The following is a 72,089-nucleotide window of genomic DNA, read 5'->3' on the forward strand; positions in this document are numbered from 1 at the left end:
TGTGTCCATTTGATATACCTCTATCATTGTGTTTTTTTTCACTGTTTGCTTGTTTCTGGCAGTAAAAGAATTTCCAGGCTTATCTTGAATATTCCCTGGTCCAGCACTTGAATCAGCCATTTCTCTAAGGAGCCCTGTTTTGTTTTGTTTAACTGGAGAGTGGTAAAGCTTGACATTTTTGAGGAGTATAGGCCACTTGTTTTGTAGAGTGGCCCTTAATTTGGACTTGTGTGGTATTTCCTCATGATTATATTGAGATTATGCATTTTTAGCTGGAGTACCAACCGTAGAAGTGCTATTGTGTTCTTCTCAATCTATCATATTTGGAAAGCACATGATGTGGTTTGTTCCATTATTGGTCATGTTAATTCTGATCACTGGGTTAAGTTAGTTTGTGTCAGATTTCTCCCTTAAAAGTCATTACTGGGGGAAACACTTTGGGATCATGTAAAGATCCTATTTTCTCATCAAATTTGTATATCTTAATTTTAATATATATTGATGATCCTTGCCTGAATATATTAGTACAATGTAAGCCTGCCAGTCCATTTCTCAAGAACCCCTGGTTACAGTTAGTGGAGAATGGCATACAGAAAACAAGATAAAGGTATCAGGTGTGCTCATTGCTACTAGGATGTGATGGTTTACAAGCTCTTTCAGGAGACAGAAGTAGAATACAGAATCTACATAGAATCTCTTTTCTTGTTTTTTTTTTTTTTTAAGATTTTATTTATTTGAGAGAGAATGTGTACACATGTGTGCCTAAGCAGGGGGTGGGGCAGAGGGGAGGAAGAGGGACAAGCAGACTTCACACCAAGCGTGGAGCCTATGCAGGGGCTCAGTCCCAAGAACACAAGATCACGACCTGATCCAAAACCAAGAGTCAGAAAACTTAAATGACTGAGCCACCCAGGTGCCCCAAATCTCCATTCTTTTTATAGTCAAAAGCCAGTTAGTAAATAATAAATGTGGAAGAAATGATAGAATTAGAAAATCACCATTTTTTGAACCTTCATAGTAATAAACAGGCAAGGAACATCAATGGAAGCTAACAGAGGACAAAATTTTGATGACAGAAAGGATATATACACATATACACAAATATGCATGCATATCTTCACACATATGTTCTATAAAAGATACTATATCCTATGTATATTTATATTTTAAATATCCACCCATATATACTGAAAATCATGAATTCATATTAATTTCTCCAACTTCATTTCAGCATCAAAAGATTTATTCTGGCTTTCCAGTCGATATTTGTCACTTCTTTCTCCAAAATGAGAAGCCTAATTCCTTTATCCATAGTATATTTATTTATTTATACAGTCCTAGAATATACAGAGAGTGTTTCAGAAATTTTAACCCAAAACATTGAGAAAAACAACCCTGCTAACAAAGTTCTCTACCATTATTATACATCTAGTAGGTAGTTTTGTAGCTAAAATACTGTGCTCAAATGCTACATAGCTCTTTTTTCTTCTTTCCTTCAGTGTAGTTACATTATTCATATGAAATACAGTTAGGTTCATTTGTTTGTTTATATTCCAAAATTTTCTTCCTTTTCCTTATTGATTTTAACATTTGTTTTGTGTCCAGATCCCTTTTAAAGTGATGCTTATAGTTATCAAGCAACTTTAGTTTCAAATGTATTTTGATCTAGCTTTTACATTGCTATCCTAAAGAGTCAAGGACTTTAAAGTTGATGACAGTAGCTGATGGTGCCAAATTTCAGGGGGAAAAAAAAGGAAAAAAAAAAACAAAAACTAAGGTAATAGTTATAGCAAACACCTTAACACCAAGTTCAAGCTGAATTGGGGTTGAGATGTGTCCTACATATTTACTTGATACACTTACTAAGATTTTTCTCATATCAAGGAGAAATGCTTATACAAGGAATTTCAGCTCTTAATTTAGATTTCCTCTGTTACATACTTTTAAAAATCATCAGAGATACAACAAGGCTAATTTTATATGTAGAAAATGCAGAGTAATGTATTGCTTTGCTGTAATTTCAAGTCTTAGGGGGAAGATTTTGTAGAGATTCAGTTGAAAAAAAAAATTACTCTTGCCATCTTAAAAACTTTAAATAATTGCTTACTACTCAAAAACTGTCTTCAGCTCAAGTAAAGGAATATTTCATTGACCAAACTGATTAAAGCTTGTGTTCATTAATATATTTCCTTCCCAAATCCAGGATCTTGGTCTCAAAACTACGTACATTATTTTCCCCCAAGACTGTAGTTTTAAAAGAAAAATAATCTCTATCTTTCCACTGAGACTAGTATGAACTCATAACTTGACCTAAACTGATGCTTGTAGGATCGAAATTAGATATAGCAGACACTTTAATAGAATCTTAGAGAAACCTTCAATATCCTCAGTGGAAACATTGCCATTCCAGAGATAAGGAAAACAAGGCTTGGAAAGTTCAGATGGCATACTCAGTACCACACACACAGGGACAGAGCCACTGCTGAGATACCACTGTAACAACTCCCTCTATAGGGTTTTGTGCATTTCTTGACATATTGTTAAACATTTAAAGGAAGCACTGGAAGAGTTTATGGAGTCCACATTTCTTGATGTCACCACAATGAAACACAGACACACAGACATTTTTAACAGGACCTACTTTAAAGGCAGAAGAATGAGTCAGGATACAAGAAGGCTCAGATATAGATCATATTACCTTTTCATTTCCCTTTAGAATTGAACACAATTCAAGGTATAAACTAGGCTCTTCATACCTACTTATGAGGGATGACTACAAGAAACTATTAAAAAATAATTATATTGATTTAAATATAACTAATGGAGCAACACTTATTGCCACAAAATGGGAGCAGAGATTGGGGGATAAATTAGCTTTCCTTTTAAAAACTAACGTGATCCTAGCCTGATAATTCAATATTGCCTAATCTTCCCATGCCTCCATTTCATCATCGGTAAGATGGAGTTTCTATAAAGAAAAATTTTAAAATACATAGATAATATTTTCAGTCTAGTGCCTACTGTATTGCCAGAGCTTATTAAATTGGGTCTTTGTTCTATTTCCCCATCCCACCCATAAACATTTATACAGAGAGCACAGCGTTTTAATGTTCAGTTTTGAGGAGAGAAGGGCTCCTGAGGTCTTCTAGACAGGATGTATTGACACATCCATAAAATATCAAACCAAGGAGAAAACAAGGTCAATAATACATTCATCTTTTAAAAAAGAAGGAAAAAATGAGGACTTTGGAAATTACAGACTTAGCAATTTAGCTTTGCTATGAGAAACCACAGAAAACCATGTAATTTATAGGAAATGTAACAGGACCTTTGAGACAATGCCAGGACATGGTTGGTTTAAAAGAAACAGTGAAGACCTTGGGAGGTTCAAAAGTAAGATCTATGAAGAAACTCATTATTATTTTAATGTTCCTGGGAATTTATCTTACTCGATCCATTTTAAGAGCTCGATATATATATTTCTAAGAAAGGAGGGAGGGAATGAGAATAGTGGGTGGGAGGCTGTCAATAAGGGAAGGAGAGAAGGCTAGAAGGCAAGGGGAGGAATGAAGGAAGGTTCAATGACATGGCTTAGCAAGCTCTTAACTACAGGGAATAATGGTTATTTAAGTCGTAGTCAAAGCCAGGGAAATGAAACAAGGGAATAAGGAGCAATTTATTGAATATTTCCCGTCGGCCACTATACCAAACATGAACTAACTCAATGTAACCTATTTAGGTTTTGTGCCATACTCAATAGAACATCACTACTGCAACCAAAGACATTTGAGAAGAAATTTATATCTTTATGATAGTTCCTGCCGAAAAAAAAGAAAATAATATTTTTTATTATTACACTGTACAACTCAGAAGTAGATGCTCCCCTTTTTGTTCTCAATGTAGCTTACAAACATAGCAGCTAATCAAAAACTCTCATCCTAAATCCCAGATCCACTTAAACTTGCTCACAAAATCAGTCCACATAGACTTTTTTCTTCTAGGTCAATCTTTATTATACAAGCTAACTGGGCTTCCTTATGAGATGATTTGATTAAAGCCTGGATTCCCTCCACACCCCCCATCTGTCAGATCAACAACAGGGATCATTTCAGATTTACCTTCAAAACATATGAAAAAATCTGTTTATCTCATTTATGTGTTTGTTTCTTTTGTATCCACTGGCTATGATGGATGTTCCAATAGGGAACTCATCCGTTTTTTGCCTGCTGTATCTCCAAAGTCTAGCACAATGTCTTGTGTGAGTCAAAAAATCTTTGCCAAGTGAAGAATTTTAAGTTATCCTCTGTTCCTTATTTTTTGGTTTCTATACCAGAACAGAAGGAAATGATTCTGGGACACAGCCAGAAATGAAAATTCTTTTTCCTTGAAGAGAGCTTATGGCAGAAAGAAGTAAAGACAGGTACCCCAGAAAATTATAAACACTTGTTTTACCAAAGAAGTACCTAAATGTGCATTGGTGCAATTACTGTTTACTAAACAGTGATTAGCACTGTCTATATCTCATCACCCTCTGGAAAGCTATAATAGTTCATGAGAAGCAAGATATTCACATATCGCATTTTCTTATAAACATGAAAAAAGTATAAATGAGACAGCAATTTAAGTTACTGTATTTGATTTCATACAACAGTTTGTGTTAATGTCAAATGAGCTATATACTCAACAAAGGCTACTAAATGCTCACTGGTAAAGATGATTATAGGCTAGAGTAGTCAGGAAAGCCAAATGGGATAAGTGATTATCTCAATATGTCATGCTAAACACTCTGATGATGTTACTGAAAACAGTTTCTTTTATATTTTGTGGCATGTTATTTAAAGCACTCTCTCCTATGACAATTGTGCTCTATATCATATGCAATTGATACTTCTTATTTGATGACTAAGAAGAAGAAGAAGAAAATATTGTATGCAAGCTCAATTCGTTTATTGACCATCTTATAATTATGTGTTGGGCAGTTACGACATGCAATCCACTGTTCAAATACTTATTTCAAAGTAGTAATGAAAATAGAAATAGCCTCTATACTCATGCAGCTCACATTCCATTAGGGGAGATATTTAACATAAAAAGTAAAGAAACACATGAGATCATTATTTCTTATGCTATGAAGGAAATAAACTGGTTAACAAGAATAGAGTACCTTGGAGTGAGTACTCTAGTGATTCTAGTGTGTGATGGCACTCTTAAAACAATTACATTTGGTTGATATATGACAAGGGGAATGGATTAGCTGGTGAACTGCTGTGGGAAGAGATTTTTAGGTAAAAGAAGGACAAATGCAAAGTCCCAGATGTAGATAAAGGTTTAGTTGTCTGAGAGAAGAAAAGGAAGCTAAGGTGACCAGAGAGTAATGATCCAATTGTGGAATGTTATGACATAAGTCTGGAGAAGTAGAGAAAAACTGGATTACAATGGGGTTTTTGTAAGCCATGAAAAAATATCAGATTCTATTCGCAGGGCAATGCAATGCAGTTACAGAATTTTGTGCACAAATGAAGCAGAGAAGTAACATAGTATGATTAGTGATTTTGAAGATCATCTGGGCTGTTGGAGAATAGATTCTAATAAGGACAGAATGAAATGGGAAGCACAGTTAGGAAATAACTGATTGATTGTAAGAGACCAGAAATGAGATGACAGTGACCTGGACTAAGTTGGAGCGCTGGGGATAGGCAATCATGATGGCTTAGAATTATCAGGACTCACCTATGGTCAACTTCATCCAATGGCCAAGGTTGCTACAGGAGATGGGGGAGAATATATGTGGAGGGAACAACAAAAATGTCCACTATAGCATAAATAAAAATATTTTCAGACAAAGGAAAAAGAGCATAAGTGGTTCCAAAACACAAAACAGTGATCCTTAGTTGGAAGATAGAAGAATTTTGTATCAATATTAGTATACAGAAATTTATAATTGAACTGAATTCTGATCATTTAACCACATGATGGCTTGCTTTACAAGGTAGGAACACCTATCAATATCTTAACAGGTACTAGTGTTCAATGGAGCACAGTTATAGAGACTAGACTATAATTATGAGGGAGAGTAAACAGATGGTTTTATTTTCCTTTCCAAATCTGAGATTCTATGAAGACAATGTGTAATAGTTTTCCATCATGAATGCAGTCACACTGCATGTCTGAGAGTCTGGAAAGTTAAGAGAGTTGAAACATTTAACTAGTCTAAATATTTTTCAAATACCAAACAGTATAGTCTTTGTCAATAATTTACTGATTTATGGAGTATATTTGCCACTTTTCTTCTCTCAAGTTAAGTCTACTATGTACCTGCTATTGGTGAAGTTTCTGCTACTGAATCTTGAATAACTTGTTGTCACAAATTTTACATAGAAAGTACATGTTGTAAGCTTCTTTTGGCGACACATCTCATCTGAATATACAAAATCTCTTTGCCAATAGTCGAGACTAGAAGACACCGAATCCATACCCTTCTGCACACTTTGCTCTTTTTAATGACCTTAGACTACATAATTCCTGCCCTCTCTGTCTCTCAAGTTTATGTCAGTGATTATAAGAGAGTATAGAAGCATTAGCAGAAATTCAGCACTGCAGAATCAGCTCATGATCCTTGTCTTCCAAGAAGTAAGCCCTAAGAGCCATCTTAAAATAAAATAACATTTTATTGTTTTAACATGAGATGATACATTCCCCCTTATTACATGCTATTCTGCCAGCGTCTGAAGTAATTAACCAGGGATTTGAATGTAAGCCTCACCACAAGTTAGAATTAACATGTACTCAAGGATTAAAGTTGCCATTTATTTTTTCAAGTATTCAGATATCAAACCTGTAAAGTGTTAAGGTACTATTTTGCAATTTTACCAATGAGGACACAAAAGATGAAAGAAGATAAATTTTCCCTAGGCCAAAAAGGAGTTTTAGCTCCCCCATAAGGAAAATCTTTCACTCTCAAAAGGAGACTAATGAAGAATTTGTGTAGCCTGAATCTAATTCAAACTACAATATTAAGCTATGAAATATGAATATTTATCAATGAGAAAAAGAAAACAAAATTACTTTAAAAATTAAAAGATTGGCCAATACCACAACAGTCACAAAATCCAGAATATATTTTTAGTAGTTACTCTTGACGCACCTCTCTGACATTACTCCTACATTTTTTCTGCTTCTTATTCCAATCATGCGTCCATATGACAAAGATTACATAATTTCTCAAGAATAAATTGAAAGGTCATTCAATCTTTCCTTTAGTACTTTTGACCTGTGAGATTTATTGATATTTAGATGTTTACATCACATGGTAGAAAGGAAATCCTTTGTCTCTTAGCATTCCAGAAGTCTAGTAGGAAACAGGGATCCTGGAGCTGGCAAAATATAAGAGCAGAGGTGATACATGGTTTAAATTTACAAAACACACACACACGCACAATGGACAAACTTACATACATTATTACAGATTAGCTTAAAAAACTGGAAGGGATTAATATTTTCTTCATTTGATAGATTAGGAAACTGGGGCTCAGAAATGTCAGACAATTTGCCAAAATTCACAAGATTACTATATGGTGGATTCATGTCCATGTTTCCTGACTAAAAATCTCATGTTCATCCACTATACCATTCTGTTGCATCTTGATGTGAAATAATTAAAAGGAATGGGGGCACTGTATTTGGAAAGGAATAGAATGAAGCACCCAACTTCTCATATTTCAAACACTCAAGTCTTTCTTCAGATCTTACAGCCTATGTTTTTGCACAGCAATGAAGTAATACTGGGCCATGCATGTTCTCTTTTGTATGCAAGACCTGATGATTTCTATACCATTTTGGCTTCTGTTTGTCCTTTTTCTCATATTCTGTCATTTGGACTTTTCCTGAAATGGCTTTTATCTTTGACAGAAAGAATAAGCATATTCTCTGCATTCTGAAATAACCCAGATTCACATTCCTGGGGAATTTGGAGTTTCCCAAAACGATCCATTTGATAGAAATTTAGCCCTTTTAAAACACCTCTTTCATGTTTACTAATTAGCTAGAGCCAGGGCTATGCTAAGTGATAACCACATGCTTGAATACAAAAAAGGTAAAGAAAGAAAACGGTGGGAGGGAAGGGAGGGAGGGAGGGAGGGAGAAAGATCGTTTTCCTGTTGGTAAGACAGAAGTTGCTATGCACATGAGTCAAAGTCTAATGAACACACCAAGGAGGAAAATAATGTTTAAAAGTAAACTTTACAACTGTTTGTATACTTTTCAAGAGAATATTTATATTAAATAATTACAAATATATAATTTCATAAATCAATATATTTAGATAAATCCTTTTCTCGTAAGTGCTTTTAGGATTTCTGAAGGAAAAGTCCCTTTGAAGTGTCTTTCACAAAATGCCTTCATTTTCAATTTATTACATTTTAGTTTTTCTCACTTTCTGATTTACTCCTGCATTCACAATTGCTGCTTTCTACAGCATATCATTTAAAGCTTAAGGTCCCTCTAGGGAATTATCTTCACTGACTTCAAAAGAGTCTTAAGTATTATGTAAATTATGCTTCTATCAGTATTGAATAGCCCAAAAAAATATGTTTTAGAGAGCTCCTGAACTTTTGAGAATTATGTCTGACTTTAACAAGTAAGAGAAAAATAGTTCAACAAAAAGCAGAGTTGTTTAAATCAATATAGTGTACCATGAATGCAAGGTCAAAAAACAAAAACTTGGCCCCCCCAAAATGATGAAAATAAGATATCATATGAGCAGATGGAAGAAAGGTATTATTTGCCATTAAATATTTTATGCCATGGACAATGGAGAGCCATGGAACCTTGTTGAGAAAAGGGTTTACACTGTCATATCTGTTATTTAGAGAATACAGTTACGAAGGAAGTTGTAGCAAGATGAGAACTTGGGGAGAGGTGGAAAAATCAGTCAGGATTTTGATATGATAAAGACAAAGAACCTAACCAGATTTAAAAATATACATGCAGCCTCAGTTTGCTTAGCTTCTTGAATCAATAATTGTATATCTTTCACTACAATTTGGGAAATGTTCCACCATTGTTTTTTCAATTATTATTTTTTAAACCCTTTCCTGTCTTTTCTCCTATTCTGGGCTGCCAACTACACACATATTAGACCTTCAATTAGATATTATTGAATAGTTTCTGAGTCTGAATTTCTTTCTTTTTAAAACTTTTTTTTTTCCTTTCCTGTTTCTGGCTCAAATTAAATGATTTATATTTATCTGTCCTCAGACTCACTGATTTTTCATTTGTCATATTTATTATGTTATTAGTCTCATCCATTAAAAATTTTATTATAGATATTGTACTTTTTCATTTGTAGAATTTTCATTTTATTTTTGGTAATTTCTATTTATTTGCCAAAATTTTCTATTTTCTCCTTACAATCAGAGCACATTTTCCTTTAAAACATTGAGCATGGTTATTTTAGCTGCTTTAAAATACTTGCTGCTGATTCCATCATCTAGATCACCTCAGGGTCACATTTTCTTTCTCCTTCAGATGTATAATAATTTGGATTATATTCTGTACAATGTGGAAGTTCCACAGTGGAGATTCTGGATTCTGTTATATCCTACCAATTGGATTTTTGTTGTTTGGCAGACAATCAAGTTTTTTTTTTTTTTTTTTTAATGATTTTATTTATTTATTTGACAGAGACAGACAGCAAGAGAGAGAATACAAGCAGGGGGTAGTGGGAGAGGGAGAAGCAGGCTTCCCGTGGAGCAGGGAGCCGGATGCGGGGCTTGATCCCAGAACCCGGGGATCATGACCTGAGCTGAAGGCAGAAGCTTAATGACTGAGCCACCCAGGTGCCCCCGAGAATCAAGTTTTTTAAACTCAAATTACAAGCTCTCACTTGGATATCTGCTCAAATCTTCATTATTTTTATTCTTATCTAGGCTATAATTTGCTGTCCCATGCATACATAATTTATGGCAATCCTAAAATTTGTAAAATCTGTCCAAACCTTAGTATGAGAGTTAGAGTGGCTCTCCCTACGGGGACCTCTCTCTCACTTTCTAGCCACTTTGGATGGTCCAAGTCCTGTTTTTTGGATCTTTAGTCCTAAAAGACTGTGGTTTCTCCATTGGGAAGTTAGAGCCCTGTGCAGTTCTATCATTTGCCCTAAGAATAAGCAGAAAAACAGGAAGTATCGCTTGTCTCATTCCTCTTCTAAGTCAACTCCCCTTTGAATATGCCTGCTTAACTCTACATGGCTTCAGAAAATATTCTGTATTTTTATTTTTGCATTTCTCCAAGCAAAATGTGAGATTTTTGCAATTTTACTTGTTCCTCTTGTTGATCTATAGTGATTTTAGCACATACATGGACACGTTAGGATTTAGGTGACTGCCATTACCTCAAGCTCCTGGAATGCCTCCAACAACTGTTTTCCCACCAATAGCACTAGATTGCAGCCAAACATATCTGTGTGTTTGCTGCTTGGCTACCAAAACCATGCTGACATTATGTATCACCTATATCGCATAAACAATCAGAAATTATCCTGATTCCTTTGGTAAGTAACAAAAAGGTAATGTAAATGATATGGCTTTCATTCTTTAACATTCTTGGGCTGGAAACCTGACTCTAGTGCTCGCTGGCTATGCTTTCCCAGTTATACAAACTTTCTACATCTTATTTCTCACAATTATAAAATAGGAACAGCCATACTTTTCTGATAAAAATACATAACACATGTACAACAGTATTGACTATATGAAATACCCTCTCCTTATTTATACACATAATGAAACAACTTCTGTGAAATGAGGTTAATGCACATGTCACCTGTTAGGTCAAAACCAGGTTTAGGAATCCTAATCTCCTAATCCCATATCTGATGCTTTTCAGAGTTTCGTGTTCTTTTTTTGATTATTAGATGTTATTGAACTCTGGAAAGAACCGACACTGAATTTTAAGTCTTTTACATACTATTATTATTTGTAAACTTAAAAACTTCTGTGACTCTCAATGACAATATTAGTAAAGTCAAGTCAAATCATGCCTCAGTGTTGTAGGAATACTAATTGAACCTTCATACATGTGAAGTATCTGGAACATTATTGGTACATAATAATATTGGTTTATCTTCTCGAATTTTTGCATAAGTCTTTATAAACATTTGCAAAGTATTTTTCATTGACCTGTCCCTAACTGGATACTTATATAATTGTGTTGTGATTCATATCATGTGATTCTCTGACCAAGGCTTATCCTGTGCCCTATTCTATTTGTCAGTAAGGACCAAATATTTTCCAGTTCTGTGAGTGACAGCGTTCTGCAGCAAAGAGGTGAGGAACACCCCAGGATTTTTTCTCAACCAGACATTCTCTTCTGTTTCTGCCACATAACGCATGTAACAGTGCTATTACAGTGAACTCAGATTTTACCCCTTAACCCTGCTTAAAACCAACATATACAAATAAGCCCTCCTTCTGGCAGACTGACATCTATTAAGAGCAGAGACAAGAATGGCTGAGGCAGACCACTTTTTGTGGTTCATAAACAGTAGATAGGTATAGCTTTCAAAAGATTTAAATGTATTCCCAAGGGCAATCTTCTTCTAGGTAAAAGTTGTGTTTTCTTAACTTGCTCACAAGTTTTCTCATTTGTCCCCACCATCTAAAAAACAATTTACATTGAGGTCAGGCTGATGCTACAAGACAAGTCACAGCACTGCCTGAGATTTTCATTTCAGGCTGCCTCTCTGATTTAAACTCTAAGTGCTAGAGTTGGAGCCTCAGGTATAACCTACTGTTTTTTCATCTGAGAATGCCCTTTAAAAAAAATAAGTCAAAGACTTTATATTTATTTTCCTTGTTTTAAAAGAAAAAAACTCAACTGTAGATGATAACACTCTTCCACAAGCAAAAAACCTTCACATTTAAAATATCAATTTAAAAAGAACAGTTTTCGGGGCACCTGGGTGACTCAGTTGTTAAGCATCCGCCTTCGGCTCAGGTCATGGTCCCAGGGTCCTGGGATGGAGCCCCATATCGGGCTCCCTGCTCGGTGGGAAGCCTACTTCTCCCTCTCCCACTCCCCCTGCTTGTGTTCCCTCTCTCACTGTGTCTCTCTCTGTCAAATAAATAAAATTTTTAAAAAATAAAAAATAGAAAATAAAAAAGTTTTTTTATTAAAAATAAAAAAATAGAAAATAAAAAGAATAAAATAAATTCAGTTTATTGAATTTAAATTTTCACTGTAAGAACATTTTATCCCCAGACAGAGCTGGGCCACTTTTAAGCACTGTTGTAACATGACTTTGAATATGCCAGAGATAAGCTCGATCAAGGTGAGTGATGATGACAGTGGTGATGATGTTGGTGGAGATAATGCAGGATGACTTTCCTACTACCTGTTGAGAACACATAGAGAGAAAATCAAAACTGGATTTAGCAAGGGACCAAATTTCAGATATACATACAGATGGTATATAAAATAAAATAATTTACTTAAATAATACAGATAAAGTCTAAAGGTGGAATAGATAATTTCGTAAGGTAGAGAGCATGCAAAGAAATGGAGAAAGCAGGGCTGTGTAATTAGATATCTTTGTGTTCAAAAGGAACGCTAGCCATATATTGCTTTTTGCACATGTAAGTAAGAAGATGTACTTCTTTTAGGGTCATTTGACTAAAAAAAAAAAAAAAGCACAAAATAACAATATTTAACTTGAACCATTGTTTTGAAATGGGATCATTTATATGAAGATGCATGGCACAGTATCTGACAATAGAGATTAAACAATATTTGTTAGAGTTAGATTCCCTTCCCACTATGTGTCGGTTGAGAAAACTGTATAAAGACAGCACATGAACTAAACTTTGTATGGTGAGTAGGATTTATACATGTAAAAATAGGGAAAGGTGCTATAAGCCACCAGAAACAAGATAGTGAAAGCTATAAAAAGGGTAAAGAACTGAGCACTTGTGCAGTTTTAATAAGGTTTGTGCTAAGTATTAGATCTGCAAGGGTGCATAGGGGTACAGTTATTTATAACCTTGACAGTGGGGCTAAGGATTATAAAATGTTGTTGCTGTAGTTTTCAAATGGGAATACACAGAATTTTTTCCTTTTATTTTTAGCTTGGAGATTAAATGACATGAGTGGTGTCTCTGAAAGTTTTTCCTAGCAGTAAAGCAGACAGCGGATTGTAGTAGAGATTTGGGGAAGAAAACTATTCAGGAGAGACCAATTACAAAGCTACTAAAGTAATCAATAATAGAAGAAATAAGAGTAAATTAGGTAAACAGCAGTAACAGTAGGTGTGAAATGAGCAAGACACAGAACAGATATAAAATGGACTAAAGTTGGTAACAGATTGTATGTCTTTGTAGAAGGTGAGGTCAGAGGAAAAAAACGTCTTTAATGTTGAGAACCCTGGAAAACAGGGAAGACTGGCTTATTAGTCAAAACAATTAAAATTGGGAAGACATGCATCATAAATTTATAATTCTCCTCCTCTGACAATTGCCAAATACTCAAGCTACAAAGAGAACGAGACTACAAAGTCAAGCACAAAGGCTCAAAAAAGAAGAGGGAAATACTGATGGGTCCACTCTACGAAAGAGAAAAGCATTAACATTTTGTACCCAACACAGAGAGGGGCCTGCTGAACCACAGAGCTCTTGATTAAGAGCCCTGTAGCATAATTCCCAAACAGCTGGGCAAACTGGAAGTATAAGAATATTACCGAAACTGCAACCCAGCCTGAATTTATCTCAATCCCCAACTACTTCAGGGAATTCTATTTGCCTCACCAGGGAAAACAGTGAAATACTTCTGATCTTTCTTCTTAGCCTAGTAAGAGGCTTATCAATTTTATTAATTTTTTCAAAGAACAGGTTTTTTGTTATAGTGATTTCATCCATTGATTTCTAGTTTTCAATTTCATTAGTTTCTGCTTTAAGTTTTAATAATTTTCTCATTTGCTTAATTTGGATTCAATTTGCTCTTCCTTTTCTGGTTTCCTAAGGTGGAAGTTTGAATGATTGATTTTAGATGTCTTTATTTTTTAATACACACATTCAATTCTATATATTTCCCTCAAAGCACTGCTTTCATGCATCTCACAAATTTTGGTAAATTGTGTTTTCATTTTCACTTAGTTCAAAATATTTTTTAAGTTCTCCGTGAGTGCTTTCTCATGCGTACGTGCTCACTCATTCTCTCTCTATATATATACACATATATTTGAATATATTGTTGCTATTATTACTTTAAAGAAACTCATCTGTTAGATCAATTATGAACAAGAAAAATAAAAATTTTAATTTTACCATCACTTATACGTTCTGTATTACCTTTGTTTATTTTTGTAGATTTACATATTTCTTTATATGGAGCCTCTGAACTGTGAATTTAGCAGTGCTTCTCCGTTATCCCCACCTTTAGCCCCACAGGATGGCGAGATTGGACTGGAGTTCGGCGTATCCCTTCTCCCCCATGGAAAGTTGTTAGATGGGGCTGGAGGTGGATATATCTCTTCCTCCATGTGGAGGGATAGAGCCAATTGGAGTAGGGTATTTCCCTTCCTCCAGATCAATTTGACTCTTAACAAAACCCCATGGGTTAGGCTCTGGGTAAGAAGTTTCTCCTGAGGCAAGATCTTGCTAAGAACAGAATGTTCTAGCGTATTTCAAAATGGTTCCTTTTCCTCTCCTGCTAATGCAAGCAGGAGGGGATTTTTCTGACATTCACTGTGAGAACCTGTGAGTAGAGCTCCAAGAGATAAAACTCACAGAAGTGTGGGGGCAACCTGATGACTGGGTCCTCCTGAAGTTTTATCTCTCAGAGTTGTCTACTCTAAATGTCCAGCAATTTGTCAATTACAGTTCAGGGATCCCTACCCCAGCACTGGTTCCTGCTCATGGGTTTCTGCTCTGGTAAATTGTGATTCTCTGTATTTGTCTGTTAATCTCTCCAATTTGCAGGGAAGGAATGGGGGCGTGGTTTGCCCACTGACCTCACTTATCTTACAATCTAAAAATACTTGTTGATTTTTCCATTTGCTCAGCTTTTTACTTATTGTTAAGATAGAGTGACAACTTCTAAGCTTTTTACATGCTGGACTGGAAACTAGAAGTCCTTTGTTTCTCTTCGTAAATTCAACTCTGAATCTTTTTATCAATTTGTGTTCCAATATTTGCTAACTCATGCTTTTATTTCCCCATAATTTCTTGGCAAAGTTCTCTTGAGCAACCATAGCTACACAGTTATAGATAAATATAAGATGTTCAAATTAGCATACCAAAAACACAAATTGCAAAGGCTAAATGTACAAGGTACAAAATGAAAAAGCATATCATAAAATAGTAAGACAGAATTAGGGCCAAAGAAATACATATTATTGCTATATGTAAAATAATTTAATACATATATGTTATATATGTTATATATATATAAATATAGATATTTATATATATAATATATATAATTATATATATATTATATACATAAAATATATAATATATATAATATATATATTAAATATTATTACATATAATATATATAAATATAAATATAATATACTTATATTATGTATTTATATATATTTATATTATATATATTATATATATTATATATTATATATATTTTTATATATGTTATATATTCTATATATTTTATATGTATATATTTATATATATTTTATATATATATTGGAGATTCAAGATAAATTAATTCCAATAAATTATATATATATTGGAGAAACAAAATAAATTAATTCCAAAAAATATATTCCAATATATATATAATATTATATATAATATTTTATATATTATAAATATATAATAAATATATTTATATTATATTTATATTTATAATATTCTATATATATTTATATATTTTTTAATATATACATATTATATATACATATATATGTGAATGATCTCAAGCTGAGGATAGTCTATTTACTATGACATTAACCTCAAAACAATGCATTGAAAGATTAGAAGATTTCTAAGTTGAGTTCAAAATAATGAAAAAATTCATGATAAAAGGAAACTTAAAAAATCAAAACATATATATATATATATATATAGGAATATATATATATAGGAATTAATATATTTTGATTCTCCAATATATATATAAATATATATATATTAAATTTATCATATATAATATATATAATATATATAAAATATATAATATATATCATATATATAAAATATTAAATATATTTTATATATATTATATATGTATTTTATATATATATGAGTATATATATAATTATATATATTTATATATATATAATTATATATATATTGGAGAAACAAAATAAATTAACTCCAATATATATATTCCAATATATATATAATATATATATTATAAATATATAATACATACATAATATTTATAAAATATATAAAATATATATTCATATACAATATACATAATATATATAAATATATATAAGCATATATATAAATATATACATTTATATATATATATATTATATATATTTGAGAATCAAAATAAATTAATTCCAATATATATATATTCCAATAAATTATATATATATTGGAGAATCAAAATAAATTAATTCCAATATATATATATTCCAATATATATAAAAAATTTTATATTATATATATAAAGTATTATATATATTTATTTTAAATATATATCATAAATATATTATAAATATATTTATATATTATATATTTACATTTTATATATATTTATATATTCTATATATATTTTTATATATATTATATATATATATATTTATATATATTATATATATATATATGTGAATGATCTCAAGCTGACGATAGTCTATTTACTATGACTTTAACCTCAAAACAATACATTAGAAGATAAGATTTCTAAGTTGAGTTCACAATAATAAAAAATTCATGATAAAAGGCAACTTAAAAAATCAAAACAAATAAATATATATATTTATATATATATGTATTTTATAAATATATTGGAGAATCAAAATAAATTCCAATATATATATATTCCAACATATATATACAATATATAAATTATATGTAATATATATAATATATATAAAATATATATTCATATGTAATATATATATTATATATATTTATTTTATATATTATATATTATACTTTATATTTATATTTTATATTTATATTATATATATATTCTATATATATTTATATATACATATATATGTGAATGATCTCAAGCTGAGGATAGTCTATTTACTATGACTTTAAACTCAAAACAATGCATTAGAAGATTAGAAGATTTCTAAGTTGAGTTCACAAAAATGAAAAAATTCATGCTAAAAGGCAACTGAAAAGATCAAAACACAAACACTGGAAACAGATGCCATTCCTCATGTGGCAAAAGAGAGATGTCTATGCATGTGTGAGAGAACAGCAATTAAATTTCTACCTAAAAGTGAAATAACAGGAAAAATGTATGAAGATGGTAACTGGTGGAAAAAAGAGAGTTAAAGGGCCTTTCAATTATTGGAAAGATGATCAATCTTTCTCATAGTAAAAGAAATCATTTTAAACACTTCACCATACCATTTTTTTTAACTTACCTGATTGTTAATGACCAAACAGTTGTTAAAATATCTTAAGGGTGATTGTGTTAGGAAAAGGTACTCTCATGCATTTCTGGTGGGTATATAAATTGGAATAACATCTACCTATCAAGGGATTTTGACAGAATTTATAAATTAAAAATGCATTAAACTACCAATTCCAATTATAGGTATGTGTCCTTCAGTGCTAATCATGCACATGAAATGGCAGTGGAACGTTGTTTGTAAAATAAAAAATTGGGAAACAACCAAAATGTCCATCAATAACAAGGCACTTAAATAATTTATGGTATAGTCATAATGTACTATTATACAGCTGTAAAAACAAATAGAGAAGCCCATATGGGACAACCTTCAAAATGTATGATGTATTTTAAGTGAATTTTAAGTGAATAAAACAGAAGTACAGAATAGTGAAAGTAACATGCAATAGTTTTTTGGAAAAGTGAGATTATATTAATATATTTATATACATACATATATATACACACACGTGTGTTGTGTGTGTGTGTGTGTGTGTGTAGGTATAGAGAAAGAGAATATATGAGAAATTATTTTTGTAAGAATACATTAACTACTATAAAACTGGATGCAAAGAGGAAAACTGAGTGGCTGGGCACTGCAGACAGGGAGCATTTTCACAAGTATATTCTCTCATGTTTTCTGAATATTTTTTAAAGAAGTGAGTGAAATAATAAATGGTTTATCAAACGCATAAATAAAATTTAGAGATGAAAGAGGAAGGCAGGAAGGAGAGGAGAAAAGGAAGACGAAAAGGAGAGGAAGGGTGTTAGTTCCCAACCTCTAGAGTTCTGGGGTGAAATTGAAAATTGTCCCCTTCCTTAAATGGGGGAAAGGGGAGACCCAAGAAAGAAGCAGGCCACCCCAGCATGGTACGTGGCAGGTGTAGTAAGCAAGGGAACTGATTTACAAGGTTTGCTTAGGCAGTTGCAAACTGGTTTCGGCCCCCACTCATTAGGAATCTTAAAAGTTTATATAGAGGCCTTGACAGGGTTGAGTAACATGTACTGTCCAGACGATCTGAACAACACATTGCTCAAGGCTGCATCAAGTGGCTCCTGCTGCTGAACAGTGAGTAGAACGTACATTCCAAGGACAAGGGAGGGGCTGAGGAGCCTCTGATGGCCCAGGACAAGCTGAAGGGTCAACCTGCAGTCACATCCTCTTGGTGACCTCCTCCAACCGAAGGAAAGAAGGAGGTAGGAAAAAAGGCTTGCATTTATAACTCCAATCAATCCTATATGAGATAAAGAGACTGCTGAAGCTGAATATTTACTCAGATTATTATAATATGACTTTGAACTGTCAAACTCAAATAAGTACAAATACTGGAGGGCTTAAAGAATTTCATCTTGCATTTGTAAAGCCAAATCCTAACCACATTTTGTAAACAGCTTTTTGGTTTAGAAAACATTTGCAGATATGCTTATCTTTCTTAGGTAGGTACTACTTTTTTCCATTTTTAAAATGATTAACTAGAACCTCAAAAATGTCCAGTGACACACAATGAAGTATAGAAGTTAGTTTTCAATTCAAAGTCTTCTGAGTTTACATCCCATGCTCATTACAAACTACCTTATTGGAAATATAGAAATTTTTGCTTTATCTCTCCCTAACCCCCATGCTATAATAATTTGGGGCAAACCTTAGGCTCTATGGGTGAGTAAGGGAGTGAATAAGGGAATGAATGCATGAACGAATGAACCAAGGGTTCAGTCAAGGGGTTCAGAGAAAGAGATATTAAAAATTGAAATATGTTAAATGTAGGAACAACTTTAAACTTAAAACTAAGTCTGCTGGAAGTGGTATAATCTTTCTGAAGGTCAGTTAAAACACTACAAAAGTCTTAAAAAGAATGAAAATGCTCCTTCAGCAATTTTACTTCCAGAGATTTCCCTAAGAAAATAAAAGAAAGACACAAAATACATGTATGACTATATTTAATATGCATATGTTACTTACAAAATAAACAAAAAATTATTTTAACAGAACAGATTAAAAGAGATTCGCTACCGAAAGAAAATGTATAGAGGAATAATTTTATTTTGTTTTGTTTTACTTCTTAATTCTTTAACCTAAATTTCATTTCATCTTCATTAAAATACTCATCAATTTTGCCACCAAGTATACCTTTGCTTGGACTCCTTCAAAGTGGCCAAGAGCTCAACACCAGGTGTCTACTTAGTCCTTGAGTCCCCCAAAGTTTAATGCATTTGAGCATCAGGGTTTATTCTGAGCCAGATACAATGCTCCCTTGGTAGCCCAAAGATTTAATTGGAATCAGTCACTGTATCTTAAAGAATCATGACTCTCCCTTTTGAGCCTTTTTAGATCAAAGTGTCACTGGCCCTGCTTTCAAGCTCAACACCTAAAGACTTCACTATCAATTAAAGGATTCTCATTCCAAACCCACTACAGCCCTGAATTATGTTCCTGAAGCATACATCTAAGGAGATGCCTAAGACTTACAGATTTAGTGTTCTAAAATAGCCACTCTTTCTGGCAGAATCCTCTCCCCTTTCTCTCCACCAGCAAATTGGAAAAAGATCCTCCTGATACTCAGAGTTATCAGAAACCTTAAAAAGAAAATCAACATTTTTGAGCTGGATAGAATGTCCTGCAATTGTGATTCAAAGCTTTATCCTTCTAAGATCTTGGTCATCATGATCTGTGTCTATTTCCCCTCCCTATCTTTTATTCATAAATATAACTTTTTTAGAGTAAAATTTCATATATTCTGTGGTATCGGTACCAGCAATGAAAACTATGTTGGAGAACAAATACAAAAGAGAATTATAATGTTTACTCCTAAAGCAAGAAGAAAAGAACAAAATATCAAATTCATGGTTGCTGTTCACACGGATTTGTATATTTTTCAAGTGTCCCATAAAATCTATATTAAAATAAAGCTAGTTAATAGCTTGTTCTTTGTTACACGGTGGTACAATTTGGGGTTCTTTCATGGTTACGCCACGTGGGCCCTTCAGACATAATAACAAACCCAACAGATTGCTAATTGAGGACTTAGTTCAATAATTACAAAGAGCAGTAAAATGTGTAGAAAATATAAAAGCAGATTCTGTTCTTGGGAATTGTGAGATGACTGAGTTTATTTGCTTCTATCGTTAAATTAGAGGGTCTTACCTTGACAAATTAAGCTGGGACTAACAGACACTATGTGATCAATGGGATTGAAATGAGTGACATTCAATCACATCATGCCTTATTATATGCACATTTTAATAAGATGAAGGATGGCCTTGCAGCACAGGCAAGACACAAGAAATTGTCACTTTTTTAAAAAGAGAGCATATTAGGGAGCTGAAGTACCAACTCTTTGCTCTGCTTTGCTTACATAAAAGAGCCTGTTCACCTAGTCTGTGATACCATGTGGTAGCTTTAATCTTACACACATTAAGTCCCACTGACAGAAGGCAAATTAACTAAAGGTGAAGAAATTCCCTTTTCCCATGAACATTTCAGCAACTTGAAATAAAATTAAAATATTATTTGATTTTTTACATAGATATGATTATTGAGTGTTTTTGCCTCCAAAAACCTGTGGAGCAATCTCTCATTTATAGGTAAAGAGAGAGAATATTTTTCTTGGAAATGATTATATTTTTCTTCAAAATGATTAAAGAAATTCATAAATTTTTCTCAGAAATGATTAAAGAAATTCATAAATCATACTTTCCATTGTATATTTCTTCCATCAATTAATACATATATGACCTAAAAGACAATCAGAATTTAGACAGTTAATAAAAAGTTCAACTAGTAAATGCTGCTTTGATTTTGTTTTTCTCAAAGCAGATACACATCAATAGCCAAAATACCTTTGTTTCTTTTCTTCATTCCTCAAAGTCCGACAATGTGTCAATGTTATAATGTTGTTTCAGTCTGCTAAATTTTATAATGAAAGAAATTCATTTTTCTGTGCAAAGAGTATTACAATGGAGTAAACTGAGATTAAATATTTTATGACTTTGGCCATCTTGTAGTGACAAAAATTCTCATTCCATTATTTCCAGTTACTTAAGAGTCCTAGTATTAAATCCATATATTTTATCTATAAGGAATCAGTCTCCTTCCCCAGTTGCTTTGTTGGGGTTTTAAAACTAGGTCTAACAAATAAACATAGAGAAGTATGAAATAAAATACCATTAATTTGAGGGAAATCAGTATGAAAAGTCTGGAATTTACAGATGGTTAAGATGTCTGATTGAATTCACAGGCAATGCAAATTGGCTGCAGATGGTGAGGAAACTGGTCCAGAACTTAGAGTTCACACCATTTTTGTTTTTATTTTTATGTTTTAAAGTCCATTTCCCAAATTCTTATTTTGACAGGAAAAGTCCTCTCATATGGACTACACTTTAGGACTTTTGCATTTTTGAGTTTCATTAAATCACTTTTTTAGGATTACATAAAGATTACAATGGACATTATCATCACCTGGTGATTTGATGTTGCTTATGCTTCTTCAACAAAGTAATTTAGTTACAGTCATCATTTGCTTCTGAAAGCAAGAATTAGAAATTCAATCTGGCATTGAATTAATCCATTAAGATTTGACAATAAAAATGCTTTTGGAAGAATACTAGTCTTACTAAGAATAACCAAAAGGAAAATAGCCTATATAAAACATCAGGCTTAAAAAAATTATTAAATATAACTAGCACAATATTTAACAAAAATGTTAATATCAAATCATAACCTAGGATTAAGAAATTCTGCACTGACTAAAACAGCCTTTATCTGAGCTGGATCCTAAACATATGAAGCTAAACTGATAAAGTTCCTAAATTTGTCAAGTTTCTACCAATGCGTATATATAAATGAAAATTGAAAAATTCAGTCAAGACTCTCAAATCTTTACATCATCAACTCTAATGCTAGCACAAAATACAACAGAAGAAATACAATATTTAGTTAAAAATTTGGACTCTGGACTTGAGTCCTTGGGTTTTTTACTACTTACTAAATATATGTGAACTTGAGAATATTATTTAAATGCATAGTGGCCTGGTTTCCTCAATTTTAAAATGGGTTTTATCAGTCAAGGTCTTAATTGCACACAACACAACCCACTCTAGCTAGCTAAAGCAGAAAGGTATTTATTAAAACAAAGTATTTATTAAAGCAAGTATTTCTTAAGGCAAACTTTTTTTCTCTTTGAGCTATGAATAAATGTTTTAGACCTCATGGCCAGATGGTCTCTGTTACACTCAAGCCTGACAATCTAGCTAAAGCAGCTATATACAATGTATAAATACATAGGTGTGACTCTGTTCGAATAAATCTTTATTTACAAAAACAGGCATTGCCAACCTCTGTCTTCAAAAGATACTATGCATCTCAGACTCAAAGATTTCAGCAGTATAGATGCAGAATCAGAGGTATGAAGCCAGTTTTAATGGCAAAAATCATTGGGCCACTGATTTCACATACAAAATTCTACCACCACTGCCCCCAGAAAGCATAGCTTGCAGTGTTAGACAATGAGCACACACAGGACACTATTACTAGGACCCCCTTATCACTATTATGCAACATTTTCATTGTCCTCTACCCCTTTGCCAGCAAAATGGAGTCAACTGAACACCTCCTACTTCATATTACCCTCTCCTATGAGTGCATCTAATTGGAGAAAAATAGATCATAAGATATAATGAAGGCTAGGAAAGCAATTTTTAGCTTCTATCTTGGGAAATTATGATTCATGATACGAAAATTACCAAAATACAGAAAAGGTATTTAAAATATACTATGGCCAAAAAATAACAAGGATAAGTCATATAAATAGATATGAAAAGAATATAGACCTCATGAGAATTGTCATAATAATTAAACATAATACATGTATATATCATTCAAAGCAATGCCTGCCATCATTTATTTCAAATTTGAGAACTCCTTTAGCATTTCTTGTAAGGCAAGTCTAATGGTTATGAACTGTCTAAGCTTTTGTTTATCTAGGGAAGACTTTATGTCTCCATTTTTGAAGGCTAGTTTTTCTAGATATAATATTCTTGGTTAGGAGGTTTTTGTTTATTTGCTTGTTTTTCAGAACTTTGAATATATCATCCCACATTTTTCTGGTATGCATGGTTTTTACTGAAAAATCTTATGGGTATTCATTTGTATGTGACAATTCATTTTTCTATTACTATGTTCAAAATTCTATCTTTGACTTTGAGAATTCAATTACAATGTGTCTCAATCTGGATTTCTTTGAGTTCATCATATTTGATGTTGAAACTCATTGGTAAAGGCAAATATACAGATAAATACAGAACATTGTGTTACTGTAATGGTAGTAGGTAGATCACTTTATTCTAACATAAAAGTTAAAAGGCAAAAGTATTAAAAATAGCTATAACTGAAATATGTTAAAAGACATACAATATAAGTAGATGAAAATTATGGCAACAATAAGAGAGTATGCATGGGAGGAAGAAGTTAAAGTATAGGGTTATCATTTTAAATAGACTTATAAATATAAGATTTGTAATGTAATTCCCAAAGTAACTACATACACAAAAATATACCTATAGAAGTTACACACACACAGAAAAGGGAACCAAACCATACCAACACAAACAACAAAATACAAAAGAAGACATCAAGAGAAAAAAATATAAAAGAACTACAAGACTAACAGGAAACAACATAATGGCAATAGGAAATCTTTCTCTATCAATAATTATTTTAAATGTAAATGGTTTAAACTTCCTACTCAAAAGACATACAGTGCCATTCATGACAATATGTATGGACCTAGAGGGTATAATGCTAAGTGAAATAAGTCAGAGAAAGACAAATACCACATGATTTTAGTTATATGTAGAGATTACTTAAAAATAAATAAACTTAAAAAATTTATATGTAGAATCTAAAAAAACAAAATGAACAAGCAAACAATAACAACAAAAACAGAAACAGACTCATAAATGCTGAGTACAAACTGAGGTTTGCCAGAGGGGAGAGGGTGGGGGAATGAGTGAAATAAATGAAGGGGATTAAGAGGTACAAACTTTCAGTTATAATGTAAAGTCATGGGGATGGAAAGTACCGCATGAGGAATAGAGTCAATACTATTGTAATAATTTTGTATGGCGACAGATGGTAACTACACTTGTGGTGAGTATTTCAAAATGTAAATAACTGTCAAATCAACTATATTATACAACTGAAACTAATACAATATTGTATGTAAACTATACTTTTAAAAATTACTGAAAAATGTATACATAAATTTAAAAAGATAATTTTAAACCATAGCACAATAAAAACATAAGATAAAAGGAATTGAGTAGAGTTGCATGCACTGACCTAGTAGATCTCCAGGACTTATTACTATGTGTAAAAAAAATAGAAAAAAAATATGTATACTGTGAACAAAAACATAGAGTGGCTGAACAAACTTTTTAAAAGACACATTTTATGCTTTCTATAAAAACTCATTTTAAGTTTAAGGACACTCTTAGGCTGAAAGTGAAGGGATGGTAAAATGCATTCCACACAAGTGGTAACCAAAAAAGAGCAGAGGTAGTTTACTGATATCACACAAAATAAACTTTAAACCGAAAACTGTTACAAGAGATAAAGAAGAATGTTATATAATGATATAAGGGTCAATCACCATGAAGATATAATAATTATAAATACATATGCACCCAACATTAGAGAACCTAAATATATAAAGCAAAAGTTAATATAACTGAACATTCAAAAAACTGAAAAAACATTAATAGAACTGAATTTACTTCTATTTTAATAGAAACAGCAATACAATAATGGTAGGTGATTTCAATACCTAAATTTCAATAATGAATAGAACATCAGAGAGAAAATCAATAAGGAAACAGAGAACTTAAATAATAGTATAGACAAAATGGACCTAAAGGACATATACAGAACACTCCACTCTAGAGCAACAGAATAAATTCTTTTCAAGTGAACATAGATCTTTCCTCAGGATAAATCATGTTAGGTCACAAAACAAGTCTTAATAATTTCAAGAATACTGATGTCATACCAACTATCTTTTCCAACCACAATAAAATGAAACTAGAAATTGACAGAAGAAAAAGTGGAAAATTTATAGATATGTAAATTTTAAACAATCTACCCCTGAACAAAGAAAAAAGAAAAAAGGTCAAAGAAAAAATCAAAAAGGAAATTAGAAAATACCTTGAAACAAATAAAAATGAAAACACAACATACCAAAACTTAGGGGATGGAACAAAAACAATACTAAGAAAGAAGTTCATAGAAATAAATGCTTATATTTAAAAAAGAAGATATCAAATAAACAATCTAACTTCACATCCCCAGGAGCTAAAAGGAGAACAAACTAAGTGGAAGGAAGAAAATAACAAAGATTAAAATAGAAATAAAGAAATAAAAAATAGAAAAACAATAGAAAAAGATCAGAGTTTGATTTTTGAAAAGATAAACAAAATCGACAAACCATTAAACTAAGAAAAAAGAGAGAAGACCCAAATAAATAAAATCATATATGAAGGAAGAGACATTACAACTGGTGGCACAGGGAAAAAGAATCATAAAACACTACCTTGAACAGTTACACACCAGCAAACTGTATAATTGAGAGGAAATGGATTAATTCCAAGAAACATATAACATACCAAGACTACATTAGGAAGAAACAGAAAGTCTGAACAGACCCATACCTACTATGGAAATTGAATCCTCAATCAAAATCAAAAGTTTTCCTATAAAGAAAAGGTCAGGATTAGATGGCTTCACTGATGAATTCTACTAAATATTTAAAGAATACCAACCCTTCTCAAATGCTTCCAAAAATCAAAGAGGAGGAAACACTTCCAAACTCATGAGGCCACCATTATTGTGACACAAGAGCAAAGACAACACAAGAAAAGAAAGTGACAAACCAATAACCTGATTTATATATGCAAAAATCCTCCACAAATTAGCAAACTGAACCTAATAGCATATTAAAAGGATCACATACCACATCTAAGTGGGATTTATCCCTGAAATGTGAGGCTGGTTCACCATAAGAAAATCAATTAATGTGATACAACATATTAACAGAACAAAAAATAAAAAACACATAATCATCTCAATACAAGAAGAAAAAGCATCTGACATGATTCAACATCTTTTCAGGATAAAACTCCCAACAAACTAAGAATTGAAAGAATGTACCACAACACAATAGAGGTCATACATGAAAAGCCCAAAGCAAACATTATACTCCATGGTGAAAAAAAATAGAATGTTTCCCTCTAAGATCAGAAAAAATACCCAGTCTTGCCCTTTCTATTGAAAAGTTTATTGGAATTCCTAGCCAGACATATTAGGTGAGAAAAATTTTTTTTTTTTTTTTTTAAAGATTTTATTTATTTATTTATTTGAGAGAGAGAGAGAGAGAGAGAAACAGCATGAGAGGGGATAGGGTCAGAGGGAGAAGCAGGCTCCCCGCCGAGCCGGGAGCCCGATGTGGGACTCGATCCCAGGACTCCAGGATCATGACCTGAGCCGAAGGCAGTCGCTTAACCAACTGAGCCACCCAGGCGCCCTAGGTGAGAAAAATTTTAAAATGCATCTAAGTCAGAGAGAAAGAAAGGTAAAATTGCTCCTGTTTGCAGACAACAGGATCTTATACATAGAAAACCCTGAAGACTCCATTAAAAAAAAAAAAAAAAAAAAAATCCCTTAGAACTAATACATAAATCCAATAAAGCTGCAGGATACAAAATCAAATACAAAAATCAGTTTCATTTCTATACACTAATACCTCACTATCTGAAAAGGAAATTAGGGAAACCCTATTTACAACAGCACCAAAAAGAATTAAATACTTACAAATCAATTCAACTAAGGAAGTGAAAGACTTGTATTTGAGAACTCAAAACACTGATGAAAGAAATTAAAGAAGATACATTGGAAAGATAACGCTGTGTTCATGGATAGATTGGATATTGTTAAAATGTCCATATTACCCAAAGTAATCTACAGATTCAATGCAATCCCTACCAAATTCCAGTAGCATTTTTTTTACAGAAATAGAAAAAACAATTCTATAATTCATATGGAACCACAAAAGACCATAAACAGCCAAATCAGTCCTGAGAAAAAAGAACAAAGCTAGAGGCATCACACTTCCTATTCCAAAATATATTACAAAATTACCATAATCAAAATTAGTCTCATACTGCATAAAAATAGATATATAAACCAACAGAACAGACTAGAGAGCCCCAAAATAAAATCATACATATATGGTGAACTAATCTTTGACAAGGGTATCAAGAAGACAATGGGGAAAGGATAGTCTCTTCAATAAATGGTGCTGGGAAAACTGGACATCTACAAGCAAAAGAACAAACCTGGACCCATACCTTATACCACTCACAAAAATTAACTTGAAATGGATTAAGATTTAAATGTAAGACCTAAAACCATAACAAAGCATAGGGAAAAATTTCCTTGACACTGGTCTTGACAATGATTTTTTTGGATATGATACAAAAAGCACAGACAATAAAAGCAAAAATAGACAAGTGAAAACTACGTTCTGGACAACACTGACCAATCATCAATCATACTGTACATTTAAAAATTCATTAAGAGGGTACATCTCAAGTTAAGTATTCTTACTATAATAAAATAAATTTAAAAAAATAAAATAATATTTGGCCCTCTGTGCTTAGTAATTATTAGATATCATTGCCTGGAATTCCAAAAATGTTATGGCTCCATTTTTTGTTTTAAAAATTAGCAAAACCCTACCAACATCTCATAGCATTGTTTTTTTGTGTGTAAAATTTAAGTAAAATCAACTAGATCTTCAAGCTGCATGCAGCCTGGACCAAATGTAGTATGTTCTCTGAAAATAACTACTCTCCGTATCTCTTCCTCCTGACTCACATACAGTTTTCTTTAGTCCATGCATCTGCAGTAAAGATAGATGAAAAGACTAGACATTAAGAAATGGTACCTTTCAAAGGCTTGAAGAAAATTTAGAACCATGAAAATATTTATTTATTGCTAACTACTCTGCTTTTGTCTTTTTCCTGACTATACAACTCAGTTGCAGACCATGCACACTCAGAATTGTTTTTCATTAAAAGGAATCAAGAATAAATCAACAAATAGTGGAGGTCCCGTTGGAAGAAATGGTGCTCTGTGTATGCCAACCCTTATATTGGTATTAATGTTTTCCACATTCCCTTTTTCCCTTATGTTGCACCCCTTTTTCTTGATTTTTGATATGCTAGTGGATTCCATCCATCTTACTTTAACTTCTTGACTTTATCTTGTTATGTTACTCCTCTGCTCAAAATCCTCCAAAGAATTTTTACCTCACTCAAAGTAAAAGACAAAACTCTGGAAATGACCGATAGGGCCCTACAGAGTATTCTGGACAGGTTACCTCTCAGATGTCAGCTCCTACTACTCCTGCTGGATCATTCCATTGTAGTAGCCATGCTGGTCGACTCATTCTCCAGCATCCAAGGCATTTCTGCCTTAGGGTCCGTTGTACTTTCAGCTTCTTTACCTGCAATGCTCTTCCCATATCACTCCTGCATTTCCTTCAGATATTTATTTAAATGTCACTTCACTTTCTTACGCTACTCATACTTTCATCCCCTTTTCCTTTTTCTTTTTGACTCTTTAACCCTAATCATTACTATCAGCTTTCCCCTCTCCCTAACTAGAATGAAAGCCCTACAAAAGTAGGGGTTTTTGCTTAGTTCATTTCCCCTTGAATCCCCTAGAAATGTGCCTGGCCCACAATAGATCCTCAATAAGTATCTGTTGAGCACATTAATGACTACCAGAATGCTTATCTTTCAGCTGCTGAACTTAACTCATTTTCTTGAGGACTGAGGCACTGGTCTCTCTGTAACCTCTGAGTGCTCTTTAACTTAGCCTTCTTTAATACAAGTCTCTGACCTACCACTTTCATTAATTCTCCCATTCTTTGGAACTAGTCTGTTGGACCTCTGGTAATATACAATCTTCTCAGAAAAAAACCAAACTGGAATTTAAGTGGAGGATCCATGGATAGACAGATTTGTTCCCATCTCTTCATCATCATCCCTCACAATTTTTCACTTAATTATAGGCATTATTCTGTTCTTCAGGAGAGTCTAGATCTGAGAAGATGAAGTAAACTAAGAGGAATATATGGATTCAAATGCATTGACAATGATTATATATGTTATATCTCATATGTCTATATCTCATATATATCACACTTCAATATTAAAAAGTGATTTCATAAGGAAACTGAGACTCAAAACTTGAACCTGCTGATTTCCAAAAATCAAGTTCTGCGGTAGAGATCATCTATGTTCTTCCTATCCTACCACACTTCTCTCACAACCGAAATTAGACCCAAATCAAAATATCATGAATACTCACAAATGCACAGACAATAGAGTTAAAATGTGGTGGCAACTGGTTTTGCATCAATGAGCATAAATTAAGCAAAATAATTATAGTGTTGCCTTTTCCACTTTATTGTCAAGCCGTTTTAAATTAATAGGCAATAAGTTGAAACAAGCAAGCAAGATGGCCTCCTCAACACAGGAATCTGCACATGACACAGGGTAAAATTAAATACCTTACAAATATAAGCCCAAGGTTGTTTTCCAAAGTGCTGCCATTCAGTTCCATCAACTTGCACATTTGTCATAAAACACTTGAGAGCAATATTTGAAATGTATCAGATGAACCTCCTCAAATTCTCACAGATGAACCCATAGACAGGAAGAAACCATTTTCCTTTCCATCACAAAAACGTTACAATATTCCCCAAATATGTTCATTTGTTCCCACCTCCTTTGAAAAGAACATAGTCACTTACAGCATCCTAAAAGTAGATTCTTTAGGAAAGGCCATATTGGGGGACAGGGGCCAGAAGGATGCAACTGAGTGTGTCTGCAGAGAGAAAAAGGAAACAAAAGAGTAGTGAGAGCAAAGGGCGCTTGCTGATCACAGCTGTCAACAGCTTCATTTCAAAACCATTAGGGGAAGACCGGGGATAGATTTCTGAACACTTGAGGGACCCAACAGGACTACACAGCAAACAGAAACATCACGCTATTTTTACTTTTTCTGGCCTTTATTTTTGTGAAAGCCATTTTCTCCCAACTGTAATTTTCAATTTGAAACCCTTTGAAATTTCTGTCACAGCATTTCTTTTGATATAAATGACATAACTAGGAGATACCCAGTAATTTCTATCACGTATTAGCCTCTGTGATTCAAAATGATTTGATTTTCCCTAAGCAGTGGATTTAAACATTTTTTTAAAATTTAAATGCTGTTTGAATGAAATAAAAGGACTTAAAATCTATTTTCACTCTTTCTAAAACAACTTCAGACAAATTTCTGTACCCCAAAATGACAGCCAGACAACTTGGAGTTTTCACTATATATATTCAGAAGTAATTGCAACAAAGGCTACATGGAGCCCAAAGTGGTAATTAAAACATGTAAAGGATAGTCATACCTTGATTTTAATTTCCTGGTAAATTAAAGGGTCTGCCCATGCACATAGCATTGTATTACAGCTACAACCATTCACAATCTTAGATTGTCTCATTTAGTGTGTCTACTGTGCTATTGATATCTTACTCCTTTAGGCATAGCCCACTCGTGAGTTCTGATTTCTCTGAAGCTCTGGTGAAAGTTCTTACAATTCTATTACCTAATTTCTTCTCCTAATACTCTCACCAAAGTCCATGAGTACTGTATCCAGAGAAGCTTTATATTCCCATTCACCTTCATCTCCAAATTTCAAAATTGTTAAATATTTTTGCTGACTAATCCTCTCCCTATCACAATATATGCCTTTACCCCTCTTCCACAAGTATTACTTTATGAACACTATCTAAAATGAAAATACATGTTTTCATGCAAATACATATATTACAGAATTGAACAAGTGAGAAGTATGTGGTAGTGCTAGTGGATGTGAAGGCGCATAGTGGAGGGGAATTCCTCTTCTTATATCAATTTATGAAATGAAAATACTGAAATAATGAATTATTTTGCATATATATTTGTAAATATTAAAATTAAAATTATATACGTAGACACATCCATCTGTCATGTCTCCATATTTTTTAAGAGAGAATAATTATCAAGTATTTTTCCAGATGGCACAATTAATCAATGTGTCTACATTTGTCTTATTCCCACAATTTTAGGACTGATTAGTCAAGATTTGATGGCATGAAAGCCAAAGCTGTCACTCAAGTGGATGTTTTAGAAGTCTGTTGTGCCTCGGAATAAGAGTTTTGACCCTGAAATCCTGGGTCTGGGGGCACCCGGGATAGGACATAAATTCTCTTAAGCCACACATGTCCAATTTCTCTGGTGTAAATTAAATCTTATAAGAAATCTGGCAGCTGTATTTCCAACCTTCAAAAAAACTTCTCAAAAGAAATCTAGGACATAGGGCTTTTACTGGTTGTGACAAGTAACTCATTTACTACTGTAACCAAAATGGCAAGTGAGGATAATATACAATACTTAAAAATAAATAGGCCAGCCTTATAGAAAAGATACTTATACTTAATAATTTGGTCAGAAAAAAACTAAAGAGATTGAGAAGATTAGTGTGCTTATTTGTTTTAATGCCTTTGTGTTTTGTCCCTGCAGACCACTGAGATGCTGAGTCTGTCTGGTCAGTTTGCTGATCTGAAAGGCATTTTCTCTAGACTCTGTGGCAGTGTTGTTGTTGTTGTTGTTGTTGTTGTTGCTTTCTGCAGCTTTTTATCTTTTCTAAAGTTTGTACTGACACTGTATAAATTTATCCAAATGTTGTCACCATGAGAATACTGGGTTTTATACACAGAGGTATAACAAGGCTTCCAAAAGAAGAGGAAGTAGGGGAATATAGCCATGCCTTAAGATTTATAAAACCCAATGGTGAGTAGCTCCCAGCAGATGTGCAAGATGACCTTCAGGAGTCAGATTGTTTCATGGGCATGCAAAGACTGACTAACATATTTAACACAGATTTAAAGAAAACAATGTGTAACTTAAAAAGATTATTGGTCAGCTCTGGAAAAGATAAAAGGGGAGGCCTGGTGACAAATATTGGCATGGTCCATGCCTACATACAATCGAGGTCTAGGAAAGAAGCCACCACCTTAGTTTTTAATTATGATGACCCCACCATCCTCAATGTGAGGTTGCACAAATAGGATCATACTTGGTATAGGTTAGACATTGTTCTAAATATTTCATATGCTGCATTATTTAATATGAAGTTAGTTACTATCACCATCCCCATTTTACTAATGAGCACATTACGGTTTAGAGAAGTTAAATAATTTGTCTAAGGCATCCCAGCTAGTAATTGCTCGGGCTGAGATTTGACAGGTGAATCCAAGAGCCTCTGCACTATACTATATTATCTAAATTTTGCCCAATACCACTTAACTTCAATCCAGTCTTCTTGTTCTCATTCTACACTCATCAAATGACTTTGTATCTAATTTTTGGCTTGGAATGTCTTTATTTTAGACATAATATTCCAGCTTTTGTTATGGTTATGTATGGAGGGTAAATTGATGGAATTGACATTCCGGTTTCACATAGCAATCACATGAGCTTGGTTACTGAGAGGCCCTAAGGACAGATGGGTTTGTTCTCAGTAGATGACAAAACTAGGTTTTTAGGGCTGCATGTTTACTAAATGATGCTCAAATTAATTGGGTCAAGCAGGTTTCCAACAGAGGAAAACCAGGTATAAGAGACAAACCAAGAAATGAATTAGTTAATGGTTCAGATTTTAGTCAGAAAGGAAGAATAAAGGGAAATATAGAGGTCTAACTAGAAGAAAAAGGAAGAAAAGCTGATGGAGAGGCTGAAGGCTACCCAAGATAGGTCTTCTAAATGACACACTCACTTTGAATTTTTTTGTTCAAGCTGTAACATGGCCGTGCGTGACCTGGTGCGCTCCATCTTCCTGTGCAACATGCACCCGTTCCACGCCCACCTGCCGCGGCGCCGCAACCTGTCAGGCCTGTCCCAGCACTGTGCCCGCAGCCCGCCTGCAGCGCCTCCCCCGCGGCGCCGTCAGCACCAACGCCCCGTATCAGCCGCCATTGGAACGGCGGCCCTTCGGCCTGGCCCAGGAGGCCTGCCGCTCCTACAGACACGTGGTGCTCAACAAAGTGCACTTCTTCAACCTGCAGGTGCTCTCTCGCCGCTCAGCCATCCCAAGCCTAACCGACGAACCCTGCACCTGGTGCTCAAGTGCTGGGCCGTGCTGCGCTTCGCACGCCGCTGGCACGTGACGACGGCATCCCGTTGGGCACCAATGGCACGCGCGTGGAGGCTGACCCCTGCCTCCGCGTGGTGCGTGAGGTGTGCGCAGCCAAGTGCGCATTGCTAAGGCCGCCACGCTCAAGGTGCTGCCCTTCCTGAGCTTCACGCTGCAGCTGGAGGCCTGGATCCACAACATCACCTACGGCTATGGGCGTGGCATGCAGCTCGAGGCCAAGACTGCGTCCAGGCACTCGCTCAACGTCTCCCAGGTCTGGCCCCACGCGCTGCTCTTCGCCAAGGTCCACCGCGTGCCGAAGCTGTGTCCTGGCGCGCAGCAGCTTCTGGGGTACCAGCCTATGTCCTCTGAAGGGAAGCAGGGCGACCTTGGCCTGGATCTGGTGCTGCCGCCGGGGCTGAGCTGCTTCAGCTGGTCACCGCCCACAGCTGCCCGCCCCCAGGTCTTAGCAGAGGCCCCCCAGTTTTGGTGGTAGGGAGGACGTTGGGCCACACAGGGTTCAGGCTGCTATTGGAGGGGCCCCAGAGTTTGGGTGTCCTCCCCTGTAGTAGGAACAGACTGAGTCCCCAAAATCCGTGTTTCTTTCTCTTTGCTTCTAGATTTCTCCCTTGAGTACTGTTTAGGAGTTGGGTTCCCATCAGGCACAGTCTTCATGTAAAGCAAAACCATTCCCCCTTTCCTCTGGGCACAGAGAGTAAGTTCAGACAACTTGGCTGCTAATCAAAGGCTTTCTTCCCAAGTTTCTCCTCTCTTGGGATGCAGCATCCAGCAGCTAGGAAGGAGGACCCAACACCATTTGGGAGCAGAGGGGCCCTGTGATGAGCTGCCTCTGAAGTCTATACATTCCCCCCCCAACCCCTGCACACACACTGGACTCCATTCCACCCATGCCTGGGCACCACACTCCATCAGAGCCATTGCATTTATATTCACCTATATCTTGCAGCAGGAAATCAGACAAGATGCCTCTCATCTTGTGGTCTCCCCTTAGCCTCTATCTGCCCTATCTCCCAGGAGCCCACATACCCCCATTACCTGCACAGGTAGGTGAACCTTTGATTTGTCCTGACAGGAAAGATCCTACCTACAAAACTAAACATAATAATTAACCTGTGTGGGGAAGAAAAAAAAAAAAAACAACCTAAAGGAGTAACATAAAGTAGAATATTGGTTGGTTCTTATTGCAATCCTAGTAATTGGCTTTATCCCTAAAATATAACTACGTTAGTATAAAACATGAGATTGGTAGCTAGTATAAGCCTTAAAGATAACCTTGCAGACTCACAGTGGAACAAAATTAATTGTGAAGCACCATTTTTATTACTGGGATGTTTGATGGAAGAGACAAGAAAAGGACTGAGGAAAGAGAAGAGTCTTCAGCCAAGAAAGACACTCAGTTTTTCTGACTTAAGCCATGAATGTCTATGTAGAACAGCGAGTCATTGCAGGCTTTACACAGTATATTCACAGGAATTCTCAAGCATTTATTTTCCAGTTCCTACATTTTATGATTTGGTAGATTCACAGTTAGAAACAAAAGGAAGAGTAGTGTGAACAATAAAAATAAACTCGGGGCTGCTGAGTGGCTCAGTCAGTTAAGCTCCAACTCTTGATTTCAGCTCAGGTCATGATCTCAGGGTGGTGAGATGGAGCTCTGTGTAGGGCTCTGTGCTCAGCAGGGAGTCTGCTTCCCTCCTCTCCCTCAGCCCCTCCCCCATGCTCACTCTCTCAAAAATAAATAAAAATAAATCTTAAAAAAAAATAAACTCTATGAGTAATATAAACTTGAAAAACAGTGTCTTATCACTTTTAGGACTGAACATTGGAGAGTTGCAGGGAGGCCATGAGCTTCTAGAGATGGCTAGATTTAACTGTATACCAGGAAAGGAAAGAGAAAGGGACCACTCATTCTCCACTGGATGGAAATAAGATCATTGGGTAATGCACTCAGAATAAACACAAAAATATGCTCTTTTTACATATTATTGTGATAACCTCCATAATTTATTATGGGGATCATGGTTATTATGATGGGTTGGGGAAGTATGGACTAGGAGGGAAAACTTCTTTTATACTACTGTGTGAAGTGTGGTTCTGTTGGTGGAGGCATCTGTATGCCTTGTGTGAATTGCTTGGGAAATCACATCAGCTACACAAATGACATACAGGAAAGGAGGCATCACAAAATGATAAGTGGAGGTCAAAAGATATTCTGAGTTCCAATTTTGCCACTAACATGACATATGGCTTTATATAAGTAGCCACATCATGGTTCTTCCATGTAGGAATGTTACACATCATAACAATTTGTAAGAACAGAAGAAACAAATGTCTCTTTCAGAAGCACTCCAAAAAGAAAGACTCCACAAAACAAACAAAAATAGTCTTAATTCTAGAATTATACAATTATGAAAACTCAGGTAGTAGAAGATGTTTAGGAGGGAAGATATATATGTGTGAGTATGTGTATGTTTATACACATACATGGAACTCTAAAGCAGAGTATTTGGAATGGATGATGGGAAAGATGAAGGACAGAAAATTTAGTTACCACATTAGAAGATTTTCTCTGTGATTTTATTCATTTTTTTTAATCATTATTTTTTTATAGACAGCACACGCCAGGGAGGAGGGGCAGAGGGAGAGAGAGAATTCTACACACGCTCCATGCTCGGCGAACAGAACCCAATGTGGGACTTGATCTCATGACCCTGAGATCATGACCTGAGCTGAAATCAAGGGTCAGAAGCTTAACCAACTGAGCCATCCAGGCACCCCTGATTTTATTCATTTTAGAACAGATTCAATAGTGTTTTTTTTTTAATTTTCTTTTTCAGTGTTATGATTATATAGTAGTAGCATTAGTATTTTCAAGGAAGTAGAATGAGTAGGTAGTTTAGAACACAACTATATTCATTTTCAAAAGGCAGAGTACTTCTAGTGTTTACACAGTTGACCTAAAGCCTCATTTTTAATGGTGTGTTCATACTTGTCTTTTCCACATGCATAGGTTAGGCCCTATTGTAAGTCCAATACCAAATTGCAAAGTATATATCATAAAATTTCAAAACATAATAGGCACTGTGATATAGTTTTCACTTTCAAATTGATTCTTTTGGAAAGTAACTAAGGCAGGAACAACCTTGTTGTCTTAAGGTATAATTCACATGAGTTAAAAAAATGAATAGAGCCCACTGTTTTATTAACTTCCACTAGATACCTTTAAACATGATGAAAGGCTCTTACACATGAGTTCAAGTCTCAGGCAGTTTTGCATTGAAAGAGTAATTTATTTTTCATTATTCACTTACTAAAACAAATGCATTTGCAACACAGAGGAGTTATGGATAGACTCTGCTACAGTATCAGTGAGATGGCTATTTCCCAGACATTCCAATCATAAAAAAAAAAAATCTACATTTCTTTGTTCTGAGCATGATAATGGAAACTTGATGCCAATTTTTCCAGCTGAAATCTGCAAGTAGCAGCTTAGATGAGAAACTAGAAAGTAACTTTTCAATGGTAGTACTGAACCAGACAGCAAAGAGCCCTATAACCCAAACAGTAGTTTATCTTTAGACACATTTTACATTTATCCTGGTATATGCTCTCTGCCAGACTCTGAGTCTAATGACCAGGAACATTGCATATTTGAAAATATATGTGGAAAACAGTCTTTTAAACAATTACCATGTCTTTTATGAGTGTTAAAGCTCCAGAGCAACAGACCAGGTATATGGAAGCTTCCAGACTGGGCAGGCAGGTCTCACTCAGTGGGATCGATGGAGAAATTTATAATGCTACTGAGAGTTACTTGGAGAAGTGTCTTGCCTCTCCATCTTAACTTCTATCTTTACATTGTATATTCTCCTTTTATTATGAAGGCAACTTCTTATAGATAGGACGCACAAAAGTGAATCCGGTCGTATCAGTCCTGTTTTATCTTGCTGTTTGACTCGAGGCCTGTTTCTCAATGTTCCACATCTCTGAATTTTCATATTAAGAACTCTGCCTCAAGTCAGTTGGGAGAATTAGATGATCAGATGCAGATAAATAATCTAGAACAATGTGGCATCGAGTAGGCAGTCATTGAATATTGGCCTCTGCCATCCACAGGCACCTCTCTGCTTTGAAATTTCCATAAGGTAGCACAGTGTTTCTACCATGGTCTTTCTATAGGAAAGCATGGTTCCTTGCCTTACATATTCAGCTCTGTAGACTTACTCTGTTAGATCCATGTGACAACATGCAAGGATGCAATAAAGCATCCTTTGTGAAAGCATATTGAATACATATAAATAGAAGTTTTATTCCAGCAGGGTTTCAGAAGGTAAATGACAAACATACCCTCTTGAGTCAAACAGAGGCTTTGAGAGGAAGAGAAACTGTAAGAGCATTAGAGGAGAAAACCTGAGGTATAGCACCTGACCCCAAATAGAACAACAAAAAAAAAAAATGTGGTAGTGATAGATAAAACTGTCTTACTTAAAGATGTTTGACATCTAGTCCTCATGTCTTAAGAATTCACAGAAACAGTAGAATGGTGGCTGTCAGGGACCAGGGGTGAGAGAAATGGGGAGATGTTGGGCAAAGGGTACAAACTTCCAGTTACAAGATAAATTAAGTTCTTAGGATCTAAATATACAGCATGGTGACTATAGTTAACAATACTATGTCATACACTTGGAAGTTACTAAGAGAGTACAGCTAAAATGTTCTCAACACACACACACAAAGTGGTAATGATGTGATGGAATGGAGTTGTTAGCTAACCTTATTTGGTGATCATTCCCTGATATATGTGTATCGAAGTATCAAATCATCACCTTCTACACTTTAAGCTTACACATGTTATGTATCAGTTATGTCTCAGTAAAGCCATTAATAAAAAGAATTCACAGTTGGATTAGTCCTTGTAAGATTATCCAAATTAAAAATACTTAATTAATCAATAAGATGTATGAGCATTTTGTGAGAAGCAAAACTTACTAAAACTCTTTATAAATACCTGCCTGTAATATTGTTTTACCAAATACCATGGACACATAAATTCCCAGTTGATTGGGCAAAGAACCTGGACACAATGTGTGTAGATAGGATAAAGAATCAACAATCTTAATACCCTATATATATGGAGTTGAAGAGAACCTATTGGACTTTCTCATAATATCACCATGTACATCTTAATTTTCATAGTTCCATGTAAGGAGATCTTATTTTACCCCCATTTAATGGATAAAGCCCTTAAGACTCAGAGAATTTCAGTATTTTTTTCTAGTTTTATTGAGAAATAATTGATATATATCAGTGTATATGTTTAAGGTGTATAGCCTGATGGTATACAATTTGCATATATTGTGAAATGGTTACTACAATAGATTTAGTTAACATCCATCATCCCCTAGAGATACAGTAAAAAGAAAAGAAAAATTCTCTTTGTTATGAGAAAGAATTCCTAGAATCAACTCTTTTAACAGCTTCCCTATATATCATACAGCTGTATTAACTATAATCATCATGCTGTATGTTACATTCCTATTACTTATTTACCTTATAACTGGAAGTTTGTACCTTTTGACCACTTTCCTCCAAATTTTAGTATTTTTGTCAGTCCAAATAAGTAGAGAAGACTGGAATTGAAATAATCTCTCTATAGTTTACTGTTCTTTGAATTTAGTATATAAAAAAAATCTAATTTTTTAAAATTTAACATTATCACTCAGTGTCCTCTGTGATAGTCCCCAGTATCAACTTCATGTTCACAAAGTATCCTATAACCCGTCATGCATGAGAGGAGGAGACTAAAGCCATGCCCTGGGGTCTAACCCTAGCTTGATCACGGCCAATGTGGTCTGGATATTTATACAATGCGTAAGAGAAAAGGTGAGAAAAGATAAATAGCTCCCCCTGTTGAAAGCTTCACTCATAAGCCTTTGCATTCCTTATGCCCACTGCTATATCCCAACACACTACTTGAGTGCCTACACATGATTATTTTTTTCCCTGTATTTAATATCTTCCATTTTCTGTTAAAGGAGTCATCCTTCAATAGTCACTAAAACATCATGTGGAGTTTTCCCTGTTCTTTCTACACAGTTATTAAGAAAAAAAGTCCTGCTTCGTTTCACTAGAATTTTATCACATCTTTATTATAGAACTTTGTACACTGTAATCTGGTTGCTTAGGTATTTCTATGTCTGCTTTCCTATTCTATTCAAATCGACTTGGGAAATAATTCTGCAACACATAATACTGCTTCTAAGATATAATTTCATTGATATGGGAAAACAATCATGATATATAAAGCATACATAATTCAAATTAGAAGCAGGCCAGAGAAAACACAGCAAAATATTTACAATTACAACCACTGAATAGTGGAATTTGGGGGACATTTTTCTTTTTGCTTATCCCTTTTCCAATTTTTCAACACTAATTATATTATTTGCATACTAAAAGTGAGAGATAGTTGAGATGCTTACATTATTTTAGTCACTGATCAAATTCTGTATAAAAAACCACAATCTGCTTTAACTCATTAACTCAAACAATAAGGAATAAAGAGAATCTTTGACACAATGTAAGGAGAGTAAAGAATAGAAACTAATGTCTAGGTAAGAAAAAATTAGACCTTGCAAAAAGGTCAAAGAATAACTGAGATTTTGAATAACTGAGATTATTCAACTAGAGAGAAATTACCATTGACTAATTATATAAAAGATAAACACATATAATTTATGATGACTATCTTGTCTATCTCTATGAGACTAAATTTTAAAAAAAGGAAGGTAGGAAAGAAAGGAAAGGAAGAAAGGAAAGAAAGAAAAGAAAAAGGAAAGGAAAGGAAAGAAAAGAAAAGAAAGGAAAAGAAGAAAAAAGAAAAGAGACAAGACTGAAACTCAGCAAAAGGGATTGAAACAATATATAAGGAAGACTTTTCTGACAGTGAAAACTCTTAAGTACTATACCAGATTACTAATGGAATAAGGAAATATTTATTAAGGCCTTATAAAACCAGTCTGGAATAATTTTCAGTTTGGCATATGTGCAGACAGGGGGATGCTTAAGTTGGCTTTTAAAGGTCCTCTGCAGTGCTTTGCTTTTATAGTATGATGGATTTTATAAGAATAACACCTATTTCTCATATGACACTAAGTGATTCATTCAAGACTTTCCAGAAGTCAAAAAACCCTATCCCCAGTCCTCTACTGACATGTAGTTTTTATTTCCTAAATCTCTAAGGTGGAAAATAGATTTTTTAAACGTAGGCACTGGGATTTTAACAATCTCTTAAAGCTTTTACATTTTGAATTCCCAACTCAGATCAAATTCATTTTATGCTCTACTAAATGCATATCATCTCTGAAGAGTAATTTTTAACTTTACAATCTAACCTTTCCTCTTCCTGTCTTCCACTTTGACTCCCCTACTGGCAAGACCGGTTTTAGTCCAAGATGCATTTTAGACCCTGGTTTCTTATTCATTTAGACTATGACATAAAATGTACTGTCATTTGTTGAAAAGGAAATTGAGAAGATGAGTAATGAGATGTCAAGAAGATCTCATATTTACTTCACACTCTCCATATTGTTTGTTTTTCTTCCTTATGATTGAATAATATCCAAGACTGAAATATTGATACTATTTCCCCAAGTTTAATTAACATTGCCTTGATTGACTAATGTACAATTTCATTTTTTCTCATAATATGATTTCTTCTCTAAGAAAACATCTTTCAAAAGGCTTAAGAGCCCTTACTCTCCCATTGCTCAATAATAATATCCTTTTATTAACTGCCTTTGTTGTTTTAGGATCCCAGGAATGTAAATACATGGGAAAAAAAAACAATTTTAAAAGTGGATAAACATTGGAGTGCCTGGGTGGCTCAGTTGTTAAGCATCTGCCTTCAGGTCAGGTCATGATCCCAGAGCCCTGGGATCGAGCCCCATATCGGGCTCCCTGCTCAGCAGGAGGCCTGCTTCTCCCTCTCCCATTCCCTCTGCTTGTGTTCCCTCTCTCGCTGTCTCTCTCTGTCAAATAAATAAATAAAATCTTTTTAAAAAAATTAAAAAATGGATAAACACTGTAACTTTTTTTTGGAAAAATTTTTTTACATCTCTTAATATACCCAAATTTAGAGTAGATATAGTACTATCTTTAACCCCTTGGTAGATTACATTTTAAAAAAGAAAAAGTGCTTAGCCACTTTTTTTCAAGGTGGAATAGGAATAGAGACAGAAGGACTATTTTCCTAAAAGTTAATTCCAAAATCATTATTTTAATGGAAACCATTCATTCATTCATAGTCTTTATTCTTTTAAGAACAATATAGCAGGTATTAGATATGCCATTTTATCTTTATCATATCTAATTATTTTCCATATTTACAAACCATATGCAGGAAATCATTTGACCAGACTAGCAATCATTAGAGTCCTGATTATTTCTTGAATTAAAAGGATTAGGCACTGTGCTAAGAAGTTAGAATACACCAGTGAAAAGACAGTCGAGGAGGTACAAAAAAGATACACAGACAAGGAAATAGGAAACCAGTTGACCCTTGAACTACACGGGTTTGAACTGTGAGGGTCCACTTACATACAGATTTTCAACAGTACCATAAACATATTTTCTCTTCCTTGTGATTTTTTCTTTTTTTTTAAATAGACATATAGTTGACACACAATGTTACATTAGCTTCAGGTGTACAACATAGTGATTCAAAAAGACCATACATTATGCTATGCTCACCACGAGTGTAGTTACCATCTGCTACAATATCATTGACTATTCCCTATGCTGTACATTTCATCCACATGACTTATTCATTCCATAACTGGAAGTCTCCATCGCCCACTCCCCTTCACCGATTTTGCCCATCTCCCCACCATCCTTCCTTCTGGCAACCATCAAATTGTTCTCTGTATTAAATGGGTCTGTTTCTGCTTTTGCTTTTTTGTTTCACTTTTTAGATTCCATATATAAGTGAAATCATATGGTATTTGTCTTTCTCTGTCTGACTTATTTCACTTAGCTTAACACCCTTTAATGTTTCTTACAATTTTTTTAAAGATTTTATTTATTTGAGAGAGAGTGCACATGAGTGGGGGGAGTGGAGGGGAAGGAGATGGAGAAGCAGACTCCCTGCTGAGCAGGGAGCCCGACAGGGGGCTCAATCCCAGGACCCCGAGATCATGACCTGAGCCAAAGGCAGATGCTTAACCAACTGAGCCACCCAGGTGCCCCTCATGATTTTCTTAATAACATTTTCTTTTCTCTACTTAATTTATTATAAGAATACAGTATATAATACATATAAAAAATGTGTGTTAATCAACTAAATTTATGTCCTCAGTAAGGTTTCTGGTCAATATAGTTGGGTATTACTAGTTACGTTTTTGAGGAGTCAAAGTTACATGCAAATTTTCCACTACATGGGGATCAGCATTCCCAACCGCGCCTGTTGTTCGAGGACCAACTATATAATGTAATATGATACGGTCAGGGTACAGTATGGCTCTATGAAGCATCCAAGAGCCTATATTTAGGAAATGTTTTTGCAGAAAATAAAAGTATACTGAGGCCTGAAAAATGAGTAAGAGCCAACAATGCAAAAAAGGCAAAGGGAAGTGGAAAGCAGGAGAGTGGAGCTCCGCAGACAGAGCAGGAGTGGAAGGAAGACTGCAGGTGGCTGTGTGTGAATTCCCGAAACCACCCCAGACCAGCACCATGGGTAGCACCTGGGAAGAACAAGTAAAGTATGCAAATTCTGCAGCCCCATCCCAGATCAAACGAATCAGAAACTTTCTGTTTAGAGTGCATCAATCTGTGTTTTAACAACCAATCACTCCATGTCATTCTAATGCCGGCTAAAGTGTGAAAAACACTGTGTAAGAGGAAGTGAAATTCAATTGGCAAGATTATATGGAATACTCAAAAGTGGATTAAGATTAGCCTTGCAAAATGAGCGATAAGAACCAAAAAAATTAAGACCTTATCATACCAGGACAATGATGACCCACAGCCATTCATTCCCATCACTTCCTTGGAGGAGCTGTCCCTGACTACCCTATCTAAAGCAGCCCATTAGCCACTTTTTCCCACAAATCAAGTTTTACTTGTGTCACAGAACTCATCACTACCTTATACTTTCTTCTTGCTTTGCTTTTGTTTGTTTGGGCCTGTCTCCTTTCACTGAGATGTAAGATCCCTGGGGACAGAGCCCTTGTCTGTCTTCTTTTATACTGCATTCCAATGTTTAGAATATTGTTTGGTATATAGTAGATACTCAATAAATGTCTGTTGAATGAATGGATCAATGTATAAGTCAGTAGGGTTGTAGAGGTGAGAAAGAAAGACCCAGGTCCCGATCTCATGGAGCTTATTTGCTGGTTTACATGACTAAATTTGCATTTAGATAGCATTTAGATTGCTTTGGGATAACTGGGGCAAAAACGGAGATAGGAAAACTAATTCCAATGCTGTTGCTACCATCAATGTCCAAGGTGGTGGTGACCTCTACTACAGAAATGCCAGTGGGGGTGGAAAGAAATAGATAAAGTTATAACACATTTAGGAAGTGGAATCAGGAGTCTTCTGGGATTGATAAAATGTAAAAAGAAGGAGTCAAGGGACGAAGGGGTGAATTCCGACTTAAGCCACTGAAAGACAGAGACACTTTGTAGAGAAAGGGAACAGAGAGAAGAAAAGGCAAGCAGGGTTGCAAATATTGTATGGGGCATAGAGATGCTAAAAAAAATTTATTTTTTTATTTGAAATTCACATTTAACTAGATGTTCTGTATTTTTATTTGATAATAAAATACAGCACAAAATCAAATAAAAGCTTGGTGAAATGACATGTACTAATCAACCCAAATTCCTTGTTAGACAAATCTAAATGATAAACCGAACACTTAATTCAAGTTACTCAATGATTTCATTCACTAACAAAAAGGACATTGGGTTGCCTTAAGTTCCCAAGAAGTGTGCACTTGTGTATCTTTTACATAGGAAGCTAGGGATACCTAGGGAATTATTTTTGTTACTTAATATTTTAAAATAATTACTTCTATGTACATGGAAGGTAGATGAAGAGGGGATTGAAAGATTTTGCCAAGCACCCTATTGTCTAAGTTTAGATATTGCTAAACAAGATTCCACCACTTGAATATCCTCCCTCAAGAAATAGGTTTTTGTCACTGTGAGGTTCTTAGGAGGAAGACCATCTAGGCAGAGGAAACAGATTGATGTTCTTGTGGTTATGGTTATATAAACCTTTATATTCATTTAATAGTTTACAATGTTGAAAACATTTTCCCATTAATTTGACTTTATTTAAGGCTTCCAGTAACTCGGGGGGGGGGGGGCATAGGGATTTATCTCCATTTGAATAGATGAGGGACATGAGATTCTTTGAGATTTGATTGTTTTTCTTGAGATCACATCTCTAGAAAGTGGAAGAGATAACACTCGCCCAGCACTTCCGGCACTAAGTTCAGAATTTGGGGTGCCTAGGTGGTTCAGTCTGTTAAGCATCGGACTCTTGATTTCGGGAAAGGTCATGACCTCACGGTGGTGGGATTGAGCCCGCTTCAGGCTCTGTGTTGGGCGTGAAGCCTGTTTAAGATTCTCTCTCTCTCTCTCCTCCTCTGCTTCTTACCACCCCCCTCTAAAAACAAACTTAAAAAAAATAAGTTCAGAATTCAATTTCAAGGCAAGGTTAAAGGAGGGGAAGTAACATAAATGTAACAATATGTGTACCCACAGAGATGTGCTTTCCCAGTGCAATCAGATGGCTATCTGAATGAGTACATGCATCCAAAGACTTGTGCAGCAAGGTGGCTATGGTGAAAAGCTTTCACAGAATCGCCTCTCAGACACCGCAGAGGTGATACTCAGGGTACAAGAACTTTTTCTTTACCAGTAGCCAAGTGATGGTGGGACACCATTAACCTACCAGACTAACCACTAGTAGTTGCTAACCTGAACATCTGAAGCAGAGTTAAAGCCAGTAGAAGCTGCCATTGCTCCAAGCTGACGAGGACAGGACAGTGGCCGGAAATGATCATTAAAGGAGTCAGCACGAGCTGGAGAAGCTGAGGAACACTGTTGGGAGACCCCTTGTAGGCAGAAGATACAACGAGAGAGATGGAGTTGCAGGCAAAGGAAGCCTAATTGTCAACCATCACTGCCTTATTGGCCATTCCAGTGAGAGTGGCAGTTTTAAGGAGGAAAAAAATCATCCTCTCTTTTTTATCAGAGTGAAAGTGGACGTCAGTCTATTGCTATGTCCCTCATTAAGGAGTGAGAGTGAAAATTACCCACTCTGCGGTGAGGTCGTTTTGAGGACCTGTATTTCCAGCAGAGAGATCATGAAAGTTCACAACCCAGGTGTACAGGAAACAGGGACAGAGCCTGACAGCATGTAGGCCCTCAAAATACACTTCCGCAGGCTCTGAGACCTTAGACTCTGTTTCCTCCAGTAATAAATGGAGGGGGTAGGTTGGACGAAGTTGTTTTTAAATATTTTGAAAAGCCTGAAAGATTCTGTAGGTGCCCCAACAGTCAATTTCCAGGCACAAGTTGAGGCGAGTGCATACAGGTCCAAGCCTGCCTCTTCTTCTTAAATTAGATCAGCTCTTCTATATCCACATAGGGATTTGGCATATGAGTTTGTTTGAAGTTTATTTCCTGTGGCTTTATAAAATTGAAAAATATCTAGACTACGTCATCTCAAACTTTTCTTCTAACTTGAGAATCTGCATTCCCCGGCAGATAGGTTATTCTGGTCTGTTTCCAAAAGTCTCCAAGTTCAGAATGCCAGCACATTCTACTGCGATTCATCCTTTCCCCTCTTCACTGCTTTGCCTCGCCTCCCACTCTCTTTCTTTCTTCCCACTCCCACCCCCAGGTTTTCCCAGTGACTGTAAATTCTATCATTATTTCTTGATTTCGCATTCGCCTGGCATTTGCCTGCCATTCCCAAATCGACCTCAGGTTTGTAGGGAAGGCTCCAGCTGGAAAAATAAGCTTCCTGTTCAGGCCCATCCTGTTTCTAACCTGCTGCTGTTGTAAGAAATTCCCTTCAGGGATTTCTTTACTTCCTATTACTTTGCCTTTTCTGCTATAAACCTCACAAATATTAATCTCTCCTGGTCCCCATTCTCCTTACTGCCTAACTTTCTTTTTTTTTTTTAGTCTAAAATGCCTGCCAGTATTTTTCACACTTCATCATGTCTCCAGGAATACTGGCCCTAGGTTAGAGCCAGAGGCTTCAACTTGACAAACTGTGTTGCAAGGGGGTTTTCCCTCCACTCTGTCGGCAGCTGTCATCTTCTCTCGAGCCCCCAAACTGCAAATCAGCCAGCATCGGCAGGAGATCCTGGGATTTTGTAATTCCTACTCATTAAACAAGAAGAAGGTTGTAGCTTCTCCCCTCCCCTGATTTCTAGGAAAATAATTAGCCCATAAATCTATATTCTCTACTGTTTTCTCTTGATGAGATTCTGATTTGTAGAATCGGAAATCACACGAGAGGAGCGGAAAAGTCTATTTCTTGGAGAAAAATTATTTACAAGTAATATTTTGACTATAAGAATTGTATATTATCTTTTAACGGAAAACATACCTACACCAATATTGTTGAGTTTTTAAATTTTCCTTTGGGTGACTGTAGTAACAGTGATGACTCCAGGGCTGAGAGAAGTGTGGGCTCTCTTTATTTAGAGGAAAAGCAATCTAAATTGATGTGGCAAATTGTCAAGCCAAAGAATAAGTTAAAAGCACAATTTTCTATATTCTAGACACTATGTTCTATTAGCATACAGTTTAAAACCATGCTGAGACCATTGATATTTAGGGATTGCACTTTGTTTTACAAACTCATGTGGAATAAACGTTTGAAATTGCTGAAATTCAAATATGATCGGCATTCCCTTTCATTTTTGAGCAAAAAGAGAAATGTTGTTTAGTTCAAAGTCTGTAACAGCCAGCCCTAAGTGGTTATTCTAAGTGTTCTGTTTTTCTAGAACTTTTGCCATAATCAGTCATTCTTAAAATAAGTTTGCCATAAGTTTTTACAATGAGACTTTTACATATTCTCATCTCACTGGAGTGGTGGGGGGTGGGAGGGATGGGGTGGCTGAGTGATAGACATTGGGGAGGATATGTGCTATGGTGAGTGCTGGTGAATTGTGTAAGACTGATGAATCACAGACCTGTACCTCGGAAACAAATAATACATGTTAAAAAAAAAGAAGAAGAAGATAGTAGGAAGGGAAAAACGAAGGAGGGGAAATCGGAGGGGGACACGAACCATGAGAGGCTATGGACTCTGAGAAACAAACTGAGGGTTTAGAGGGGAAGGGGGTGGGAGGATGGGTTAGCCTGGTGATGGGTATTAAAGAGGGTACGTACTGCATGGAGCACTGGGTGTTATACGCAAACAATGAATCATGGAATACTACATCAAACACTAATGATGTAATGTATTGTGATTAACACAACATAATAAAATAAATTTAAAAAATAAAAAATATCTATTGAGTTACTACTATGAGCTAAGAAATGTACTAGGTACTTGGGATGCAAGAGAGAATAATATTGACATCATCATACACTCGTGAATTATTAAGATATTAAATGAGTAATTACAAAAAAGTTCCTCTAAGTTAAATTGTCTGAATTTTAAAATTTCTCTATCTACTGTTTGGGTAAGAAAAAAATAAAATGAAGTTGTGTTTATTAGCTTTTATCCATGAGTATGGAAAGGAAATTACTTCTATAGTTTGAATGATGATCTACACCATATCTAAAACTGAAGATATATCTAGGTCTTCAAATCTTAAAAATTATATATAAAATCTAGACTTGTAAGTCATATATAAAGCATGAACAGTTAAATACTTCCTTAATATTATTTTTGCTTTTATCTGGATATAATTGGATGAGACAGGTCTTCTATAAAACAAAACATCAGTCAAAAATTGCACACTGCTCCCCACTTCAACTGATGCATGGAGAAAATGTGTGTAACCTTCAGTGAAACACAATGGAAAGTCAATGGAAAATTAAATGAAAATTTGAACACAGAAATGGAAAGAAAGATAGGTAAAATTCTAACAGACGAAAGAAAATGCACTCAGTGTGCTTTGTATACTAAAGATACACTGTACCTGTGTAACTAAGACTCTAAAATTAGGATTTGTTTCCTTGGCTCTGTTTTATAAACTGAGTGATGGTAAATCTATTAGCATCTGTTGGCTTCATTTTGGAGATAATAATGATATCCACCTCATAATGTTATAAAGATTAAATATGAATGTATAAATGAGAGAAGTGTTTAAACTATAAACTGTCATAGTACCAAAAATAACTATGACAGTTTATATTTATTTAGTTATTTTAGAGATAAAGAGAGAGAGACTTGGGGGAGGAGCAGACGGAGAGGGAGAGAAAATCCTCAAGCAGACTCCCCCCACCCTGCCCCCCAAGCTCAGAGCCCCATATATGGCTCGATCCCAGGACCCTGAGATCATGACCTGAGCTGAAGTTAAGAGCTGGCCATTCAACCAACTGGGCCACCCAGAAGCCCCTATAGTATTCTTTCTTTTTGTCACAATTCTCAGGTTAACGGCATACCAGCTGTGGGGGAAGCAGAATAAAATGTAAGTATTTTTCTTAAAAAGATTCCCTCTTATATAATGGAGGTTAGGTCTGTGGAATATAATGCTAATGTTAAGACAGAAATAATTATTGAGCAACAAATGCCAAAACATGTACATGCAGTGCAATGTATATGCATATACTTGTGGATAGGTGACAAGAATAGTTTAAATGATGTAGCAATAAAGAGTGAACTATGAAAATATTAATAAAGACAATTAAGGGGCGCCTGGGTGACTCAGTCAGTTAAGCTACTGCCTTCAGCTCAGGTCATGGTCCTTGAGTCCTGGGATCGAGCCCTGCATCGGGCTCCCTGCTCCATGGGAAGCCTGCTTCTCCCTCTCCCACTCCCCCTGCTTGTGTTCCTGCTCTCGCTAACTCTCTCTCTGTCAAATAAATAAAGAAAATCTTAAAAAATTAAATTAAATTAAATTTAAAAAAACCTAAGTTTGATCTAACTGGTATTTTAGACAAGATCACTTTAGCCACTGGTGTATAGAAGAGGGAGACTCATTAAGAGGCCAAGAGATCGAGACTAACTAGTAATCTGGGACAGAGATATCAATTATATGAACAAAGGTAGTATGACACAGAGGAAGTGAGTAAGTGAAAAACATATTTTGGAGAAAGAATTGCCAGGCCAGCTGCTGAGGGGAGGGAAGTTGGAGAAAAGAGAAATCAAGGATCATTTCCTGATTTGGGTTGAGCACCTGGGTGGATGGTTGTGGAATTTGCTTGATATGAGGAGTAAGTGAAGGGAAAGAGGGCAATAAAATGTCCTGCCTGAGATACGTTAACCAAAAAACTGTCTGTCTCAAAATAAATGTTAAGAAAATGTAGGAGAAAAATAAATCTTAAAAGAGATATTTATGAGGAAAGAACAGGGACTCACTCATCATATCTTTTTTGGAAAAATGAAGTAATTCTCCATATAACATTCATTTGAAACAGATTTCTATTTAGATGCTGATATTCATCTAGAATCTACATGGTTGGGGGAATTCTCTATCTCAAATTTAGCTTTCATAAAAACAAAATGAGCTATTTCTAAGCCATCTTCTACTACTGCATCTTCTACTTCTACTCTGACAACCAGGCAATTTAAAATTATTTGCAGAATCAAGTAAAATACTTTACTTTGTTGAGAATGGCAATAGGCATATTTTTAGAGCTTAGTAGCATATTTGGTATGCAAATAATTTCTCATCCATGGCAATCTAAGTATATATTGCAGAGTTAAGAATAGGAAGATTTCCTAAAATACAAACTCTTCTTGGCATAAAGTTTCCTTATTTGATACGTTGAGCAAAGTTTTATGAAGAGCCATTCATAAATATTTTAAAATGACTTCTGCATATTTGCACTGAGTATTTTTCATATTTCCACATTCAATGATTCAACTTTAATAACACACTTGATGTTAAATAGTTGCATGAAAATGATGTATTTGAAAATGCTTGATTTTGTCAAGTGTATTTTCCCTTTATTAAAGTATTTTCCTTTTTGATTATATCCTCATGGAAAAATGCAAAAGAAATGTCCTTCTATCATTTAGATAATTTTGTACTTTCAAATCTGAAACCACTGGATTGTGTCCAGCTCTTCTTTCATTCTGAAAATACATATGGCTAATTCTCACTTAACTCAGAAGGACACATAGTTTCACCTGCATAACAATGGTCCCTAAAAGTTACAAAATCAGGAGTGAAAAGGATAATTTGATTCTTCCACTGATGTTGCTATACCTCATTAAGTGTAATAGAAAGCCCATGCCCAGTGGTTGTTCAGTGGGACCCCAGTGAAGGAAATACAAAGTAGCTATTTTGTATAGGAAAATCCACCTGGCTGAATGATTACAAATGGTGTCATATGTGAACACACATGACTCACACTGCATATCTTGAAGTTCCAATCCGTAAGTTCAGGAAACAAATTATTGACCTCCTGAATAAGCAGTTGTATTGGAAAATTACATAGAAAGCTATTTAATGAATTTAAACATTAGAGTTCTTTTCTTTTTTTAAAGATTTTATTTATTTGAGAGAGTGAGAGAGAGCAAGAGAGACAGCAGGAGCACAGGGAGGGGCAGAGGGAGAGGGAGAACCAGACTCCCTGCTAAGCAGGGAGCCCGATGTGGGGCTCAATCCCAGGACCCTGGGATCATGACCTGAGCTGAAGGCAGACACTTAAATGACTGAGCCACCCAGGTGCCCCTTTTAGAGTTATTTTCAATGCTATTTTACTTTGAGTCCATTTTGGGAAGGTGAATAATAATGTGAATAAAATAGCACTCTGTACATTTGAGAATATTTCCTTACTTTAGGAGCAATAAATAGTTTTTCAAGATCCAGAAAAGAATAAATTTTATTGTAATCTCTGCAAAGTTGGCTAATTTGTTTTCTCTCATAGAGATCTCAAATTTAACTGTCAACATTCATTTTCTTCCTGACACACAATTAACATACTGTATGTATATGTATATGTATCACTATATAGATGTTGATATGTATTTAATAATAAATAAAAATTTCAGGCACACTGCAAGTTAGAAAGTAAGAAAAGGTTCAAGAAACAATCAATGTTACTATTTTAACTTAGAGCCCTTCTGGTCTTTTCCTCAACACAAGAGGTCTACCCTGCTTTTGTTTAATGCAGCTCTTACCAAATTCACAATTTTACAGACCACAACAACCACAGAATGAGTCATTAGAATTTACTTACATGTTCACTAAATTTTGAGTATAATTGCAAACAATCATTAGCAATCAAATAAAAAATTAATTGCTATGTTGGCTTTAGGAATATTTTCTCATTATCAAGTTAAATCACATTAAACACTTAAAAATTTTTAAAATAAACAAAGTAAGACTGGAAAATTTAGGTAATCTTAGCATACAAAAGTAATCATTATTAATCTTGTATTACATTACTCTTTAATCAAAATTAGATCAAACTATAAATTCTGTTTGTAACATATTTGAACTTGAAACAATTACTGTAAATAGATGTGTATGTCATTAAACATTAATCTACAATAAATTTATTGGTTATATTCTATCATATTTTATGGAAGGATAAACCTTAAAATATAAATTAAGTAATTTAAATAATACTCTAATGTTAGATATGTAAATTGTTTCTATTTTTCAATTTTACATTTTGTTGCAGTGAATAACCTTGTCTATCTCTTGCCCATATTTGTGACTATTTCTCATGATTAATCTTAAAAGGTGGCCATGGGTTGTCAAATACTTAGGACTTTTGAAACATATTGTCAGATTACTCTCTGGAAATTTTGTACCAATTTACAGTCCTGTCAGCAATATATAAGTGTCTATTTTTATGGTATTGCATTTAATAAATTACAAACACTCAGGCAAACTAGAAAATAGACTAAAATTCAGTCAAAATGCATCAGGATCTTTTCTGTCAAATCAGCATATATTTGTAGCTTCATAAAAATGCAGCTCATCATTTTCTCTTGTGTTTATGAAATTAAACTGTGACCCTTGAAAAATGAACACATATAAAAATAATATTTTTTCCACAGTTTGGCTATTGCGGACATTGCTGCTGTGGAAAGAGGCGAGATGCCCTTCAACAGATGAATGGATAAAGAAGATGTGGTCCATATATACAATGGAATATTACTCAGCCATCAGAAAAGATGAATACCCAATTTTTACATCAACATGGATGGGACTGGAGAAGATTATGCTAAGTGAAATAAGTCAAGCAGAGAAAGTCAATTATCATATGGTTTCACTTATTTGTGGAACATAAGGAATAACATGGAGGACATTAGGAGAAGGAAGGAAAAAATGGGGGGGTAGGAATTGGAGGGAGAGATGAACCATGAGAGACTATGGACTCTGAGAAACAAACAGGGTTTTGGGGGGGGGGATGGGTTAGCCCGGGGATGGGTATTAAGGAGGGCACGTACTGCATGGAGCACTGGGTGTTACACGAAAACAATGGATCGTGGATCAACACATCAAAAATCAACGATGTATTGTATGGTGACTAACATAACATAATAAAATTTTAAAAAATAATAATAATAATATTTTTTATGTATTTCATTGAATTTAACAGCCTATAGGGTATAGTTTTGTGTCCGATACCATGTTTCAGTTTTGTATTGCAGCAGAAGATATCAGATATTGTCCTTAGCTTGGGGAAATCAATTTCTATTCTCTAGAGAATAATACTTTATAATACTGTACATTTGTGGTCATTCTTGCTTTTGTTAGATATTCTGATTCTGTTTCTTAAAGATCCACAGTAGGAAAGCTTGCCAAGTTTGGCAATATACTGGCTTTCAGCCTGGAGTATAATGTAACATCAATATAAAATCAACTACCTCTGATTTAACAATTTCAAGATAATTTCAGTCTTCATGTCCATTTACTGAGAAAGCTTAGAATTTAGCAATTAGAGAACCAAAGTTTTCCTTCCTTCATAGATTTGGTGGCTAGGATAATTTACATTTAACAAAACACTGAAGTTGGAAATAACTATCTGGTTCATCTGCTCCAGTGTCTAAACTAATGAAGGCATCTTTCCAACAGACAGTCATTGGTTTTTGCATTATAATTTTCAAAGTATAAGTCTTTTACCTCCTTGGTTAAGTTTATTCCTACGTATTTTATTATTTTTGATGCAACTGTAATTTTTTTTTTTTTTAGTTTTTCTTTCTGCTGCTTTATTATTAGCATATAGAAATGCAACAGATTTCTGAACATTGATTGTGTCCTGCAACCTTACTGAATTCATTCATCAGTTCTAGTAGTTTTTTTGGAGCCTTTAGGGTTTTCTATAGATAGCATCATGTCATCTGCAAATAGTGACAGTTTTGCTTCTTCCTTACCAATTTTGATGTCTTTTATTTCTTTTTCTTGTCTGATTGCTGAGGCTAGGACTTCCAGTACCGTGTTGAATAAAAGTAGTAAGAGTGGACATTCTTGTCTCATTCCTGACCTTAAGGTAAAAGCTCTCAGATTTTTCCCACTAAGTATGATGTTAGCTGTGGGTTTTTCATACATGGCCTTTTTTATGTTGAGGTAGGTTCTCTCTAAACCCACTTTGTTGAGGGTTTTTACCATGAATAGATGTTATACTTCATCAAATGCTTTTTCTGTGAACTTGCTTCCTTTTAACATCCATCAGATCATATTATTTTCTCTTCCACATGACAGAATTTCAGATATCTGAAAGTACTTATATTATATCCTCTTCAGTCTTTTTTTTTCAGACATATTATCTTCATTTCTTTCTATACCTTCTCACATGACATGTTTCTTCAGTTCTTTTACTAGACCACTTTGTAGTGGAAACAGTATATTAGCTCACTAAGGCTCCATTAATCAAGGAATAGGGATGAGATCATAGGAGATCTGGACCCACTGTGCTTTATGTTGAATCAAGACTCTCCGTACCATTGGCTTTAAGCCTGAACGTGGGAATTCAAACTAGAATGTATCCAGTGGAGAGGTATCTGCAATAATTCTGAGTAAATAATCTGGATTCTCTTCATTGCCAATTAATCAATATGGTCCTTCTAGCCAAGATGGGTCTCTATCTTTCACACACAGATATAGTAAACACAGTATTTGGAGTATATGTCAATATAATTGAGAAATATTTGTCTCACATAAAAACAAGTGTTGCTCTACAAAAGAAGGCAGATGACTGGACCCAGTCAGTAGTATTTCAGCAATCAATTCTTTTTATTAAGTCTTAGCATTTTACCAGCACTAAGGTGGGGAGGTAGATAATTAAGGCATTAGGAGCTCTAACCTGTGAACTTAAAAAGCTTAAAATGTACTGTTCTTATGAAAGGGTAGTTTCATCAGGGCAGACCCTTCTTCTCCCATCTACCCTATAACCTTGATGCCAGACAACACTTCCTAAAACCCTTCCCCAACCATTACATTTCTCCTCTGAAAGGTTATAATGGTCAGTGGGTCATCATTTAGTACTGGATACAATTTGAAATGCCTCATTTTGATGCAAATTAAAGTCACTGATATAATTACGGTTGTTAATCTGATCTTAAAACAGCGAGATTATCCTACATAGTCCTAGTGAGGTCAACGTAATCATAAGGGTTCTTAAATAAGTAGCCAGTTAGAGGGAGATGTGGCTACTGAAGGAAATCAGAGAGAGGTACAACATTGCTGATTCTGAAGGTGGAGGAAGGGACTGCAAGCTACAGAATGTGACTGAACTCTAGAAACTGGAAAAGGCCAGGAAGTGGATTCTCCTCTAGAGCCTCAGCAGGGAATGCAGATACTTTGATTTTATCCCACTGACACCCATGTCAGTCCTAGAGAACTGAAAGGTGATGAATTTGTGTTGTTTCCAGCCACCATGTTTGTGGTAATTTGTTAAGGTAGCTGTATAAAACTAATAACACAGAAAAAAAACTGATTGTTTTAGTCACTAGATAAACTACTAAATAGAAAGCTTTTCTACTTCTAAAAATGTATTATATCATACAGATTTTATTGAAATGCCTTATACATATTTATGTATACATATAGGCACATATGTGTGTATATATTTATGTGTATATGTGTGTGTGTATATATATATATATACACACACACACACAAACACACATAATCATGGCCTCCAGATAGGCACATGGTGTCTCACACACATATGAAAGCACAAAAAATATTTGCTAAGCTTGCCTGAAGCTCCTGCAGGTGATATTAAGTGGAAGTATCATCTAAGTTATATAAAAGCTCAGCAAAGACAGCAGGGAAGAGTACTCTCAGAAATGGGAAAAAGAACAAAGCCACAGAGGTATAAACCAGCAAATTTTAGGAGTAGAAGAACCACTAAAACATACATTAAGGTATCAAGTATCAAGAGACCAAGCTTGGAGGAAAGAGAGGCTGAATTTTAAAGGACCTGTGTCATACTAGAAAGCCTGATCTTAAACTTTATTCTACAGACCATTAACTTCATTATTCAGACTTGTAAACATTTAATGTCTTTATTACTATTCAGAGACATGTAAATTCTATAGCACAGACTGCAAGGAATGATGTGACTTGTCTTTTCCTGATCTTGACGGCCATCATTCTAGCCCTTATTCAGTGTGTCCTGGTCTCTGTTGCAATATTTTGTTCCTTGACCATGCCAAGCTCCTTTCCACCAGGGGTCTTGGCATATACTGTTCCCTATGCTTGGAATGTTCTGCACCACCACAACCAACCTCCACCCCATACACACACACATGAATTTCTCATGGCTAGCTCTTTCTCATGTGTTAATGTAGGTTTATAAGCCCATCTGTCTGAAAGGTATTCCTTGAACACGTCTGAACTAAGTTTCCATATATTTCTGCTATTTTCAGACTAAGCATATTGTTTGTTTCCCTCACATATGCCATTTGTCAACATTGGTAATTTTATTATGTACTTGCCTGTTTAATTAGCATATATATATTCCTCCTTGTCACTTCCCCATAATAAAAACTCACTGAAGATATGGTAATCATTTTTTTTTCTTTTTTCACTGTTGCAATCTCAAAACCATTAACAGTGCCTGGTACATACTAGTTAGCTAACAAATATGTATTAATTGGTTAATCAGTTTTGGACATTTTGATCAAATATTTAAGATAAATGTGGTGGCCAGGGTAAGAGGATTTTATGTTTTTCTGGGCTAAAAGTGAAGAAGGATTCAACTAGGCCCTTGACGATAGGAAAACGAAGGGCAGATTTTAGAAAGAAACTAAGACTAGTGTGATTGACAGTGTGATTGACAGTTATGAGGAGGTGGCGTCCAGAAAGAGTGCTACATTGAATGAGAGGATTCTACAGCATGAGGTAAAATACGATGTGTGGCAACATACTAATACGTTGGAGAAAAGGTAATGTGTCCAACTGTGTACATAATGAGGATTAAAATGCATACAGTTATCTAAGGAGAGTCAAGCAGATATTTAGATTTATAAATTTGAAACTCAAAAAGAGGTCATGGGTTCATAGTGATTATTTGAGTTTTCCACCTACAGATGATTATTAAAATCATAAAAGTGATTAAGGTCTTCCAGAAAGGAAATGTAAGTGGAAAAATTAGAGAGTAAGGGGGTGTACTTAGGGGCAGATGAAAGGAGAAGAGTTTAAAATAGAAAAAGGAGAAATTATGATTAGCAAAATACTGCTCTAACAGTCAAGGGAGAGGAGTGTTTAAACAATGAATCGGTAGTTAACTGTTAAATAAAAGCCAGATGACTGAAAAGTTACCTGAAGTATCCCCCCTTTATTGATATGATAAAAATAAAAAAACAAAGCAACCACATATTTTGTCTCAACCTATCCTAGGTTTAGAAATAATCTAACATTTGATGACATTCTCTCACCCTTTCTTTCCTTCTTTCTCTCTCTTTCTTTCTCTCCCTCTCTCTCTCTCTCTCTCTCTTTCTTCCCCTTCCTTCCTTCCTTTCTTTTTCTTTCTTTTTTTCTGGTGGGTACTGATTAGAGGCTGGGCACAAAGACAAGGCAAAGTGGAAGGGCAAGGAAGGACATTAGACTGCTTGTTTTATCTCCTGATCCTTACAAGGTTAGCAGTCTCCACTTGTAGGTTGTCTAATAATGCTAGATTTATGATAGGAGTATGAAAGGAATATTTTATTATAAAAATGTTATCATAGCCAGTAATTCTGATGATTATATATAGAGATGAGGGTCCTGCACATTTCCTGCCTTGTTATTTTATGCAAATCTTATGATCACTAAAGAGTAGCCTTTACCATGTGCTTTGCTTCCTTGTCACCTCTGACTTGTACCCAGCTCTTTGACCTCTGGCATTTTCTGTGTGATGCCTTGTCTATTGCATGCTTCAAGGTCAGCCACTTCTCTCTGCACACAGCTTTGGTCTTACTGAGGTAAATCTTTCAGATCCACCAATGAAATTGTCATCTCTTCCCAAAGAATTCTAAGTCAAGAGAAAACATGTGAAAACAAACAAAACAAAGCAAACCCTGCCAAACCAAGTAACTAAAAACAAAGGAAAGAAGTCTTCACTTTTTCCTCTTAATAGCCTAATTGTATTATATAGCTTTTGAGACAAGACGCATAAGAAAATCTAAAGCACTTAATACAGTTTTAGTGTAAATGCTTAAAATAGATAAATGTGTTAAAAGGCAAGTACGGAACATTTTCCTTAAAATTCAAATGCCAGGCCCCAATTTCAGATTTTGCAATAACCCCAGGAATACTCTGATTGACATTAATTACTCATACAGGGCAATGGGTGAGTGGTATCCGCTGGGTTCAAGCCTTTGAGCTGCAGAGTCCAATCTGTTATCCAATGATAACAGCCTTTCAAAGAACAAACTGACCCCTGGCCTGATGATATCTCGTGGCCTGATTCATTCCTCACAGATTCATGTTGCTGGAGTCATTATGAGTGACATATCACAGTCCAGGTCAAGAGGCTTTTGTCACATAACTCTCTTGGAAATTACTTAGGATTTCTAATATTCCCAATTCACATATAAAGAGTTCATTTAGTATTATTATGTCAAAATTTTCAGCTCCCTTTCCTCGGTTGATGATTACCATTATGTTTAACCTTAATAGGCATTTTAAATAACAGTGGCATCAAGTGTTCTTTTAAAAGGTCTTGCAGAGTTTCTTTCTCCTCTACTTTTGTCCCACTCCAGCACATCATGGATTATTGCTTGGATTTCTCTTGTCTGTGTTGCTACTGCTCAAGCACAGGATTGGATTATTACCCAGAATACTCTCCTCTGCACTGATATCATTCCAGCACAGACAAGGATTATTACCACTGCATTCTCACCAACTTTTAAGATTTTAGATCTCCTCTCCAGTCCATCCTGTCATTTCTGTCTATCGACCTTAAGGTAAAGATTCCACGGTAGCACTCCCCTAATGAATTCCCATTGGCACACAGTACATAGCCCTGTGACTCATACACAGTAGATACTCAAGTACTCTTAGTTTCAATGACTAATGACGATTTAATGATTTAAATATATGGAAATATCTAAATATATTGTAACATTACATTAGTCCAAGTCTTTATAATGCTGAATTCAGGATACTATAGATCCAGTTTAACCATTTCAAGTCATAGACCCTCTCTCACAGAAGAAATAATAAATATTATCTAATGTCCTTCCAAAATATACATTTTTTCATCACCTCACTGCCAAATGTTTAACCAATGTCAAGGAAAAACAACCACATGGATAGCTCAAACTTCCACCCACACCCCCCTCCCCCAAACTAAGAAATTTGTATTTCTTAACAAGTTTTCTGTTGCTCAGCACGCTGTTAAATGTTTTCCTCAGAATTTGAAAATGTAGCCAAACACCTACTGCAAACAGCTAAGTTGCTAACATCCACCAAAGGAAAATACTTTTGCTTTCACAAGCTCATTGTAGGGGAAAAAAGTGACTTTTAAAATCATGCATCCTCCTTTGTAGAAAACTAAAGGGCAATTCCTTATCTACATGAAAAATAAATATTGTGATAGAGATACAACACAGGATCTTATTTACAGACACATAAACATGAAATAATAAATGTGACTTAGATGAATAATTTTCTTTCTGCTCTAGGAAGTTACCAAATAAATATATTAATATTAAAAAAATCAAGATACTCACTACTGCCCTACATTCCTGGAACATCTTTGAGTTAGTGCTGCTACCCAGTAACACCTTAAATCATGCTCTATGAGCTATAAATGAAGAAAAACTAGAATTGAGTAGTTCCTACATGCCTGGCTAAGAGTTTTACATGATTTGATATTTTAATCCTTATAAACCCTTTTGAGACAAGCTACTATTATTATCATCTTCGTGTTACTTACAAGGAAAGAGAACCTCTAGCAAGTTTGGTAGATTACAATAGCCTATAGCAATCTCCCAAACTTGCTAAAGGTTACACGGATAATAAGTGATAGAGCTAGGAAATAGATGTGAGCAATTATAATCAGGGGTCCAGGCTTTGTGCTTTTATTGATTAATTAGTCAGCTACTTGTTTGATCCTAAGGAATCAAGCCTGGTTGGCTAAATGTATCTAACAGAGAAAGACATCACAGGTGCTGCTTTGAATAGAGGGAGAGGAATATTAATTTGCTTTGGACATCTTGACTTCAAGATTTCAATGTGCATCAGAACAGTTTTGCAATTTAGCAAATAAAAATACATGATGTCCAGTTTAATTTGAATTTCAGAGAAACAGTCGTTTTTTTTTAACATACATATGTCCTATGCAGTATTTGTTACATTCTTATATATTTAAAAATTATTAACTGGGTGTCCTGTAGTTTACCTGGCAACTCAACATCAAGATCAATGTGTCTGATAAATAATTGGATATGAGCTCCAATGGCCTGGGAAGAGTTAGGATTGCAAAATGAAGTTGGGAGTCATCAGTGGTCACTAAGTTTTACACGTGTTATAGAGCTCCTGCTGCTCTCAGGCCCCTTGTCATGTGCTGCAGAAAAGTGACCATCAGAGGGGCACCTGGGTGGTTCAGTTATTAAGCATCTGCCTTCGGCTCAGGTCATGATCCCAGGGTCCTGGGATCGAGCCCCACATCGGGCTCCCTACTCAGCGGGAAGCCTGCTTCTCCCTCTCCCACTCCCCCTGCTTGTGTTCTCTCTCTCTCGCTGTGTCTCTGTCAAATAAATAAATAAAATCTTAAAAAAAGAAAAGTGACCATCACAAGCCCTGAATAGATTAAATCATGAATCAAAACATATAACCAAAGAAAGCAAGCAGTTAGAGAAGCACTGATGTTTTAGAAAACATTTTTAAGGGGTGGGACATGGCCACAGAGTCAGAAGAAGAAGGAAAGATGCAAGGCTCAAAGCACAACCAGAGCTGATGTTATATAAAATCGAAGGAGCATGTTGGTAAAAGCCATTTTGCTTTATAATATTAATAAGGATGAGGTCCAAGAGGTCATTACACTTGGAGTTTATCTGATATGGTAAACTGTTGCCTGAAGACAGTAACTCATTGTACAGCTGTAACCAAAATATTCCAACAACAATAAGCACATTTATTTTTCTTTCCATAAATAAAACAACCATGGGATCCTGTATCTGATTACATAGGTGGAGACCTGCAGAAAGTCAAGGACAAGGATCAAGTGATTTAAAAATAATTATCCTAGGAATAAATATTTAAATTGAGATTTGTTTTCTTTGTTTGATTTTAATGCAGAAAGACAGATACTAATTATAACTACAAAAAATTAAAGAAGGCATAGTGACTGTGAAGAAACCTAAAATTTATTGGTGTTGGTGTTCTGCTGCTGCATTGCAAATTACCACAAAAGAAGAGGCTTTAAACAACTTCCCATTTATTACTTCATAGTTCCCATAGGTCACAAGTTCTGCATGGCTCAACTGATTTCTCTGCTCAGGGTCTCACATTGAAGGAGTCAGCCCCAGGAGTCTTTTCTAGAAGATCTGGGGACAATTCCAATTCTGAGCTCATTCAGGTTGTTGGCGTAATTTGGTCCCTTGAGGTTATAGGAGTGAAGTCCTGCTTACTGGCTATTGACCAGGAGCTGCTCTCATCTCCTGTGGGCCACTAAGCTATTCCTTGCTAAGGGTCTTTTCAGAAAGTTGTAGCTGACAGTGTTGAATTGTCAATCGAACCCCTTCGTGCATCAAGTCCCTTTGACTTTTTCTTCTGCTACCAACTATAGAAAACTCTCTGTAAGATCAACTGACATGGGATTTACATCTGCAAAGTCCCTTCACAACAGTACCTAGATCCATGTTTGATGGACTAACCGGAAAATGGGGGGTGGGGGAGCTCCTGGGTGATTCAGTTGGTTAAACATCTGCCTTCAGCTCAGGTCATGATCTCAGGGTCCTGGGATCGAGCCCTGCATCAGGCTCCCTGCTCAGTGGGGAGCCCACCTCTCCCTCTCCCTCTGCTGCTCCCCCTGCTTGTGCTCTCTCTCTCTCTAAAATAAATAAATAAAATCATTAAAAAGAAAAAAAAAACAGGAAATGGGATCTTGGGGGATTGAAGGGATCTATAGAATTTGCCTATCACATTGTCCATCTATTTTTTTTTAATTTTTTATTTATTCATTTGAGACAGAGAGATACAGAGAGAGAAAGAGCATGAGCAGGGGGAGAGGCAGAGGGAGAGGGAGAAGCAGACTCCCCGCTGAGCAGGGAGCCCGATGTGGGGCTCGATCCCAGGACCCTGGGATCATGACCCGAGCCGAAGGCAGACGCTTAACCATCTGACCCACCCAGGCGCCCCTGTCCATCTATTTTTAATTCTCTAGAATTAAAAGGCACCTTGCAACGGAAAATGAAAGACTCTCAAGCACTATGTTAGGTACCTGAAAAACATTACTTTGTGAAACTCTACAATATTTCTAAGAGGTAATTATTATTATTATCAGCTAACAAAGCTCTGGCTCAAAACGATTACATAACTTAACCACATCATACAGCTGTTCGGGTCACTCTGCCCACCCAAATCTTTGGCAGTTCCATAATACTGCATACTCACACACATTCCAGCAGTTTTTAATCCACTTTCAAATTCTACTTCTGAAATCATGCGTAATAATGATACATGGAAGGTAAACTATAGTCAAACTCAGTTTCAAGATCCTTTACTCATTTACACAGTGGTAACACCAGATAATAATAATAATAATACTGGGTACCTATTATAATAATTTTAACTTTAACTTCTCCATTCCTAAGTAGAACATTAATTCCATGAAGGCAGGGGCTCTGTCTAATAAAACACAGCATGTTAGACTCAACTAGAAGCTTCAAGGTGGGTTTAGTATGTCAGGAAAGGGGAGAGGATTTACCTTTTCTTCAGAAAAGTCATGGTGCTATCATGAAAGATTTTAAAGAACAACGGAAACTGTATATTAATGGACCACATATATTAAATAAGTTAATTCCAGTATTCCTGTGTCCTGAGAATTTCATCTTAAATGCAATAGTGGCTGACGTGGCTCACCAAGTAATATCTAGTTGCACCATACCTGAGATATTCTCCAATCACAAAGAATAGAACAAGATTGCATAGGAGTCTACTTATACATAATCTATAATTTAAAATAAAGAAGGCAGGGAATGGTTGAAAAAGTAATCATGACTGTTTTCTGTTATAAATAAAAATAATATAGTCTCAGAACTTTATAGGATTGATTGTCACATAAGTTCTGATTTTCATGAATATGTTTTATGTTCTGGAGATGGCTTTACCATTTTAGTAAAACCCATATTAAACTGTAAACTGTAATACAGATAAGCTAGTTGTTAATTAAACTATTGCAAAGGTATTATTTGCCTCAAGAATAAAGTCCAAAAAAAAAGATGCAATAAAAATTCCAAACTCCATTCTACGCTAATAAAAGTAAAATAATAATCATTGTTATCATTAACAGCTAATAATTACAGATTGTGTATGATGTACCCAGACACAAGACTGAAAATGGGTGTGTGTGTGTGTGTGTGTGTCATACAAACCACATCCACCATATGAGATCAATGCTATTAGCGTTCCCACTTACTTACTTACTTACAGGGGAGTGAAGCTAAGAACAATTAAATAACTTGCTCAATGGGTGGCTGGGTGGCTCAGACAGTTAAGCGTCTGCCTTCAGCTCAGGTCAGGATCCCAGGGCCCTGGGATCAAGTTCCACACAGGGCTCCCTGCTCACTGGGAAGTCTGCTTCTCCCTCTACCTGCCACGCCCCCTGCTCGTGCTTGTTCTCTCTCTCTCTCTCTCAAAAATAAATAAATAAAAATACTTTAAAAATAAATAACTTGCTCAAGTCACACAGCTAGTAAATAGTGGAATTAATTTTAAAGCTACGCAGAAGTTCTGTTTAAAAAAAGTGGTTAGTATCCCATCCTTTGCATAGCAGATGGTACCCTTTCACAGTTATTGTTTTTAGCAATATTTATAGCTCAGAAAAGAGAGATCGAAAAACATATATATGTATTCACATTATTCAGACATGGGCATATTTCTGCATTTCTCTCTTTTGTTTACTGCACATATAAGGCATTCTGTACTTATTTTAAGGTATTAAATGTAGGTCTGCTGTACAATAATTAGTCTACTAGTAACAAAAATAAGAATGTTGTTCAGTGAATTGGTAAACATAAATTAGAGATGTGTAAGCAGTGGGTAATATTTTTCCTAGACTGTTACATGTAACACTAATCATAGAATGCTCATGGTCACAAAGATGGATGTACTGATTCCCTATTTAACTTACCTCAGCAAACACGTATTGAACATTTTCAGTGACTTAGGCCCTGTTGAGATCCTCTACCTTCAATGGAACTAAATGTCTAGTAGGAGGTCAGAAATATTTATAAATTACTTTGATACTTCACAAAATAAAATAGATCACTGAAGAAGGAGCACTGAGCTCCAGTTGTATTTATTGGGGAAAGCATAACATAGATGTGGGTTGATGTCTCAGCTAGGTCTTGAAGAATTTCAACAGTTGATGAAGAACATTCCAGGTAGAGGGAAAAATCCATGCAAAAGCACAGAAATGAGTTAAAAACAAGATGGTCAAGGAACAATTGAATGTAAGAAAATTAGGCAGCAGATATTAAAAAGTATCTTTTATTATTCATGTGATCTGCATGTGTCTTCGTTTTCCCATTTGCAGATGAGTACCTAGAGGTTTAAAGAGTTTGAGCGCATACATACTGCATAAGCCAGGGTCTAGCTAGGGTAAGCAGTAGGGTGTGTCAAGTATTTTTTTTTTTTTAAAGATTTTATTTATTTATTTGACAGAGAGAGAGACAGCGAGAGAGGGAACACAAACAGGGGGAGTGGGAGAGGGAGAAGCAGGCTTCCCGGGGAGCAGGGAGCCCGATGTGGGACTCGATCCCAGGACCCTGAGATCATGACCTGAGCCGAAGGCAGTCGCTTAACCAACTGAGCCACCCAGGCGCCCCTAGGGTGTGTCAAGTATTTAACAAAAATGCATTACTGGGAATATTGTATCAATTAAAACTTCTAAAAAGTTTTTCTTTGGTAGATATTGAATACAGTAATTGCTGGATTAGTATGGCGAAACAATTTAGTTCTTTCATAAAAACTACCATTCCACCAGAATATGCCATAGGAGACTGTTGTTAATACCTTCCATGTACATATTAAAAAAGGGAAAGAAAGAAGTATGTTACCTAAAATTAACTTCTAAATTTGTTCACAGGTCACAACTTGATCATTTTAATTTCTGAGTTTCTGACACCAACAGCAATTTCCTAAAGATCATTCATGTGTCATTGCATTGGTTAGTTGAGAAAATAGAAGCATACAACACTTCAGTAGACAGTGGCAAAGAGAAATTGACCTGTGAAATCTTATCCCAGAGCTATTGCACTAAGTCAAAAATAGCTTAGGCTAAGTGATTCTTAAATGCACCAAAACTTGTTGGGCATTTCCCTTTATATTGCAAAATCCCTCAGCCCACTTGAGTTGCATTCAAGCGGAGTCAAAGGAAAATGAGGTTTAAACCCAAGAGTCATTGAAATCAGATAAATGCATCTGCTGGTCATCGTACCCTGTTACTACATTGTCAACTAGGCAGACTTATGCACCTCACAGTCATAGGAATGATTTTGTGATTGGCACACCGGGGCATTTTCCAAAATTTCAGGCTACACTGCACTATTTCTTATTACGAACATTTGCCAATATCCCCAAACTGGAAAATATTTCTTCACTAAAACTGAGTAAGAGAATTTCTGAATCCAGAAATTGTCTGATAAGGATGCTTAGGAATGAGAGATTTAAATACAAAGTTTCTCTATTTCTATATAGTAATCTCTATACCCAAACTAAGAATTCTTGTATTTTCCTTAAGAAACAGTGGCCTATTCATTTTACTTACAAGATACCTGCAAATTGTAGAGGGATGATAAGATTACAGGCTGTACAGATGCAACTACTTCATTTACAGGTAAGAACACCACAGCTTACAAAGTTAAAAGAATATATCTACAGCTATACTATTGCTTAGTGTTAGAACTAAGACGAAATTCAGATTCTTATTTTAAATCAATTTTGATTTTCCAGAAGAACTCATAGAGGTCAGTGGTGCTCAAAGTGTGGTCCCTGGACCAGCAGCATCAGAATTGCTGGGAAACCTGAAAATGCAAATGCTTAGGTTCACCCTAGAAACTCTGAATATTGTATCTGGCAATATGTGATTTAAAAGCCCTCCTTCTACAATGCACGTTAAGGTTGCAGAACTACTGAAATAAATAAAGTACATGCAGATTCTATGAAAATATTGAACTAAATATATAATACCAGCCAAATGCAAAATATTGATTTTAATAGAAATATTAGTCTGCCTTCTATTGTCCTAATTTAAGCTCTCATGGCCTCTTATTTGGACTAGTCTCCTACCAGCAGCTCCTATCTCTGATTTTTATGCCATCTATACTGCCTGTGTATACTTTCAGATTTATTTTTTTAAGCACAAATCTGATGATATCATCATTCCTGCTTAAAATCCTTCCATCAGGGGCGCCTGGGTGGCTCAGTCAGTTAAGCGTCTGCCTTCAGCTCAGGTCATGATCCCAGGGTCCTGGGATCAAGTCCTCCATGGGGCTCCTTGCTCAGCGGGGAGCCTGCTTCTCCCTCTCCCTCTGCCTGTCACTCCCCCTGCTAGTGCTTGCTCTCTCTCTCTCTCAAATAAATAAATAAAATCTTTAAAAAAAATCCTTCCATCATATCCCAACACTTATTTATCCCAAACAGGCAAATTACCCAGGCCCACATCCAAAACCCTCTATAGTTTTGGCCTTTCTTATCTCTGACCGTATCTCCTGCAACATGGTCATGTGGGTTTATCAACATAAAGAAAATGATTATGACTCAAATACGTTTTTCTCTTGCACAAAGTCTATAGAAAAGACAATCACTGGAAACAGTAATGGCTATGGAACAGCAGAAGCCCTGGAGACAGTAATGATGAGGAGATAAAGCGGCAATGAATCTGGGGCTGGGATAGCTGTTCCCATCAAGCTGCCTGTTTTGTTTGGGTGTCAGTGTGCGGATCTTCCATGATGCCCATAACCTCAGCTGCCTGATGCCCCTTCTCATCCCACAACAACAGCTGTGGCGCAGCTTTCAGTGGGCTCATCACGCTTGTTGTAGCTGGGAAATTGACAGGAAAAACTTGCCCATATCCTCACCCATTTGTTTCAGAAGGCACAGACCAAGCAGTGTTAAATGAGGAATCATACCCAGAAATGATTTCCAGAAAATAATATTTTGATCAGATGCATGTAAATGGGTGATATGCAGAGTGGTTGGCATATGTCTGGATCACAGAAGGCTAGAACAGTTGCAGGGGAAGTTAAATGAAAGGAAAATAGTTGATTGTTCATGTCAGTGTTGAATGAAAGCAGCAGTATTGGAATTAAAGCTCCTCTATTCATATGATGTGCAGATCGAGCGGTAACAGGTTGATAGTTTTGAACAATGAATCAATTAATTAAGGCTATTCATTCATTCATTCATTCATTTTCAACTAAAACTTGTCAAGTAGCTCTTAAATGTCAGAGGCAGTGGTAGGCACTAAGATAGAGAGGTGATTAAGATCTAGTCCTCTCTCTCAAGAGACCCAAATTCCAGGAAGAAAAAAAAATAAGTAGATTACAATTCAATGGGATGTGTGTGAAAGTAGAGAACTGGACAAAATACTGTGAGAGCACAGCGCAGAAGGAAAACTAACTGCATGGGAAGTCAGGAAAGGGTTCACCGAGAAGGCAGCATTTAACCCACCCTATATAACTTGGCATTTAATTTTTATTTAAATTTACTTTGAATAGGTGATACATTCACAAAGTTTAAAAATGTATAAAATAATACACAGTGAAAAACCTCACTCCTCTACTAATTTTTTCTACTACATTTCTCCCCTTGCTCCCTCCGGGTAAATTTATATATATGTATATATATATATATATATATATATGTATATATATGTATATATAATATATATATATGTATATATATATATATATTTCCAGGGTTCTTTATGCCAATATGAACAAATACAATTGCTTGCATATATATTTTATATTTCCCCCTTTCCTTCACAAACCATAAAATAATATATAAAGTGCTTTGAGATTATTATTATTTTTTAAATTAGTAATGTATTCTGGAACTTTTGTCCTATATCAGTTACGTTATATGGCAAAAGGTAAAATTTTCCTTCTATTTCTAGTTGTCTCTCTTATCATGAAAGGGCCAGTTTTTTTCCTACATCAATTAACATAATCATGTGGCATTTTCCATCATTCTATTATTGTGATGTATTACATTGATTTTCTTATGGTGAAGTACTCTTGTATTCCTAGGATAAATCTCACTTGGACGTGGTGAGTAATCTTTCTAATATGTTGCTATATTCGATTTGCTAATTTTTGTTAAGAATTTTTGCATCTGTAGTCATAATTTCTATTAAAATGCATTTTGGGGGGGCACCTGGGTGGCTCAGTCGTTAAGCATCTGCCTTCGGCTCAGGTCATGATCTCAGCGTCCTGGGATCAAGTCCCACATCGGGCTCCCTGCTCGGCAGGAAGCCTGCTTCTCCCTCTCCCATTCCCCCTGCTTGTGTTCCTGCTCTCGCTATCTCTCTCTCTGTCAAATAAATAAATAAAATCTTAAAAAATAAAAAAATAAAAAATAAAATAAAATGCATTTTTTCTTGTGATGTCATTTTCTGGCTTTGATATCAGAATAATGCTAGTCTTACAGAATGAGACAGGAAATGTTCTCTCAACCTCCATTATTTTGAAAAGTTTGAAATGGGTTGATGTTAATTCTTCTTTAAATGTTCAGTAGAATTCCCCAGTGAAGTCATCTATCTGTTCCAGGTCCTTTCTTTGTTGGGAGATTTTTTTATTGCTTTTTAAAATCTTTACTTCTTATAGGTCTCTTTGGGTTTTTCATATTTAGAATTCTTTAAGCTTCTTGGATTCACAGATTTAAAACTTTACGTCAAATTTGGGAAGTTTTTAGCTGTGTTTTTTTTTTTTTTTTTTAAATATTCTTTCTCAGCCCATCTCTGGGATTCTCACAGTACATATGTTGGTCTGATTGATAGTTTCCCAGGTATCTTCAGCTCTGTTCACTTTTCTTCCTATTCTTCAGACTCAATAGTATCAATTCAGGTTCTGAAGATAGGACAATTGATTCTTTACTCTGCTTCTGTAGAGCTGGTTTTGATTCTATGTACTGTATTTTTCATTTCAGTTATCATACTTTAGGCTCTAGAATTTCTTTTTGGTTTCTTTTTAAATTTTCTGTTATTAATACTGTCTTATATTATCATTTTTTTCATACATTATTTTCTTGTCTCTGTTCATGTCTTCCTTTAGGTCTTTGAGTAACTTTAAAACAATTGCAAATGGCAAGATTTCATTCCTTTTGATGGCTGCATAATATTCCATTGTATATATATACCACATCTTCTTTATCCATTCAATCAGAAAAAGACATGTATCATATGACCTCACTGATATGAGGAATTCTTAATCTCAGGAAATAAACTGAGGGTTGCTGGAGTGGTGGGGGGTGGGTGGGAGGGGGTGGCTGGGTGATAGACATTGGGGAGGGTATGTGCTATGGTGAGTGCTGTGAATTGTGTAAGACTGTTGAATCACAGACCTGTACCCCTGAAACAAATAATACATTATATGTTTAAAAAAAAACAAAAGAAGTTAGTAGGAAGGGAAAAATGAAGGGAGGGGAAATCGGAGGGGGAGATGAACCATGAGAGACGATGGACTCTAAAAACAAACTGAGGGCTTTAGAAGGGAGGGGAGTGGGGGGATGGGCTAGCCCAGTGATGGGTATTAAGGAGGGCACGTACTGCATGGAGCACTGGGTGTTATACACAAACAATGAATCATGGAACACTACATCAAAAACTAATGATGTAATGTATGGTGATTAACATAACATAATAATAAAAATATATATATATTAAAAAAATTAAAAAAATAAAACAGTTGTTTTCTTCATATAGTAAATTTGACATCTGCTTCTTCAAACATGTTTTATGTTGATTTATTTTGTTTCTTTGAGTGGGCCATGCTTTCCTGTTTTTTTAAATGCCTTGTGTTTTTTTTCTTGTTGTTGTTAAAACTGAACACTTGTATCTTATAATGTACTAACTCTGGAAATCAGATTCTTGCCTTTCCCCAAGGTCTGCTGTTTATTGTTGCTGCCGTAGTTGTTGTAGGGTTTCTCTGTGCCAGAAATCAGTCTTTGGTTATAGCTTAAGATCCCAGGTCTTTCTTGTCCCTATGTCTTTCCCTGGACATGTGAGGTGGCTTTCTAAATTCCCCTGTATAATTGTTTAAATGTACCCCCAAATTAAGTGAGGTTCCTTTAAATCTTACAGAAGCTGCTTCAGTCAGTAGGGTTTGGAACCATGGTGGCCAGGCTGCTTGCTAGCATCTTAAGCAATCAGAAACAGAAATCCATAATCAGAACACAGGACCCTGCTGTGGGCAAAGTCCTCATTGCTCACCCTCACTAGAGCAACTCATGCCGGAACTGTGGCTTCCATCCCCACAGCTGCCCGCCCTGTGGCTGAGGGGTCGGAATGGGCGGCCACCATCACACTAATGGATGAATGGACTGAAATTAATGGCAATTTACCATCAAACCTTTCCTATGCAGGCTAAAATTGTTCAAATAAGCTCTACAGTTCCAAAATGGTCACTTTAGACAATTTCTGCCTGTACCATTGTTGTCCGGATGGAAAGATGGGTTCTTGGTGCTTCCTAATCCATCATCCTCTCAAACGTCACTTTCTATAGAAGTATTTATAATGTTTTACTCTGTATTCCATTTTCTTTCTGTTAAAAAAATTAATTGAATATTCCTGTGGAGGTAGCTGAAGCCAGCCTACTTTTCATTCTTATATTAATTGTGTCTGCTTGTATACATGTATACACACACAGAAAAAAATCATTATTTATTTTTAAAGTTTATTTTATCAGGAGGTATCTCAGGGCCGTTTTCACGAGGCAATTCTCCTTGTGAAACAGTATTCCCTTTCAGTTTTTTGTCTTCTTTAATCTCCTGATTTTTAAAAAATAACTATATTTTCAAAATTTGTTGTTTTGTTTTTGTTTTTTTGTGGTACTCCAATCTTGCATATACTGGATCTCTAATGCCTATTTTTCTTATCATTTCCTTCTAATCTTTTTTACTTGACTTTCATAATTCTCTTCCCCTTTGTCTATCTCATCTACAACCTCTATCTCCTTTATCACAGTTTTCTGTAGTGTGTATTTTTCCTTGACGTCTTTATATTTAATTTTCATTTTTAAAAGGTTTTTTTTTTCTTTTCTTTTTCTGTTTTTTCTCTGTAAGTTTCATCAGTCCCTGATTTATTTTCCTCTATAGTCAGGTCACCACATTCACAATGTCTAGGCATCTCTCCACTTAAGTTCTTATATTTATTT

At 35.3% G+C, this 72,089-nt stretch overlaps 1 long non-coding RNA gene and 1 pseudogene across 1 annotated transcript; one reads left to right on the top strand and one right to left on the bottom strand.

Annotated features, from left to right (window-relative positions):
• Positions 1-12,192: 12,192 nt before the first annotated feature.
• Positions 12,193-14,518, bottom strand: LOC144379536 (uncharacterized). The gene is made up of 2 exons (XR_013442695.1): positions 14,337-14,518; positions 12,193-12,388 (listed from the first exon to the last, which is right to left on the bottom strand). It is a non-coding gene; the product is annotated as an uncharacterized LOC144379536 (long non-coding RNA).
• A 19,027-nt stretch (positions 14,519-33,545) lies between these two features.
• On the top strand, positions 33,546-34,371 carry LOC118541625 (carbohydrate sulfotransferase 6-like; annotated as a pseudogene).
• Positions 34,372-72,089: the final 37,718 nt, after the last annotated feature.

The sequence above is a fragment of the Halichoerus grypus genome, chromosome 11 (assembly GCF_964656455.1).
Source record: "Halichoerus grypus chromosome 11, mHalGry1.hap1.1, whole genome shotgun sequence".
Lineage (NCBI taxonomy): Eukaryota > Metazoa > Chordata > Mammalia > Carnivora > Phocidae > Halichoerus > Halichoerus grypus.